Source organism: Impatiens glandulifera, chromosome 4 (genome assembly GCF_907164915.1).
Source record: "Impatiens glandulifera chromosome 4, dImpGla2.1, whole genome shotgun sequence".
NCBI classification, from domain to species: domain Eukaryota; kingdom Viridiplantae; phylum Streptophyta; class Magnoliopsida; order Ericales; family Balsaminaceae; genus Impatiens; species Impatiens glandulifera.
Genome location: NC_061865.1, coordinates 13580039 through 13632058, shown reverse-complemented (window position 1 = coordinate 13632058; position 52020 = coordinate 13580039). Strand labels below are relative to the sequence as shown.

The window sequence follows — 52020 nt, the reverse complement described above, 5'->3', positions numbered from 1 at the left end:
TTTGCGTTTTTCTTCACCAAAAATTCCACAAAAAAAATATTTTTGGAAACATAATAAAAATTATGTTCATTATATTTATTTTGGGATATTTATTTAATTATTTTAAACCATAAATTATATATAATTTACGTTTAAAATCATAATTACATAATTTCAACCTCTTTTTATTTTAATTTGGATAAAATAAATATAATATTTTAACCTCAAACTATTTTTGGTTTTTTATTTAATTTTTCTAATCTATATATATATATATAATGATGCTTAATTTTCAAAGTGTCCGGATTGTCGGGTCGAGAGCTGTGGTTAATTTAGATATATATGTGAGAGTAAATTGATACTTGGGTCGGATTGTGGGTTGACCCGCCCATAAACTTAAAATGGTTAAAAATAAAATTAAAAATGATATAGGTATGGTTTGAACTTGCAACCTAACAAAATAAATACAATCCTTTAACCAACTAGGCTAATAACACTTTATATTTTCAATTCCACACCAAATTTGATGAACGCGGTGGTTCATCAATAGTTTTTCATCAATCATAATTCTCTTTTTACTCTGCGCTATAGATTTCACTATTATTAGTGAGCAATAATGGAAGAATTTCGTCATATTTATAGAGATAGGGGACATAATTCATATGGATATAGTAAGTCTCGTCTGGGCTACTTTAATGGTAGTCTTTATATTTTCCTTTTCACTCGTAGTATGGGGAAGAAGTGAACTCTAGAGGTTAAACTAATTTAGTTGAGAAATCAAACTGTATCAATTGTTTTAGAGATCGTTCTTCAATGTGAGAGTAAATGGATAATTGAGTCTAATTGTGGGTTGACCTGCCCATAAACTTAAAACGGTTAAAAATAAAATTAAAAATGCTATCGCATTTTTACTGTAATATTTTTTCATGAAAAAATTATATTATTACTCGGGCAAATGCACGGGATACATGCTAGTTGTGTTAAATATGTTAAACCAATTAAAATTATTAAATATATAAGAAAATATGTTAAATAATGCAAAAATATGGTAGAAGGTCAAAATTTTATTTAACTATAAAAGTGTTAAACAACCTTATTTTTTATTTTAGTTCTGAAAATTTTATCATAAATTTTGTCAAAAAAGTATGAGAAAGGTTTTTTCTAATGTAACCAAACTTTCCATTTCAAAAAATTTATTCGTTGATGTTATGTTCTTTTTTCTTAAAAGACAAGTGAATTTGAATGTTTGCATTATTAGATTGTATTAACATGTTTTGTCATCCAAATCATTGATTTCATGGTGATTTAATTGTCATTTGTCATTTTTCATTCGTTATTCATTTTTTTTGTTCCCTCATTATTGTGCTTCATTATTTATTTATTTTAGCCTTTCCTTGAACTCATGTAACTCATTTGCCATTTTGTGGCTTTAATTTAATTAACATGTTTTGTAAGGCAACAAAATAATTTTAACAAGTTTATCATTTTTCTATTATAAAAATATTCCTGAACATATTCAAAGATATTTGGCTAATATTTTGCCAGTTCCAATCGGGAATCCTAAAAACAATATTGTGCCCTTAATTTGCAAATGTTAAAAGATAGTTTTTCAAAACAATCTTTAATAGAATTGACAAAAGTTAATGGGTAGAAGAATTTTTTATAAATCAAGCTAGAAAAGATGTTTTAATTAAAATTGCCTTACATCTTTTTATGTTGATGACTTCTTTTAAACTCTTAAATTTTTTTTTTTTTTTTTTTTTAAACTCTTAAATCTAAGGTTTGTAAATTTTGGTGGCCTAGCACAAGGAAGAACAAGAATCATTGGATTTCTTGGGAGAAACTTATTTTAAACAGAAAGGCAGGGTCTGAACTTCACAGATTTTGAATTCCAAAATTAGGCATTTTTTTTTGGTTTTTTATTTAATTTTTCTAATTAGGGTTTAATTATCGTAATAATTAACTCTAATTTGATTTTTAATCTCTTTTTTGAGTTATTTGAATTTAAAAATTCAAAATATTATTTTAATATTATTATAATTTAATAATATTATTTATAAATTAGGGTAGGTCAAATTTTCATGTTTATACCAGTATTTTGTTTAGACTATTTATACTTTTTTTTATTACTAAAAAAACTTGGTTGCATTATAACTAGTGGTATCAAAGCTCAAAGTCTCCCAAATACGAGTGAATCAAGTCGTGAGCTTGAAGTGAGGAATTGAGTTTTGAGCTTGATCGATCATATCTTTGAGATATAAGAAGAAAAGAAAGAAATGAATGTTGAAAAATTTGAGGGCACTTCAATGAGAATCCTTAACTTTGACAGTCTCCACTACGATCATTGAAGTGATTTAATAGAAAACTTATTTCGCTCTAATGGTCTATGAGAATCAGTAAAGACGGGATTTGAGGCTCTCGACAATCAACAACTAGTGGAGCCAGAACTATTTAACGAGATGAAGACGAAAGACTATAAGGTGAAGAACTATTTGTATCAAGCGTTGAATCGAACGACGTTCGAATAAATATTAGAAATAAGTACCTCCAAAATCAAATGGGACTCCTTGAAGAGCAAGTATGTACGTAATGAGAAGGTAAAAATATCACTTTTAAATACTCTATGTAGATAATTCAAAATATTTGAAATGAAAAAGAACGAGACAATGAATGACTATTTTGCAAGAGTTGTAGTAGTAGGCACAAGATGAGAAATAATTGTGAAATGATGGAAGACTTTAATTTAGTAGAAAAAATCTGAGAACATTAATAAAAAGGTTCATGTATGTGGTGGTGTCTATTGAAGAAGCCAAAGACACTCGTCAAATGATAGTCGATGGATTTTAATGTTCTTTAGCTGTCGATAATAGAAATTCAAGAATTCTAAAAAAAGAAGAGGTACAATTTCTTAGAGTAACAAGTGAATAAAGTGGAGGATAGAAAAAGGTGACTACAGAGGAATATACTTTAACATATATGTAATAAAGTGTTATGGATGTCACAAGTGTCCTAATTGAAAAGGTAATGCACAATATGTTGAAGTTGACGTGGAAGAAGAAATGCTCTTAATGGCTTCAATAGAAGCACTTGGAAAAACGAATGAACTTATATGGTATTTAAACTCCCATCATATGTGTGAGAACTTATAGTGGTTCTCTTAGTTGGATATCGACTTTAGATACTCGGTTAAACTTGGGTACAATCAAGATTGACTATTACAGGAAAAGATAGTGTAAAGTTAAAGATAGAAGGTATAAGCCAAATAATTTCAAAAGTTTATTATAATCTAGAGCTAATGAACAACCATCTAAATATGAACCAACTCAGTGAGAAAGGGATCAAAATTGTTATAGAATTGGGATAATGTAAGTTGTATCACCCCGCAAAAAATTTGTTAATTATTATATAGTTGAGCACAAATAGAACGGTCAAACTATCAAGTGTCCTACTGAAAAGAGAATTGTGGTGAAAACTATCACCTAAGAATGAAAGGGGAATAATAGCAATCGTAGTGAATGTAGAATAATAGCATAAAAGTAAGAAAGAACAAAATAACGGCACAATAATCTTACCTAGGTTTGGATCAATAATGTCCTATGTCTTGCTTTCAGAGAATCGATTTAATAGAGTTATAATAGGGATTACAAACTCTAACACTCTCTGTTTGTTTAGGTTTTAGTCTCAAACTACTCTTATAGTTTACAATATATATATATAAGCTTTTAGAATTCATAATTAGGGTAAAGATCATGTGATATCTTTGATATCTCCACCATAATATGATCTCGTGGTGATTTAGTTGACATTTCTATAGTAATACGATTTGATTGACATCTTCACCATTATGTGATTTAATGCCTTTTTGAATCCAACAAATCATCGCACATATCGTTCTTCCCCTTTTTTACCTAACATTGAGGAATGCCAAATTGGGCCTCAAAAACCTAGACCTAATTCCACAAAAAAGAAACAAATAAAGATCTTGAAATTTGTTTTTAAGACTACTATAGAAAGTGAGTCATATCTTTAACATTACAAAATGGATCATCTAAATCATAAAAATTAAGAAATTTTGAAACTAAAAAAATGGTTGAAAGATTATCAAAAATTACCACACCCGAGAATAAGTTGATTCATTGTCTCTCTAGAAAAGCACAAAATACATACTGTTCCAAATAAAGCAAGTGGAGAGCAACTAAAAAGCTGCAATTCATACACTCAAACATATGCATCCCCATAAAACCAACTTCGAGCACTAGAAGAAGAAACATTCTCACATTTATAAATAATTTCAGTAAAAAACAATGAGTTTATTTCTTATAAATAAAAATAAAGATATTTGATTTGTTTAAAAACTTCAAACTAATGGTGCAAAAAGAGGGTGGACAACCTTTAGCATTTTTTAGAACATAAATATGGGATAATTTACTTCCAATGAATTTAATAACTACTGTGAAGTGGAATAAAAAGACAACTAAATGCATGATATACTCTCAAACATAAGTGGAATAAAAAGACAATTAAATGCATGATATACTCTCAAACAAAATGGGTAGCTAAAAAAGAGTAATAGAACAGTCATAAATTGTGTCAGAAGAATGTTGTCCAATAAACAAGTTCTTAATGACTTTTGACCTGAAGTTGTGTGTTAGGATTTGGATGTCCTAAATTTAACCTATTTGAAACGACCTATAAAAATACAAGAAAATAAGAAGACAAGAAGACACAAATTTATAGTGATTCACCTCAAAATATTGCGTCAACTTTCAGCCGCCACCTAATTTCACTATGAAGAAAAAAAAATACGGAGTTTTGTCTCGCACTATTTATCTCTCTAAAATTCTATCGACCAATGTAAAACCCTTAAACAATAGCATATTTATAGGTAATATTAAGGTAATAAAACTTAAATAACTTTTGGTTAGGTCAAACTTAATAAACTATAATTAAATTAAGTAGAGTTTATTACAAGTGTAGGATTCACAACTAAACAATCTTCCATTAGAAACTAACTTCATCATCTCTCAATTGGTAGCGACTCTTCATCCGGTGTCTTAATGAAAAATGTTAACAAAAGTTGCACACAACATCAGTTCTCGTTTGTCACAACCTTCGTCAGCATATCAGTTGGATTCTCACTTCTGGAAATCTTCTCAAGAGTTAACTATCTTCTTTAATCGGATGAAAAGATAACGAACATGTATATGTTTCATGTTTTCATAATAAACCATATTTTTTGCCAAATGAATGGAACTCTGACTATCGCATCGCAACATAGTTCCCTCGTAGTCTTGACTCTATTCTCGCAAAAATATCATAACTACATCATCTCCTTAGTAGCCTCTGTCACAACAACATGCTCTGCCATACAACTAGAAAGAATAACAATCTTCTATAGTTTTGAAAACCAATTGATTGCAGTACCTCCCACAATATAGATGTATACTATTGTGTGATCTTCTTAATATCAACATTACCACTATTGTCAACATCAACATATACTTTCAAACTAATGTTAGACTTTCAAAAACACAAAAAGACTCATACTTTCTCTTAAGTATCGTAGTATCCAATTTAGTGTTTCTCAATGTTGTCTACACGGTTTTCTCATAAATCTGTTAATAACTCTCACTAAATGTATTATGTCTAGTTGTGTTCAAAAACCATCGCATACATAATATAACCAATGGTAGAGACATACAAAATGGTGGTCATGTAATTTTTCTCATTCTCTGTTGAAGTCAACTAATCCTTAAATAGTTTAAAGTGACTAACTAAGAGGGTAGTAACTAGTTTGCATCGTACAAGTTGAACCTGCTGAGAACTTTCTTCACATTTTTTTGTTGTAAAAGTTTGGGAACCTCTTTATCTTTGAAGATTCTTATCCCAATAATTTATTTTGCAGCACATAATCCTTCATTACAAACTTCTCAAACAACTCTTTTTAAACTTGTTAATCTCATAAAAGTTTGTTCTATTAATCAACATATCATTAATGTATAGGAGCAAAATAATGTATGATTTATTAAATGTCTTGATATAGTAGCAATGATAAGTTTCACACCTCAAAAAGTTGTTATTTTTCATTAAACTATCAAATTTCTTATGCCATTGTCTTGAAGTATGTTTCAAACCATACAAACTCTCTAAAGCTTACATATAAATTCATTTTTTTCTTTTATCTCAATGTGGTTGTCACATGTAAATCTCTTCATCTAAATTATCGTGAGCAATTTTGATATCCATTTGTTGAAGATGGATGTCTTCTTTTGCAACTAAACTCAAAATAGTTCTAATTAACATCAATTTGATTATTAGAGAGAAGATCTTGTTGTAGTCAATACCTTGTGTTGAAATCTTTTCACAACTAACATTATATTGTACTTCATTCTTTTAGCATGTTCTTCTTTAATCCTAATGATTCGTTTGTTGTGAAGTGTTTTTTCCCTTTGCAAGTTCGGTGAGATGCCAAGTCTGATTCGACATTAAAGAGTTAATATCATCTTACATTGTAGACTCTCACTTAACTAATTAATCTGATTGTATTGCTTCCTTGTAGCATTCTAGTTTACCTCTATCAGTCAACAAGATGTTGTTTAGAGATGGAGATCACTTCTCGATATGTTGTCGATTTCTCGACAATCTTCTCAATTGTATAACCTATGTTTTCTAATTTTTCTCTAGGGGAACGTTCTCAATGATTTCTTCTTTAACAACACTTTGGTCTTTTCGACATTTAGTATATATTTAGTTGAAAATTTTCTGAAATCGACCATAGAAGACTCTTCAATTTTGGAATCATCATCTAATGTCTTTCTAACACAATATTTGTAAAGAACTTATTCATTGAAGATGGCGTTCCTGTTACGAATGATCTTCCGATTTTGATTATCCTAGAAATGATAATCAAACTTGATATCACCATAATCAATAAAAAAACACTTATTAGACTTTGAACCAAGTTTGCTTTTATCATATTAATTAATATGCACATATAATAAACAACCAAACACTTTCAAATAAGAAAAGTTTATGCGAAAGTTGCAGCATCCGAAAATATCTCGCAAGTGTCAGATTTCGACGATTGCCTAGTGTTTTCGGGCGGAAACGTGGTGCTGTGAAGAAGTCATGGCTTTGCCATGAGGTATGATGGTTTAAGGCCATCTGACGACGTTTAGGGGCTCAAAATCGCATTTTTATTAGTTTCGGGTGTTTTTTGCAATTTATTAAAAGTTGTTTATTTCTTTTGCAAGCTAGGGTTTGAGTATTTAAAGAATCTTAAAACACTTTGTTAGGGGAAGATTATTAATCAGAAAACGAGGTTTCCTCAATATCTATCAACTTTCGGTATTCGTAAGAATCAACGAATCTTGATAAAGGTTCATCCTAGCCACGCACGCTGCATCAGTTGGTATCAGTTTCCAGTCGACCCTGAGGTATGTCGCCCCGAAGACAGCCGCACAACCCTACCCCTGGTGCTGATGATGGTGACCTTGCTGAGTTGCGACGTGAAAACGCTGAGTTTCGCCGTGATAACGACGATTTGAGGCGGCAGGTTGAATGGTTGACGCAACGGATGGATGCATCTATGCACATGCACCACCCTGAAGATGATGTTACGGTGACAGATGAAAACCCTCTCGGTGGTCTTCGGAATCGATCCCCTGAACGCCCCAATCATCGCTGGGAGCAGGCTTTCAGGGTGGACATCCCTAAGTTCGATGGTAGTCTACCACCGGAAGAGTTTATTGATTGGCTTTCTCAGGTTGAAGAGATTCTGGATTTCAAGGAAGTTCCTGCAGATCGTCGTGTACCCCTTGTTACAATCCGCTTACATGATCGTGCACAAGCATGGTGGCAGCAGTTGAAACAGACACGTGTTCGTCATGGTAAGGCAAAGCTCACGAATTGGGACAAATTCAGGAAGCATATTAGGGCTGCGTTTCTACCATATAATTACGAACATAACCTGTACCAGCGGTTCCAGAATCTTCGTCAGGGTTCTCGTTCCGTGGATGACTATTCCACTGAGTTTTACACCTTTGTGGCTCGTGTTGACCTGTCTGAGTCCCCTCTCCAGTTGGTTTCTCGCTATATTGGTGGCCTTCGCCTCCAGTTGTAGGATATTTTGAATATGTTTGATCCCTTGACTGTTTTTGAGGCACATCAGCGTGCTTCACAGGCTGAGAAACAGCTAGCCAGGCGCGGTTCGGGTAGCTTTGGAAAACAGGTTATCCCCACTAGTGGCATTGGTTCTTCTTCCCAGCCGGCCCATCCCACCCCAGCCCCCCCCTCGCGGCACTACAGCCCCCCCGCAGGGACGTCCCGGTGGCTTGCGTTGTTTCAATTGTGGTGAAGTTGGCCATCGCCAAGCAGAGTGTCGCAACCCAAAGTCCACCAATCGTGGTCTTTTTACTGAGGTGGATGATCCTGACTCTGCTCTTCCTTCAGATTCAGCCCCAGTGTATGATGTTTATGATGATGAGGCAGCGAAGGTATGTTTCTGGTGATGTTGGCCCCCTTTTGGTGATTCGTCGATCATGTTTAACCCCTCGTGCTCCTGACAACGAGTGGTTACGCAATAATCTGTTTCATTCCACTTGTACCATCGGTGGCAAAGTTTGCACCTTCATCATTGATGCTAGGAGTTGTGAGAATGTGATTTCTGAGGTTGCAGTTTCGAAGCTGGGTCTGTCCACTGAACCTCACCCCAAGCCTTATCGCCTGTCCTAGCTGAGTCAAGGTACGGATGTTACAGTTTCCAAGCACGTACTTGTTAATTTTTCCATTGGTTCCCATTATCGTGATGCTGTATATTGTGATGTGGTTCCTATGGATGCTTGTCACCTTTTACTTGGTCGCCCTTGGCAGTTTGATCATTCTGTTATACATGATGGGCGTGCTAATACCTACACGTTCTTATTTCATGGTACCAAGATTGTGTTGATGCCAAATCAGCCTAAGAAGGGTGCTGCCCCCACTCATCATGCGTCCCCCCCTGCCACCTTGTTGTCTCGGGGTCCTTTTCAGACCGCCATGGTCGAATCTGGCATGGTGTTTGCTCTATTTTGTTCGCTGATTACCTGTGGTGCTAGTTCTGAGGTGCCTATTCCAGTGCAGCCGCTGTTACAGGAGTTTGTAGATGTTTTTCCTGAGAATCTGCCTTGTGTCTTGCCTCCTTTACGTGATATCCAGCATCACATTGACTTGGTTCCAGGTGCTGCCCTACCCAACCGTCCTCATTACCGCATGAGTCCCAAAGAACATGAAGAGTTGCGTAGACAGGTGGAGGACTTGCTGGCTAAGGGACACATTCGAGAGAGCCTTAGTCCCTGTGCTGTCCCGGCCCTTCTTACCCCAAAAAAGGATGGGTCTTGGCGTATGTGCATTGATAGTCGTGCTATCAACAAGATTACAGTGCGTTATCGGTTTCCTATTCCCCGGTTGGATGACTTGTTGGATAAGTTGGGTGGTGCTTCTGTGTTTAGCAAACTGGATCTCAAGAGTGGATACCATCAGATTCGTATTCGCTTGGGTGATGAGTGGAAGACTGCCTTTAAGACTCATGAGGGCTTATATGAGTGGCTGGTTATGCCGTTTGGTCTGTCGAATGCTCCTAGCACCTTTATGCGTGTGATGAACCAGGCTCTTCGCCCTTTCATTGGGAAGTTTGTAGTCGTTTACTTCGACGACATCTTGATTTACAGTAACAGCGAGGTAGCACACCTCTCCCATCTTCGTGAGGTGTTATCTGTTCTCCGGCGTGACAAGTTCTATGCTGCTTCCTCGAAGTGCACATTTCTTACTGATTCTACCCAGTTCCTCGGTTATGTGGTGTCTCGGGAGGGCCTGAAAGTGGACCCGAGTAAGGTACTGGCTGTCAATCAGTGGCCCCGTCCCTCTTCGATCACTGAAGTTCGCAGTTTTCATGGCTTGGCTTCCTTCTATCTGCGTTTTATTCCTCACTTCAGCAGTGTTACGGCTCCTATCACTGATTGTATGAAGGGGGTTAAGTTCTTCTGGACGGATGATGCCGAGGCTGCCTTTGTTGAGATCAAGCACCGACTCACTTCAGCCCCTATTTTGGTTCTTCCTGATTTTTCCCAGCCATTTGAACTACATTGTGATGCTTCGAAATTGGGTATTGGGGCTGTACTTAGCCAATCTGGGCGTCCTGTTGCTTATTTTAGTGAGAAACTGTCTAGCGCTAAACTTCGTTTCAGTACCTATGATATTGAGTTCTATGCTATTGTCCAGGCAGTCAAACACTGGCGTCATTATTTATTTCAGCGGGAGTTTGAATTATATACGGATCATGATTCCCTCAAGCATCTTGGTGGTCAGGACAAGATTTCTCATCGTCATGCTTCGTGGGTCTCTTATTTACAGTAGTTTACTTTTGTGATTAAACACAAGGCTGGTGTGTCTAATCGCGTGGCTGATGCTTTGAGTCGTCGTCACGGGCTGTTGGCGGAGATGCGTGTCCATGTACCCGGCTTTGATTCGTTTGTGGACCTCTATCGTGATGATCCTTTCTTTTCTCAGGTCCTCATTCGCATCCAACAAGGGGATTCGAGGGACTTTGTTTTGGAGGATGGGTTCCTTTTCCGCGGTGTGCAGCTGTGCATTCCAGATTGCAGCCTGCGTTTGAGGATGATTCAGGAACTCCACAAAGAGGGTCATGTTGGGCGTGATCGTACCTTCCAGCTTCTTGCAGCTTCTTATTTCTAGCCTTCGATGCGCAAAGAGGTGGGGCGTTTTGTTGCTCGTTGTCGTGTTTGTCAGTTGGCTAAGGGCGCTTCGACTAATGCCGGATTATACTTGCCTCTGCCTATTCCCACTCAACCATGGTCTGATGTCAGTATGAATTTTGTCCTTGGGCTGCCACGTACCCAGCGTGGTTCTGATTCGATTTTTGTGGTGGTTGACCGATTCTCGAAGATGGTTCATTTCATTCCCTGCAAGAAAACCTCTGATGCTGTGGCTGTTGCACAGCTTTATTTCAGGGATGTGTATCGCCTTCATGGACTTCCTGCCTCCATAGTTTCTGATCGGGACACTCGCTTTGTGAGTCACTTTTGGAGGAGTCTTTGGCGTTTGGTTAATACTCAGCTGAATTTTAGCAGTGCCTATCACCCGCAAACTGATGGCCAAACTGAAGTTGTTAATAGGTCTTTGGGGAACCTTCTGCGCAGTTTAGTTGGGGATCATCCTAAGGCTTGGGATCTGAAGCTGCCTCAGGCCGAGTTTGCTCACAATCATGCTGTTAATCGCTCCACTGGTTTCAGTCCTTTCCATGTGATTTACGGGTTGTCTCCGCGTGCTCCTCTTGATTTGTTAGCGCTGCCCAGCAAGGTGCGTCCTCATTCCACTGCTGCGGATTTTGTTGGTCAGTTGGCTCAGGTTCATCAGACCACTCATGACCGCTTGGTTGCTGCTACTGCCAAGTACAAGGAGAAGGCTGATTCGAGAAGGCGTGCTGTTGATTTTGAAGTTGGTGACTTTGTGTGGGCTATTCTGACTAAGGATCGTTTTCCAGCTCATGAATATAGCAAGCTTGCTGCTAAGAAGATTGGTCCTGTTGAGATTGTGGAGAAGATCAACCCCAATGCTTATCGTTTACGCCTTCCCAGCCATGTGCGTACCTCTGATGTGTTCAATGTGAAGCATCTTGTTCCTTTTGTGGGTGAGTCTTCTTCTGATGAGGATGATGCGGTTCCAGATTCGAGGACGAATCTTTTCTACCCTGGGGGGAATGATGCGGTGCGAGTCGAAGAGGCGTTTATGCGAAAGTTGCAGCATCCGAAAATATCTCGCAAGTGTCAGATTTCGACGATTGCCTAGTGTTTTTCGGGCGGAAACGTGGTGCTGTGAAGAAATCATGGCTTTGCCATGAGGTATGATGGTTTAAGGCCATCTGACGACGTTTAGGGGCTCAAAATCGCATTTTTATTAGTTTCGGGTGTTTTTTGCAATTTATTAAAAGTTGTTTATTTCTTTTGCAAGCTAGGGTTTGAGTATTTAAAGAATCTTAAAACACTTTGTTAGGGGAAGATTATTAATCAGAAAACGAGGTTTCCTCAATATCTATCAACTTTCGGTATTCGTAAGAATCAACGAATCTTGATAAAGGTTCATCCTAGCCACGCACGCTGCATCAGAAAAGTTTATATTTTATTAATCCAAACTTCTTCTGGAATTCTGAATTCAAAAGGTACAAAGGGTCATATGTTTATCAAGTATGCAGTAATGCTGATAGTTTATACCCATAAGGTTTTAGACAGTCCGGCGTGTCATCTCATGCTTCTAGCACACTCGTTCAATGTTTGATTCATTTATTTAACTACTTAATTCTCTTTAGGCAATCATGAAACAATCTTTACCATGTAAATCCCATTCACAACACAAAACTCTCTCAAATCTAAATTGATTTACTCACCTCTATTGTCGGATCTCAAGCACTTAACCTTTTAATTTGTTTCATTTTCAACCAAAGCTTCCACTTTTTGAAACTACAAATACATCAGACTTGTTCTTCATAAAGTAGCTCATACCTTTCTTGACGAATTATTTATAAACGTCATATAGTATTTTGATCCGCTAATAGAAGAAAACAGGAGTATGTCTCAAGACATAATTGTGTACCAACTCTAGTATTTCATTCTTGAGTTTTTTCTCAATTTTTAAGAAACTCACACGTTTCTATATTCCAAGAATGCAGTTTTTGCATAATTGATTCTCAATAAAATTCAGTTTTTGAATCTGACCATTCTTCACAAAAAAATTCATCTATTTTTCACTCATATGGTATAACTTGCAATGTCATAATTCAATGTTCTTTGAGTCATCAACAACAACAACAACTGTATCTCTATATGTTGAAGTCATGTATAACGTTCTAGTTTTGTGACCTCGAGCAACAACTATTCCTCCATTAGTTACCTTCTACGCACCATTTCCACATCTGAACTGTGACATTCGCCATCACACTGTGTAACATAAATCAAATTACGCATTAAACCAAGAATGTGTCTCAACTTATTACAATTTGATGTCCCCCATGTCCACAATATCTAGTGGCTCACCATCTGTGATATAAACTTTATCGTAGTTTTCAGCCACATAGTTTTTCATTATTTGTTGTGGGTAGTGGTGTGGAGATGCTTCTGAGTCCAAAATATTCAAATCACTAACAAATCATCATGAACCAACTAACTATAACATAAAATGCACATTTAATATGCCCATTTTTACTATGATTGTCTTCTTTAAACTAGAGAGGGAGGGAGAATGCGATGGTTGTCTTTTTCAACAGCTGCTGATGTTGAACGGAGTCGTAGGGATGAGGGAAAAGTCGTTGCTGGCTACTAACGGGAAGTTAAGAGTTTTGAGGATGGGAAGAGGGATTATGGTTTAGGGAAAGGGAGAAATCGCTCCTGGCTGCTAATGTTAAACGAGAAGTTGGATAATTTAAAGTTTTTAGGGAAATTGAAACCGGATGAACTGAAAGAATGGAAAAATTAGGAGGGTATAAGGCACATTAAGGACATATGAACATTTCACAATATCAAAATATTATTTTTTTCAAACATTATTAAACTGACATTATTTTTCAAATTTAGTCATTTCCTCAAATTTCACCACATTACCATAATCTGATATTTGTGGTATTTAGTTTAGATCGAGTGTTCCTAATATTTATATTTAGACTAGAAAGAGTATATTCACCCCTAAAAGCTTATTATTATTCAGCAGATTCACCCCTAAAAAGGACTGATTTTTACCGGCGGCGTGGAAGCCGAAGTGCCCACATGGTTGTCTCCTCATAGTTTCTACAATCGTCAATTTGTGTGATGTGGAAAGCGACATGAAGCTGCTTCTTAAGTGTTAGTTCATCTGTAAATCGATGTTTTCAAATGTCCTATAGAAACCATACCATCTTGAAGACGGAGAAAAATGGTCGTGATGATGATGCCAGGGCTTTCTTTGCGATTCATCTCCGTAAGTCCTTCTTTCTTTTGGATTATTGTTTTACAGGAGTCTTTATCTTATATCGTTGAAAGAACTTCAAGGAATGAATACTCACTGCTGTTCGTTTGATAATTCAGATTCAATCTCGAATCCCTTTTTCAATTGTTAAGAAACCCAGTTGAAGATATCTAGAAGAAATGAAATGTTTATATTTTAATCTGTTTTCTGAAATTGCAGGCTTTTGGGACTGCAAAGAAATTTCTGGGTATTCCTTTATCATGTAAGTTTAGTTACCTCCCTCCAATAATATATTATGTTGTTTGTAGTTATAAGAGGTTTATTGTGATTCTTACTTGTATTTCCAGATGATTTTCATTCGTTGAGAGGAAATCGAGACATGATGCATCAGATCAAACATTTTCCTGGGAGGTCGATTCAGACTAAAACTCGAATAACTATCCCAGGAACTTCATTATTAGCTAATGACAATGCATCTTCAGACTTCTTAAGAGATAAGAAGTTGATTCCTGGTTCAGAGCCCCCAAGCACTAAAGATGTTGAGCTTCTGTACGAATTTATTGATCGAAGGTTCGTTCTTGTATCCTTTGTGGATTAGTATTCTTTTGTCCTTTCATTACCGTACTGTGACCATCTCATGTGAGTTCTTCATGTTCTCTGCAGTACCAAACTTGTGGTTTTGACAGGAGCTGGAATAAGCACGGAATGTGGAATTCCTGACTATAGGAGGTAGTTATTTTGTGCATTCAGACCCTACTTTACAGTTTTTAAAGTACCAAACATGAAATTAGATTCATCAATCTGGGGAACCAAGTACAGAATATGTTTCAACTTTCATGAACAGTGTACATTTCTTGGACTGTTAATGTTAATCCCTCACTTGTGCTTTTCATCCTTGTTTTTTATAACAGTCTTTTCAAATCTGTGAGATAAAGAAACATCTTTCAGTAGTTTTGAATTGGATCTTTTGTTATGTGAATCTTAATGAAAAGTGACATGCCTTTAAAATAAATATTAGCAATTCACTCCTAAACCAGCCAGTTTACATTTATCGTGGAAACTTTTAATGGACTAATACAACTTCGTGAACTTATTTTAATTTTTTGCAGCCCAAATGGAGCCTACAGTTCTGGATTTAAACCAATTACACATCAGGTGATTTAAAGGAATGTTTGTTACTTATGTGGATTTACTATTATTTCTTTTTCTTTCTGAACTAGAAGAAAAAAGTTATGTCATATACCAACTTACTCTTAAGTATTTGCTCGGTGTTAAATTGTTTTAAAAATTCAAACTGAAACATATATGAGGACATATAAAAACAAAACAATGTATTGCAAAACTTGGAGCATATGGAACATTACTTAAGTACCGGGATTGATTAAATTTCCCTAATTATACAATGCTGAATGATAGGAACTTTTCATAATTTTGTGTTAAGTATGTTAACATGACGGAACGACCTTTTGCTATATTTAACAGATGCATCTTCATATGTTGTGTTTGGATGAAACTTGCAACTAATTTCTATTTGGTGTCTTTACGATCAGGAGTTTCTCCGCTCAAGTAAGGCGAGAAGACGTTATTGGGCTAGAAGCTATGCAGGATGGATACGCTTCACTGCAGCTCAGCCTGGTGCTGCTCATTATGCCTTGGCATCTCTTGAAAAATCCAGCCGTATAAATTTTATGATTACCCAAAATGTGGATAGGTACTTTATGCTGGATGAAGAACTGGTATCTGTAATAACACCCAAGTTTGTGTTTTGATACGCCGTTTGTTCACAGGTTACATCATCGTGCTGGTAGTAATCCTCTTGAGCTACATGGAACTGTGTACACAGTAGGTTGTGTGGATTGTGGGTTTTCATTTGGTCGCCAACTGTTCCAAGATCAATTGAAAGCTATTAATTCCAAGGTCAGTCTTTTTGACTTTTCGATTTGGACTGAACTGGGTCATTTATTCTATTTCAAAATTGTGAATCATCAATTTGGACTGGGAAACTGATAATTTTTACAGTGGGCATCTGCCATTGAAAGTCTGGACTATGACAGTCTTAAAGACAAAAACTTTGGCATGAAAATACGGCCTGATGGTGATATTGAGATCGACGAAAAGTTCTGGGAAGAGGATTTTCATATTCCAACTTGCCAGAAATGTAATGGATTGCTCAAACCAGAGGTATGAACTTTTGATTGACTCTAGCTGCCGTTTCAGTTTTTCTATTCCTGATGTTGACTGATTTCTGAAGCACTTTTAACTGATAATGTTGAAGGTAGTCTTTTTTGGTGATAATGTTCCAAAGGATAGAGCTGACAAAGCAATGGAAGCTGCAAAGGGATGTGATGCGTTCCTTATACTTGGCTCGTCAGTAATGACCATGTCTGCTTTCAGACTTGTCAGGTACAACTTTTTTTTTCTATCTTATATTTGCCAAACATTACAAAGTTTGAGAAAATATAAGCCTTTTTGGTATGAGATTTTGTCACATTGACAAAAAACCATTTGGCTGAAAATATGTGATCTAAAACAAATCTGTAGCACTATCTAGAAATTTAAACTTTTCACACATTTTACACTAAAAATGTTCAATCACACTTTTCGTACCAAAATCGCTTTCACCTTGGCAATTTTCAAAAGTGATTGTGACAAAATACCAAGATTTCAAAAGACCACTACATGATCCACAAAATATGTTATACCAAATGAAAACAAATCACTTTCAGTGTAAACTTTAGCAATTTTCCAACGGGAATAAAGAGATTTTGACAAAATAACATTTTCTAAATGGGCTCATTGTTATAGAATTCCTCTGCACTGAAAATATTTCTTCTTGCATTCCTGGATGCGAATATTGCTTATAGATGTTTATTCTTTGTTATGGTGAATTCTTGTACAGCTAACATTTTCAACCAGAAGAAATCTCTGAACCATATTTCACTTATATAACAATTCACCTATTTTCTGTTTCTTGGGCATAAGAAGCTGGTTTGACTGAACTTATATTTTCTTTCAAAAATTCAGGGCTGCTCACGAGGCAGGTGCCGCCATTGGCATAGTAAATATAGGCGTGACCAGAGCAGATGACCTTGTTCCCTTAAAAATCAGTGCCAGATTAGGAGAGGTTTGTCTCAAACGAACGATGAATATTCTTACTCTATGCTGCAATCACATCATGATTATTTAACCTCTTCTATGCAGATACTTCCAAGAGTGCTCGACTTTGGTTCCCTTAGCATTCCAGCTGCCTAGTAGTTTTACAGAAAAAAAAGGTTCAGATAGCCATAAAGCTCATAAGATTACATTTTTTTCATCGATTAATCTTCACCCATGGTAAGTTATTCTAATTTGGTTGGTGAATTTCTTTCGCTTCTGTGCAGGAACAGTACAGCATGTTGTGCATTCATTCAAAATATTTGTTGCCCTATTTCTGATGACAATAGAAATCAGTTTGTCTTAGAAAACTTGAAATTGTATAATACTGAAAGGCAATGTTAGGCATCATCATATATTTATGATTAAATTATTCATTGTTATATGTAATTCATATCTTTCTCTTTATCCCATTCTCCAAATTCTTGTTGTCAAATAAATAACCTTACCCTGAATAATATATAGGTTGTTCTGATAGGTAGGATCCACCAAATCAGATTGGTCAACGAATTAATTTGTGGGTTTCATTAATTAAATAATGGTAAAATGAAGCGAAAACAGGTGAATTCAGCTTGCTTCTTTTAAGTATAGTTTGAAACTGGAAGCAATCTCCCTTTGACCAGAATATGAAAGCAGGAAGCCAGCCAACATAGTGGAATGGTTGAAAATGTCAAACCTGTTATCTCTCTTCATATAAACAAAGCATCTTTCACATTCTTGCCTTAACTATTTTCAACCCTCTTAAACTTTTCTGGTTTATAATACTCCCACCACCGAGAAAGTGTGTTCTCACATGGCGGAAAGGAGTATGTATATTTGAAGACCCTCATCTCTCTCTCACACACAACATAAAATCCAGTCCCGGAGGTGAAGACAGAGAGAAAAAATGGGGGAGCTTGAGGAAGTTATGGATTCAGGAGAGAAGAGGCTCAATGAATTGGGCTACAAGCAAGAGCTCAGGAGAGAGATGGTAATTATCATCATCATCAATTATAATATCATGATAATCTTTTGTTCCTTTAGTTATTGCTTAGCTGATGAAGAGTTTTTCCTTTTTTGTTGCAGACTCTGTTTAAAACTCTTGCTATATCGTTTTCAACTATGACCCTTTTCACAGGGATCACTCCTCTTTATGGGTCAAGTCTTCTATATGCTGGACCTGCCAGTCTTGTTTGGGGATGGGTTGTGGTTACCTTCTTCACCTGGTTTGTTGGTATTGCCATGGCTGAGATTTGCTCCTCTTTCCCCGTTAAGTCATTTTTCATCTTTCTTCTTATTCATTAATAATTATATTCTTGGAACTGTCTGTAACTAACTGCTTTCAAAACGTTCTTGCAGACTACAGGCTCTCTTTACTTTTGGGCTGCACACTTGGCAGGGCCTAAGTGGGGTCCGTTTGCATCGTGGTGCTGCGCATGGCTTGAGACGATTGGACTCATAGCAGGCATAGGAACACAGGTTTGTTCCGTGAATTATATTTGATTTAATCCCTTGGTAGTGTTTAATAACACAATTTTTCCTATTTAAGAAGTTTGTTGTGTTAGCATTCTCCAGAGTTTATGTAAAAAAAATCACAACTTATCGCTTAACGTAAATAATTAACTGTTTATTTGAATTTAATTTGATAACTGTTCTCTAAATCACTTAATTATTTAGATTCAACTCATAGAGAAAGACTACTTTTAACCCATGTTAATTAGTCATCTGTCTTAATTTTCAATTTTAACAAAAAAATAAAGCTCCATCCTTCCAAAAGTTTCCTAAATCCATCGATTTTGATGCAGGCTTATGCAGGTTCCCAAACTCTTCAAAGCATCATTCTATTATGCACGGGTACTAACAAGAACGGCGGTTACTTCGCTCCAAAATGGCTATTCTTGTGCATGTACATAGGCCTAACCGTCATATGGGCAATCCTCAACACGTTTGCTTTAGAAGTCATCGCTATTATTGACATAATCTCAATCTGGTGGCAGTTAGTGGGTGGGGTCATAATCGTCATTATGCTTCCGTTGGTGGCACCCACCAGACAGTCCGCTTCTTTTGTGTTCACTTCCTTCGAACTTGGTGACGAAACAACTGGAGTATCGAGTGTGGTTTATGCTGTTGTTTTAGCGTTCCTTGTGAGTCAATATTCTCTTTATGGTTATGATGCTGCAGCCCACTTAACGGAGGAGACTAAAGGGGCTGATAAAAACGGACCCATTGCTATCCTCTCTAGCATAGGGATTATCTCGTTTTTTGGATGGGCTTATATATTGGCTCTTACCTTCAGCATTCAGGACCCGAAATATTTATTCGATACGTCTAATGAGACGGCGGGCGCGTTTGTGCCGGCCCAGATTCTGTACGATGCGTTTCATGGGAGATATGGAAGTGGCACTGGAGCGATTGTTTTGCTGTTCATTATATGGGGTTCTTTCTTCTTTGGTGGGCTTTCCATCACAACCAGTGCAGCTAGAGTGGTGAGTACTAACCTCTCCCAATTCGCCTTCTTCATGTTTAAAAGTTTATTTTGCTTTCTCAACTTGCATCAAAAGCTCGGTTTTGCATTATTTTTTTTCTGACATGACTCATCATTGTCACTGTTATAACTCCATTTAAATCAGAACGTTCTTAGTGAGAATTTAACGGTCTCTTAGGTAAGATTTTTTGATAACCTACTTTTATTTATCATATAAGTTTTTTTTGGACAAAATCCTAAAAACCCCAAGATCAAACAAGCTCCAAGAGGTAATAATTTCAGTCATTACGAAACTGAGTAAGGATGCAAAACGAGCTTTACATGCAAGTTGAGGAAACAAATTGAAATTCTATCCTATATAGGAATAATATTATACATACTCCGGCTCGGAGTTAGCAATGAAGATTTTAATTTTTTTTATTCAATATTATAGGTATTCGGATAGTTCATCTCAATCATTTCATTATTATTTTCATTTATTAAGGTTACTATATTAATGAAGAGTGCAAAAAAAAGTATAATTAGAAAGAATATTTTGACAACACTTTCTAGATCTGTGTTTGGACGAGAAAACATCAACAAATTTATGAATATCTGTGTAATTAAGTTATGTTTCCAAAAATTATCTCATTTAAATCATCATAATACATGACAAAAATAGTGTTTTCAAGGTAATTTAGTGATGTTTTCTCATTGAAACTCATAACCAACTTCAGATCCAGCTCCAGAGAAAGCTCTCTCATTGAACCAATTCATTTGTTTTGGAATTCAAAACTAATAATAATTCAATTTCAGGTCTACGCCTTGTCAAGAGACAAGGGAGTTCCATTTTCTTCAATCTGGAGAAAAATCCACCCAAAATACAAAGTACCATCAAACGCTGTCTGGCTTTGTGCAGCTATATGCATTATCCTTGGGCTGCCAATATTGAAAGTTAACGTGGTATTCACTGCAATAACCTCAATATGCACTATTGGTTGGGTTGGGGGATACGCAGTCCCTATATTTGCTCGACTTGTAATGAAAGAAGAGAATTTCAAGCCGGGGCCATTTTACTTGGGAAAGGCTAGAAGACCCGTTTGCTTGATTGCATTCGTCTGGATTTGCTATACATGTTCAGTCTTCCTTCTGCCAACTTTGTATCCAATCAATTGGAATACATTCAACTATGCTCCGGTTGCATTGGGTGTGGGTTTAGGTTTGATCATGCTTTGGTGGCTAGTTGATGCCAGAAATTGGTTTAAAGGACCTGTTAGAAACATAGATAGTAATAATAATAACACCCATAATGACAAATTCTGATCATTTTATGTTCTAGATTATCTATGTAATATTTTGTTCTATACAATCTTTGTTTTTTATGTTCTAGGTTGGCCTACAAAAGTTAGGATGTTGTGGTTTTGATCGGGTCAGGTTGACCCACTTCAATTATGGTTGTATTTATACCAGATATGCCGACCCATTAAAATTTGACACACCATATTTATGAATGAGCTGATTGACCCGCTAAATTTATGATTGTTGTGTTTATCTTCGAATGGGTAGGTTACTCAAATTTATTTTGATCTGTATTAGCTGGTTAAAATTACAATTTTGATGTTTATATTAGGGTTGGTTGTGGATCCGGTTGGATTGGTTGTGGATCCGGTTGGACCTCAAATAAATTTAAATTTATTTGAAAGACGTAAAATGAATTGTAATATATCAATTTTCTCCGAAGTTCATAATATTAATTAAAATATTATGAGTGCGATGAGATTAGTTCGTCGGTTATATTAAATCAAGACCCTTACATCTTTTGAATTTGATTGGTATAACAGCCGACGGATGGAATGATCATCCCTAGTTTATACTCGTTTTAATTTATATCGGGACGAGGTTAGAAAATCGATCAATCCTGATAAAATCGGCCAAAAATATCAACTTAATCAAATTCGAATAGGCTAGAAATCAAATGTAAGCAAATTGATCAAACCTTGTAAAATTGAACTAAATCAGCCAAAAAAAAAATAAAAAATCAATTGAATCAAAATCGAACAGGCTAGAACTTGAATGTAAGCAAACCGGGAAAAATCAACCAAATCAAAATTGAACCGGTGGGAACTTAAAACTTGTTTGTTTTCTTATGTCAAACCATTTTTTTCTTTTTCTCTTTTATAATGATTTTGAAATTTTAATTTTGATAAAATTTCTTCATTCATATTTAAATATGTCATTGTATTTTGATTTTAAAATTTGTTATTGTTTACGTGCCACAATATTAAATTGTGTTAATGTTTTTTTGCCAAAATATTAAATTTTATTATTTGCTTGATTTTATTATTTTAAATTTAGTTTTTTATTTTATTTTAAATAATAATTAAATATATAGATCTTTCTTATTAATAAAAAGCTCTAAAGGAAACGAGAAAAAGGTAAGCTTTGAAGCCATTATTGGCTAGTTTTTCCATCATCCAATTTTTTTGATAAGAAAATGAAACTTGACGAAAAAGAAGTGAACACGAAGGGTTGATGTAATAGAGCTCGAACGAAGTGTTCAGAACTTTTTTCTTCGGGTGAAGAACGAAATTTCGTCTTTGTTTTTCTTCAAACCCCCAACCCGCTCTCAATCGCCACTATTAATGGGGTCTCGGTTGATTTTCTTTCCTTTAGGTACTCAAATGTTTTAGTTCGCCAAGTTTGAAAAGTTCAAAGAGCGCAGACTAGCCACGGAGCTTGGATACGGTTTCCCGATCCGAGATTTGTGGATCACAGACGATATCTCCCCATGGCCTTTGCCTCTGAAAGCGTCCTTCCTTCTCAATGCTGGGCATTTATCCAATGCATGATTTTAGATCTTTTTCCCTATGAAGGCGTGCAAATTGCAAAGCATAGGCTACACACGCGCCTTTTGATATGATAAGACGGTAATCGCGATACACTTCCTACCAACCAAATCTCGACTTTGAATAATCTTTCGTAAAGCCCTTCGGACCCTTGCGACCCTATTCAATTAGGGTCGTGAACGACCCCTTTATTGGTTATGTTTAGAATAATTATCGGTCTATATTTAAAGAATCTGAATAATGATAAATAATTTCTAAGTTCATTTTTAGTTACATTTTATATGAACAAGTGTAAATAAATTTTATTTTATAATTATAATTATATTTATTATATTATTTATATTTTAAATATATATTTTATATTTATTTAATTAAAAATAATAATATTTAATTATAATTGAATATATAATAAAAATAATTTATTTTTTAAAATAATCTTCTACCATGAGATTTTAATATTAATTAATAATAGAAAGAGAATTACAAATCATAGTATTTTATATATTCACCCCAAGCAGAAATAGAGATTAAAAAATAATAATAATAATAGTCTTATTATAATTATTTTAATAATTAAAATATAAAACTATGTTTAGTTTATTTTTATCAAATTTTAAATACATAAAGAAAATTTAATAATTAAATTAATTAAAAACTGAAACAACCTATTTTATATATGTCAAAAAAGTGTAAAGGAACAACATAAAAATAAAAACACCCTAAAAACATGATCAAATATGGTGTATCCTACATATTTAAATGATTAAAAAAAAAGTTAATATGAACTTTCTAGGGATTGAAGGAGTTAATTAATACAACTACATTTAAGCTAAATTAGTTTCGAAATGGGTTTGTGTCAAAACATTTTTTTTTAAAGAACAATACACTTCTCCACAATTTATTTCTCGTAATATTCTGGTCTATCATGTCTTAGAAAATTAGTATATTCTTATATTTAAAAATTATAATTAATTCTAAAAAAAATTAACTTTCAAAATATAAAACTAAATAATTTATGTACAACATTGTTCATTTAAGTTTTAAAAAAAATCGAACAAATTAAAATATCATTTATCTCCTATATTATCAATTATATCACTTAATTTATTATAATAATACATTTTATTTTAAAATAAAAAAATTATTATTATATATTAATTTTTTTTATAAATTTTTAAAAAATTAAAATCAATGTAAACTAATATTTTTAAAATAAATCAAATTTATTTCAATATCTCAAACTAAACAGCTTCAATAATTCAATCGTGTGTGTGAGAGAGGGACTGCAGCTAGTCTCCAGCTATACATATGATACATTAATGTTTCGAAATGCTTTTTTGTTTGGATGCAAAACTAAGTTCCTGTTTTCAAACAATAAATATTTTTTAAAGCTTAAACCAAACATCTAGAACTAGTTTGATTTTGTTTTAATATGGTCTTTTGTTATAATTTTATTATTGATATATATAATTTATATCTGGGTAAAAAATTGTAACTAATCATTTTATATTATAACAAATTCTTTATATCACTTCATTTTTCATCTATATACTATGTATTAATATTATATATATTTTATTATTATATAAGAGGAGTGATAGAGAAAATTAATTTAGGAGACGAACTATTTGTCATTGCATGGCTATTCTTCCTCGTTCTCGTTCTCATTCTCTCTCCCAATTATTTCTCTTTATATAATATATTAAATATATAAATTTAATTTTATATTATTATTATATATAATAATTTTAATATTTTGTATTTTTGAAAAATAATCCAATATTATAATTAAATATATATATATATATTATAATAATTTAATTAATTATTATTATTATTACACTTTAATTAAATTATAAATAATATTGTTTATTATATATTTATTCTATTCTAATTATTAATAATATTTAAATTGAATAAATATAATTTATAATTTTTATTTTAATTAATATAAAATATTATATTAATTATTAAATATAATGATTATAATATTAAATAATAATACAATAATTTATAATAATAAATAAATTAAAAGAAAAATAATAATAATAATTCATTATATAAAATAATTTTAAATTCATATTTTTACTTTAATTAATTAAATAGATAAAATATCAATTTATTCTTATTTATATTATCTTATATAATTTATATCTTTTTTTTAAATTATAATGTATAATAGACTACCTTAATAATAAATAATAAAAAAAATTTGGTCAAATAGTAAATAAATAGTTAACTCTTGTAATAAATACTGCAAAGTCTTCTTCACCGTCAGCTGCTGCCGGCAGACTCTCTCTCTCTCTCTATCTTCTTTAAGTCTGTAATCTGTAATTGAATTTACGCTCTTTACTGTTGTTATCCTTTAAGAAGGTTAGACCCAGATTTTTTTTAAAAGAAAAACAAACGTTGCTATCTCCATCGTTGAATTTATTACTCTATGGCCCATTCCCCTAGTCTCTTTCTTCTACAAGAGACTAGACTAGAGAGAAAGAGAGAGATAGAGAGAAGCCAGGAAGATACTTTTTGAATATCTTCCACCAGCATTGTCTGTCCTTCTTTCAATGCTTTCTTCACAAAACCCAATTTCACAACTGTTCAAGCTTTGATCTTGAAAGAATAACCTTCTCCATAGCTCCACAAAGAGATGGCAGATGATGGGTTAGTAAATAATGATCATGGGGAGTCGATTCGGAGAGTGGTTTTCCTATCTGCTGGTGCTAGTCATTCTGTTGCTCTCCTTTGTAAGTTTTTTTCTCTTGTTTTCTTTGATTCTTAAAAGTCTTGTCTTGATCTGATATCAAATCTAGTTGAAAATGAGCATTACCCAGTTGTTGTTTTTAAGTGGATAAGTGTAAAATAGCTGAATTTTGAATGAATTTTGGAATGAATAGCTGGGAATATTGTATGTTCTTGGGGTCGAGGAGAAGATGGACAATTGGGACATGGTGATGCTGAAGATAGATTGTTGCCTACTCAATTGAGTGCATTAGATGGTCATGAGATTATATCTATTATCTGTGGAGCTGATCATACTATTGCTCTTTCTCAATCAAACAAACAAGTTTACAGTTGGGGATGGTTAGTTTAATGAATTGTTTGTTTTTTTTCTTTTGATTATAGAATGAACATCTTTGGTTTGTTTTATTAGGGGTGATTTCGGGAGGCTTGGGCATGGGAATTCTAGTGATTTGTTTATTCCTCAGCCGATTAAAGCATTACAAGGGTCAAGGATTTTGCAGATTGCTTGTGGTGATAGCCATTGTTTGGCTGTCACCGATGAAGGCGAAGTACAAAGGTTTGTAAAACTCTTGTTCACTTCTTCACATTTTGAATTCAAAATTCAAACATAAAATACGATCTTTTGTTTTTGAAGTTGGGGGAGAAATCAAAATGGTCAACTTGGTCTTGGTACGACAGAGGACTCACTTGTTCCACAGAAAATCGAGGCCTTCAAGGTATTTCCAAAAAAATGTACAAAGTGTAAAAAGATTGAGCTGCAATTTTCAGAAATTTTCTAAAACGGTTGGTTATTTTGTAGGGGATACGGGTGAAAATGGTTGCTGCAGGTGCTGAGCATACTGCTGCTGTTACTGAGGATGGTAATCTTTATGGATGGGGCTGGGGAAGATATGGAAACTTGGGTTTAGGCGACAGAGCTGACCGTTTAGTTCCAAACAAAGTTTCAAATGTCAATAATGTAGGTCATTATTCATAGTCAATTTGGTCACTCTTCTTGTTTCATCTGAATTCGAATCCAGATAAGGAACTGCCGACAAATTTCAAAATGTGGTTGACTTAAGTTCTGTTTCTCAATTATTTCTTTTTTGGGGTGAAGTTTTTCTGTTTCTTTTTTATATTCTTGACTTTCAGGAGGAGAAGATGGTAAAGGTGGCATGTGGGTGGAGGCACACAATATCAGTCACTTCTTCGGGTGGTTTATACACTTACGGGTGGAGTAAATATGGCCAGCTTGGTCATGGAGATTTTCAAGACCATCTTGTACCCAATAGGCTCCAAGCTTTGCAAGGCCATTTCATTTCCGAGGTTCTTTTTTGAAATCTTTTCATTCATCTTCACTTGAACTGTTAAGTTTCATTCAACATGCCTATGATTTTTCCAGATATCAGGCGGTTGGAGACACACGATGGCATTAACATCTAATGGAGAATTATACGGTTGGGGATGGAATAAGGTCAGTGACTTAATAAGAAAGTTTATCTTGACCCACTCAAAGTGGTTAGCTTGAACCCTGTTATGTTGGTTCAGTTTGGACAGGTTGGTGTTGGGGACAATGTGGATCATTGCTCTCCAGTTCAAGTTAGATTTCCACGAGAACAGGTCGGTTTTCTTGTGTTTTGATCTATATCCATTCGCGCTTCTGTCAGATATTTACGAGTATTTGTTTCTCTTATGTTTGATAGAAAGTTGTTGGGATTTCTTGTGGATGGAGACATACTCTTGCGGTTACTGAAACCCATAATGTCTTTTCATGGGGAAGAGGAACAAATGGACAGCTTGGACTTGGAGAATCTGTTGACAGGTAAATAACTAACCAAAGTTAGTTAGAATGTATGACAAAATAGACCCTTAGTTTAATTTCTTGTTTGGAAATCTGAAGAAACATCCCAAAGATCATAGAGCCACTGAGCGTTGATGGGTCTAACGGGCTGCAGATTGAATCAGCCAATGTGGAACTGATACCAGGTTCTTTCTCATTCAATTGCATGTTTGGTTTTCTATCCTTAACCGGTTTTATTTTTTTACTTATTTCAATCTGTCTTTATTTGAGCAGGGAAAACTTGGGTCTCGCCAACCCAGAGATATGCTGTTGTTCCTGACGATAATGTAAGTTTCGGGACATATATATTAATTCCAATTCCTTATAACTGATTCAAGATTATATCTTTGTGTGTAGGCCCCGCATCAAATCGTTGCTCCATCCACAAGTGTCGATGGAAATGATGCAAGTGTACCTGGGAATGATGTCAAAAGGATACGCCTTTGAAATACTCAAGATTCAGTATGTAGAGATTTTCCACTTTTTTGAATTGTCTGCGCGATGTTATGACTATTCTGCAAGTTTGCTTATGCTCTCGTCGTGTTCTTGCACATTTATTGATCTTTGTCTGGACTCGGTTAGGTCATTATCGAATGAAAAACTAGCTCAAAATGCATCTTTTCGATTGAATCACTAAACATACATTGATTATTTACAAAATTCTAATGGTCCAATCATCTGAAATCCTGACATTAGGCCTGCGAATTATGGGAACAATCGGGCTGTTCTTCCTCATGGTATAAAGTGGGCCCTGCACTATCTCCACCTTGCGGTTCCCAGGTTCAATAACCGCATCTTTAGCTCCAAAAATCTCTCCAAGAAGAATAATCTTCTCAATAACACAATTAGATGAGTATCCACCATTGCTCTTGACAGATGACAACACCATATTAGAACTCGTAAGTTCCCCATTGGAGAAAACAAACCGCCTATGAATAAACGCTCCATTAGCAAATTCAAAACTCTTTCCATCGTCCACATATAGCTCACCAACAGCCTCCTGAGTATCGTCAAGAGCTATCACCTAAAAAAACACAAAATCAATATGATTCCTTAGATACCCAAATGTGTGTTAACACTTACTAGAGTGTAAGGATCAATGGCCATCTGTGTGGAGCTTCGACGAGATCTGTCTTTTCTAGGTACGATAGTTCCAGCTCTTTGGAAAACGGGAATGTGTTCTTCAGAAACATCAAGCTTATAAGTTTTGCCACCTTCATACCTAATTCCATAGTTCAAATCATACCACCATGATCCTCCTTCAGTTGGTAGATAAACAGATACACCGTTTGCTTTCTGTTACCCACAAGAAAATTTGTCAAAAAAATTCAATTTTTTTGAAAATATTAATTTCAAACTCATTAACTTTTTACCTCAATGAATATCCCTTGAACCAAAAGACAGTTCCCAACCATGAAGGCTTCGTCGATGGTGAAAGTTGGTTTGTCGGACGCGAACTCCATCCAGAGCGGGCGCATGACAGGCGAACCTGTCGTGTTCGCCTCTCTAAATAGAGTATAGAAGTATGGCAACAATGTGTATCGCATTTGTATGGCTTCTCTTATAAGTTCTGTATTTCGATCTCTGTAATAATCATTTATAGGCAAATTTGAGAACCATCAATTTTCTTTTACGCGAGTTATCCTAAATGGATATAATTTTCATCTTCAAATAAGAAGATTACTTACCCAAACAACCACGGTTCTCGTCTTTCAGCGTCTTGATGAGTGTGTGCTCTAAAGAAAGGGTAATAACAACCGAGTTGATACCAACGAACTAACAATTCCGGTTCAGGGTCCCCAAAAAACCCACCAACATCAGCACCTATATACATAAACAACTGTATTAATACAAACTTCGACATTTTCAAACCAAAAACAAAACAAGACATTTCTTTTCATTTTACCCGAAAACGCATTCCCCGTGAGACCAAGAGTCAACACCATCGGAACAGAAACCTTAAGATGCTCCCAATTCGCGGTGTTATCCCCGGTCCAAACCGCCCCATACTTTTGACTACCGGAAAAGAACGCCCTCGACAAAACAAAAGGTCTATCTTTTCCATCACATCTCTGCACCAAACCATCTGTCGTCGCCATATTAAAGTAATACCCATACGCGTTATGCAATTCTCTATGCTCGAAACCCCCAACATGTAAAGAATCTCTTGGCATTGTCACCTCAGGACCATTAAACACGGAAGGCTCATTCATATCATTCCATATATACAACGAACGGGTCGACCCGTTATAGCTAGTAAACGATAACTTACCTGCCCACCATGATCGAATCTCGGGGCTTACCACATCAATATAAGAAGATGAACCGGGCCAACACCATCCATCAAAATCATTACTAGATGAATCCTTAATATAATATCCTTTTTTAGTAGCTTCATTATGCAAAGGGAAAGAATCATCCCTTTTAATATGAGGATCCACAATAGTAACCATGTGTCTTCCTTTACCAGCCAATTTATTTTGCATCTTTTCTGGATTTGGAAACAATAGTTTATCCCACGTGAAGCATTTCTTAGTATCAGTATGATCAATATCAAGCCAAAGAACATCATAAGGAATGTCGAATTCGTCAAAATTCGAATCAACTTGACTGACATGTTCTTCATCACGACAGTTCAAAATGCATTGATGATAACCTGTCGCGAATAATTGTGGCAATGCTGGTGAACCCGTTACAGTAATGTATTGTCGAATAACATCCTTCGGATTAGGTCCCACGAAGAAGAAGGTGTCGACGATTCCTGCTTCAGACATCCAAACAGTATCAACTCTATTTCGAATGGAATCATTGTCATTATCATTATCATTCCAGCCAGAGGCAAGAACATCGACCTGCATTTCAGAGGCGTTTAACCAGAAGAAACCGGAGGTTCCTCTAGATTTACCATGTGAAAGCATGAAGGGTATAGAACCATAAAGCCCAAATGAAGAATCATGTAAATATTCAAACACATCCAAGTTAAAAAGTCTATAAGGTTCAGAATCTTGATCAATTCCAGGTCCTCTAGTTGGTTTCAATGCTAGACTAGTGGCGTGTTCAGGAATTCCATAAACGAAATCAGATTCATGAAATGAAACATCAAAACTAATTGATTGAGGACCAAAGGGTCTTGAATCAGTATGAACTTTAAACTTCTCTTCCCAATCATCTCCTTCTTTCTTAACTCTCAATTGTTCAAAATCAAACAAACCATATGAATTCAATGAAATTACACGCTTACCTCCTTTCTCTCTAACGAATATCTCAAATGGGTCGTGTCTAATAACAGCTTCAAACCCATCTGCCAAATGAATAATCGATGAAGGAATCGAATCGTTACCCATTACTTCTGTCACTATCTTCTTTAACAAAATCTTCTTCTCGAAGAACTCTGGAACAATCACATCGTTGACCTCAAACCTTTTTTTCGGAGGATCGAGATTCGGATCTTCATCAATCTTGAGCCGCAAAATGCCGTATTGGTAAACTGATAAGGAGAGAAGTAATGGGTTATCGTTGTTGGGGATGAGCTTGGCTGTAAGATCTCCATTGGAGATTGAAACATTCGTTGCTTTAAGGGAACAATGGCTGGGTTTTCGTGATCGAGCTCGTTTGCAGAATGGCGTTTGGTTATAGCTTTTGAAGTCGTCGTCTCTGTTGGAAGATGATACTGGAGCCATTAGAAGAGGGCAATTTCATTCTACTGATTCACCAACGTAGGATTTTGATGCTATTTGTTAATTTGTTATTGCTTCAGACATCAGCAAAGTGGAAGATGCGTTTAAAAAGAAAGAAAAACGGCTATATATAGTGAGAATAATGTATGAAAGATTAAAAATCGCACCGAAATTAACAAATAATGTATGCGTTTTAAAGAGGAAGACACTGTCTGTAAGAGTAACATCGAAATAACCATAAGACTATAAGACCCACGAGTAGAGAATAATGTTAGGAAAGATTACTAGAGAGAATGGTGCGGTTAAAATCGCGGGTCGACCAAATTTGCATTTCTACTTAAAAAATATGAGTAAAGAGTGACAACAAAATCGAAAAAAAATGTAAAATCAGCGTAAACTATGTAAAACCGCTGAAAATTGTTGCATTGTAGCACGTGTGTGGCCCAGCCCATAAGGGCCATGTGGACATGACGTCTATGAGTAATTCAAAGAAAAAATATCAATGATTGTGGGAACGAGTAAAAGGTTCGCTACTAGGATAAAAGGATTCTCTGATAAAGAAAATCCAGGATCTGATTGATAATGAGATCATCTCCAAACCTGGTCCCAACGTCACGAGCAATCCTGTACTTGTTAAAAGAGATAGACTCGGACTCTTCGATGATAAAAAGCTAATAGATGATCAGATTCGTCATTCAAAGAGAACATTTGATACCATTGCCTTATTCGTTTCGTATCTATCATCCGGTAAGGTTCCTTTTGTCAGATACTCGATATGACCGCTATCGCCCCTCGTAAGGCCGACAACAGGCTCGCTACTGAGTTCTAGCTCAATGCGGACACCAATTCTTGTTATTTTTCCGAGCCCCCATGCCGTGACTTCGACTTTGAGTATGATGAATGAGTGGAAATAAAAGCTACATCATTGACTCCAGAGAAGAGAAGTAAGCGAACTTTACGATTTAATAACTACCGTTTTACTGGCTCCCCTTTTAATACTTTCAAAGTTAGAAAAAATACCGAATACATTGAGTTGACAACAAGATAATAGTATTGTTTTACTATTTCTACTTTTTATTTTTTTCAAATATCAAAATTTAAAAATAGATTTCCTCAGTTACTTGGTTTATACAAGATCTCCTCGACTTTCTTCAGAATAATTGATTTTTTTGTTTGAAAATATAAGAAATATAATTGCAAGTTCATTTTCTTCATTGATTGAGAAAAAGGAAAAAAAAAATGTGCTCACTCCTAGTAACCAGTTTTCTTCCTAGTGTTTCATTTTCAACTGTTGTTTTTGTATGTTTATCTTTTGAAATTGCTCTATAATCTAAAGATATATAGTAATAAGACAAGGTTGCATAATACATAATTTAAATATAGTGACCAGACAAGTTCCAGACTGAATTCATATTTATTTTTGCAGTCTTAGTGTGTATGTGTCTTATATCTATTATTATTTTATTAATAATAAAATATAATTTAGTTAAATTATTCTTATATTTCTGAATTCTTTTAAGCATTTTCATGCAACGGTGATCTCCTTTTGAGAAGAGTTGGAATTTCAATTTTATTGTCCTCTTTAAGAAGATTTTAGGGGCAAAAAGTTCAAACACTTCAGGCCTATCAGTTTCTTGTTTAGTTTCTACAAATTATGATAAAAACTCTTACGAATAGATTTAAGCCTCCCTTGAAAATTTTTATCTCTCGCAACAAAATTGCTTTCGTACAAAGCAGACGAATTACAGACGCGGCCCTCATTGTCAATGAATGCATTGATTCTATCTACTCCAGGAAGAGAATGTGATGCATCTAAAACTATATATTGAGAAAGCTTTTGATCATGTTAAGTGAGATTTTCTTTTTCTTATCCTTGGAAAGATGGGTTTGCAAAATGGAAGAGTTGAATCAAGACTTGCATATCTGAGGCAAGGTTCTATGTAATCATCAACGACTTCTTCCAAAGCTCGAGGGGCTTGAGGTAGTATGATCCACTTTCCCCCTTTTATTCATTGTTGTTATGGCACTATCCGGTATCATCAACTTCAAAATGGTCCCCTTCCTTCAAAGTATATTGACTTCCCTTTTGGAGACAAACCGAGTTGCAAGGACAACTGAAATCCAGTTATTGAAAAAATGGAAATTAGGTTGTCTCTCAAGAAAAGCAAATTTCTGTATAAAGGAAGGGCGAAAGTTTGGTTCTCATCAAGAACTCTCTCCTACCATCTCCAACTATATGGATGACATTTTTTCTCATCCCTGTCCCAGTGATTAATAAAATGAAATCTATTATGAAAATTTTTCTTTAAAGTGAGTCAAAACTTCTCACCTAGTTAGATGGGACATTGTGAAGTTGTCCATTCTCGAGGACGAGGACGAGGACGATGACGGGCTTGAAATAAAGAATCTTTCTCTTCTAATTTCTAAGTACGACCTTTGCGATCACGATTGGATACCTCCTTCAAGGAGATCATACTAGGAAAGAAGTCTGTGGGGACGTATTATCAAATTGTGAGAGAATCTCCATCCCCTTTTAACCTTCTTGGTTGGTAACGATAAAAATTTGACTTTTGGAACGACCATTGGCCCCTAATTCGAAAATTGGTTGTTTTATAGGGAATTTCTTTGAGCTCACCAAAAATAAAAGGTAGAGTGGTGAAATACTTCAGACTCATTTCTAGAAATCTTGATTGAAAGATCCCCTTTCAACGTAGACTCTCACACAAAGAAAATGGAAGATTATATAGATTTATTGACTCACTTGCACATGTTTACATCCATTTAGAGGCGGATGATAAGTTTATTCTGAAGAGATCTCCTGATTTCAAACCTAACACCATCTATAATGCAACTATTCTAGGGGCTCAACTCATTTTCCTTGGAAAGATGCGTGTAAAACTAAAACTCTAACTCATTTTCCTTGGAAAGATGTGTGGAAAACTAAAAGTCTTATTATGATATCTCATTTTGTTTGGGAAGTAATTCACATGGGGTCCTCACTATTGTTAAACTTCAAAATAAATGGATGCATCTGGCTAGTAGGTGTTGTATACGCAAGAAGAGTGAGAAAACTATTAATCACATCTTTCTCCGTTGTGTTCTTGCAAAAGACATGTGGACCCTCTTGTAAAACTTACTCAACTCTCTTTAGGAATGTACCTCTCAAAGTTCTAACTTTGGGGAGAAATGGATTAGTTGGGGGCAAAAGCAATAAGGTAGTAGACGATCTGGAAAAAAGGAAAAGAAGAACTTTCCAAGAAAGAAGTTACGACACCGAAATAATAAAAGGGTTTATGCTCCATGCGTTTACCTCTATTCAAAAGAAGAGTTTCTGTACAAGATCAGATTTTTTTGACATTATCGGCATCTACTCCTAGTTTAGTCTTTTGTTTTGTTTTCTGATTTCTTTTGCTTTATTTTGTTTTTTCATATCCATTGAACGCTCATTGTATTCATTTTATCTAATAAAAGTTGACATTTAAAAAAACATTCTTATCCTAATTTCCTTAGTGATCCTAGTTATAACTTCTTCTAATAAATAATTATTATAATTCCTAACTAATTATAATCTCATTTCTCCTATCCACATAAACAGTAATAATATATAATTATTTACCTTACCTACTTCATATATATAACTTATAGTTAAATAATACATTATAAATATATTTTATATATCTAATTTATTAAAATATTATTATTTTATATTTTGCAGAATTAATTTAACTTATAAAACAATGTCAATATCGGGTTATGATGCTCATAAGTTAAATATGAATAAACGGTTGGAATCAAACTAATTCGATTAATGAATGGAAATAAGATTGTAAATAAATAAAATCAAATAAAATCAAATAAAATTCACACAAATTCAAACGTAAATTAACGGTGAATTTAATCTAAATTATAATTAAATATTAATTGTTTAATTAATATATAATGTCTAATTAGAAAATTAAAGCATAATGTTAGGATAAACATTTAGCTTTAATTGACCGCTAACGTATGGACTCTTCAATTAGCTAACATATTGAATGTCTAACATTATTTCTGCAAATCAACGTATAGGTTGATGTTAATTAGTTATGGATTAATTCTCAGCAATATATACCCATTCAATATTCATTTTACAAAACACTTCATCCTTAATATTTTTTCACTCTAAAATTCTAAAAGCTCTCTTCTTGTTTTTATGAGTGTTCTTCGAGTTCTTTACTCGATATTTCCATTGAAATCCGGTGATAGTTCAGGTACGCTGATCAAGTTCGACGAGTAGTGATTTCAGTGCAGAATCATTATTGGATTCGTTGTACCCTGAGAGACAGCCATCTACAATAAGCTTCAGCACAAACGAGAGACGATGAAACTGTTTTAAGGGAAATGTATCTAACACATGCATCGAATCAACATTTTATCTGGTGATTTCGTTCTTTGTAATATTGTATTTATTTAATTTATTTGTAACATCATTTTATATATATTATCTGTTATTTCAAGACAAGATATCTAACATAAACTAGGAAATAAATCTGATATTGGTTGAAACTTAGAAATATGGAATTGATGTTAATAACTATTCTAAGAAAGTAAATGCAAATTTTGTTCTAAAGTATTCTCGGATTGAATATATCGTTTTAAATATCATTTAGTTTGTATACACAAAGATGTTGAGCCTTGTATTAGCGTTCTGATGATGTGAAATTAAATATTAGAGATTTTTTTATCAAAAATGATGAGGAAAAAAAAAAGAAAAAGACAAAAATATATTTATGAGAATGAATATGATGAAAGGAGAAGATTACAAATTGTTTTTAAAAAATTGACAAAGGTGCGAAACTACCTTTTATAAAAAGATCAAACGTACAAAATACAGTGAGTGAAATATTTAAGGGAAAATGTTTGTCAAATTATCTCTTGTTTTTTCTATACTAGTGTCGTTCCTTTTAATGTTGTGAAAAACCCTTATTTTGAAAAAATAATTTGAAATGGTTATTATACATTGTTCATAATTTAAACAACCTATTTATCATGAAGTACAAATGAAATATCTAAAGAAAGAGGTGAGACTAACGCACGAGTTATTAAGAAATTGTAAGATAGAATGAGAAAGACAATTTGCTCAATTATGTTAGATTGTTGAACTAATAAGAATAGACATTCCATAAGCATTTTTTGGTTAATAGTCCTAAGGGAATGATTATTTTAACTTTCATTAACACTTTCGACATTTTTAAGACATCGGATAAGATATTTCAAATGTTAAATGCAATTATAGACAAATTAACTTGTGAATTATTGATGGAAAAAAAGAAAAGGTTATATTGAACTCTTTGTAATGCTCATTATATTGATATAATGTTTGAAGATTTTGAGAAAAAAAAAACATATTTATATCTTAACAATTGAGAGTGTTAAAAGCATAACAAGGTGTCAAGGTATGTATACTCAAAAACTTTGTTTCTAATTATGTTAAGACAATTTACTGATAGAAGAAATTTGATTAAACACTAGTAAAATAATGACTTATCCGACGGGACAAGAGTCGTCGGTGTTGGGGTCAACGACGACGGGAGGTAACATTGTTGGTATTTTTAGGTCTATACCGACAACATTAAATGTCTCTGGTATTTGTGTAGATAAATGAGTTTTAATTACTTCAGTATAACTTCATCAAATTTATTTTCACTATCTGTAATGTTATATAAATAAGATTTTAAGGGATTATATATAAATTTATTAATAAAAATGATATTTTTGAAAACCATGAATTGAATGTATAATAATAAAATAATGTATAAAATAGTTCATTCTATGATTAATACTTAGTTTTGAACCAAGAAAATTGATTTTAATGCACTAAATATTTAAAATTGAGAGATTATAGTTGTTATATTAATAAATTTATTTAAATTAATTAAGGTGCAATTTTCTTTATCTAGATTATATTTTATTTTTAAAGAAAAATAATTTATTTGTTCTGCTCCCCGCTTTAGCTTGGAAGTAGTGCCGTTCCTGAGATTTTTTAGGCCTTAGGCGAAAGCACGAAATTAGGGCCCTACGCAGAAACTTCACTTGTGTTTCATCATTGATCTTCAATAACCTTCCAATATCTACAAAGATGCAACATAAATTGTCAACGAAAGTGATTTTCTTGCATTTTTAGATGCAAAATCATTGATAATTGTATCGTAATCAATATATTCCAAAAAATCTTTTTCAATACATAAAATAGCAAGTCCATTCAATCTCAAAACAAAGCATAAAAATAAATAACAATCAAACCCTGATGTTGAATTTTCACTTTTAATGGTTAAACCTTACCTCAAGGCTCAACCCAGCGAAACAGAGCCACCGTCGAAATTATTTTGTTATCGGTTTCGTTGTGAGTTTCGTTGTCGGTTTCGTTGTCGATGTAGGATACAGAGACTGAGAGAGACAGACAGTAGGGTTTTCAATTTTTTGTTCTAATAGTGTTAGTTTGTTTCTCTATTTGGGCTATAGAGCCATGGGCCAAAAAATCTAACATAATAAAAAAATTAAAGAATAAGAAATTAAAAATTCTTACTAATACCTAGCATATATAAAATAAATGGGCCCCTTTTTAGTTCTAGGCCCTAGGCTGCCTACCCCTCCGGGCCGGGCCTGCTTGGAAGTTGGAAGCGAATCGATCAAGCTGCTCGCTCCGCTCCCATCCCTGCTCTACCTGCACAATGAACTTGGATTTGGTGGGCAAAAATTAATTGTGGAAACTATGGAAAATGTACGCTTCTTGATGATATGAATCGAACTAATATTTTACAACTAATATGATTTAGTATAGGTGATACACTGAGGAAGAAGTATCCATCTCTTGATATGGAGGTTAATATTTTTACTAAGATCTTATTTGATGTAGGAATTTTTCTAATATTCTTTAATATATATTTATTGTCGATGATGTGATGATAATGCAATTCTTTCTTCCATGTTTTGCAGGTGGATGGAAGATTAGAAAAAATATAACACGATACATGAATCATGATATTTAACAAGAAATAGTTGGAGTGTATATGAGAATAATGGCCATGTATATGAAGTTTTCCACAAGGTACATTTATATTGCGAGTTTTTTTTGTCCCTGAAAATTCATTTATGAATGATGGTACGACACATTCATTGAAATTTGTGGATTTGCTATCTATCAGGTTATCTATCGTCTTTTTTGGAGTCCTGGTAAGATTTGATCAAATTTAATTGTGTGTTTTTCACTATGTGAATCTTTATTATTGTTGTAAAAAATGAGGAAGTCAAAGATTTTCATAGTTTTGGTAGTTTTTTTTTTTTACATTCATACAAGGTACAACACATTCTTTCTTGAAGCTGTCATATCTGAATATGAATATGTATCACAATGATTATGTATTTAATTTGTAAATGAAGCCTATACATTGTTGGGATTAAACTAATGTTCTTTAAATTCTAGTTTATTTTTTAGATTGAGACTTGAGATTGAATATTTTATAAATGTGATTGATTTAATAAAATATGATTTAGTTAGTTTTAATATTTGTATAGATATATTAGTATATTCCATTTATAATAAGGCAATTTGATTAAATTTGAAATAGACTGAGACAATGTTTATGTACTCTTTGGCGACCGGCAATGGTGGTCAACATAGAGTTCTCTATGGCAACGGTAAGGGTGATTGACATAGAGATCTCTTTGGCGACGGTAAGGGTGGTCGGCATAGAGATCTTTTTGGCGACGGTAAGGGTGATCGGTATAGAGATCTCTTTGGCGACGGTAAAGGTGGTCGGCATAGAGATATCTTTGGCGAGGGTAAGGGTGGTCGGTTTAGAGATCTCTTTGGCGAAGGTGAGGGTGGGCGACATAGAGATCTCTTTGGCGCGATTTGAGCCGTCAGCATATAACACCTTATGGAGACGTTACTAAAGTAGTCGTTGTTTGTGTTTTAGGGCAATAACGACAAGAGAAATACCGATCACCAGCGAACGCCCTTCCCAATAACAACGAGTCTTACAGTCGTCGGCATTAGCCTTTTTTTAACTAGTCATGAAACCAACAAAGACAAAATTTGTCACTGAACATCTCACATTAGGGAGTTTCATTCAATTAAAAGTTTTCCTAAATACTATGTTTATTTTCAAGAAATTAGAAATTAAGTTCATTCTTAAGTACTATTGATGGAAAGAAAATTGAGCCAATGATTATTGGTAGTTAATTATGGTCAAATATAATTACATGTCTTTTATAAAGTTATTAACATTTTATATATTATTATTATTTTAATTATATAGAATATTCATTTATATATGTATTGATAATATATATTGTTTGTCTTTGTTTTATTTTATTTTGAGAAAACAACTTAGTGTCATTTCATTAAAAAAAAACAAAAGAGGAAAAAAATATAAAAGTTTAAAATTAGATCTAGATAATTTCTAGATTTGACAATGAAACAATAATTGAATTACAGACAACAACAACAATCAATTAGCGTCTATAGCGTTTTTACTTTGATTTTACTTGTGACTTTCTCAAATGAAATATCACATGTCTGACAGAGAGCTTTCTATTCTCTTCATTTTTTTCGATTCCTCTTCGGGATTGAATGAGTGCATTTCCATCTGAAGTTATATCTCCCCAAATATCTTCAGCAGTTTTACTTCTTCCACTATGAGTTCTTGAATTTCTTTCTTTCCAGATATGGTAGATTACTGTTCCAAAATAGCATTTCAACATATTTAAATAGAAGGATCTTCCTTTTGCTTTATTCTTCATCCACTCTTGGATTTCTTCCCATGTTCCTGGAAAGTTAATAATGTTCATGTTTGCAACATACATTCTCCATATTTGTATTACAAAAGAGCATTCCCCAAATAAATGGTTTATGTTTTCCTCAACTCCCGAACATAGGACACAATTAATATCAGAAATGTTTATATATTTTCGAATTCTATCTTTTGTTGTCAACCTTTTCCTGTATACTAGCTAGAGAATAATTTGGTGACGAGAAAAATCTTTGGAGACCATACCACATTATGCTAATCTACCTATTGTCCTCTTGTTCTAACCATTTCCCATGCCTTTCTTGTAATGAACTTCTCGTTGTTTTCTATTTTCCAGCATATTTCATCATTTCTTTCATTGAGTTGTTTCTACCTCATTAGGTTTAGGATTCTATCACCTTTTGGAATATGCCTCAGAAGTGAATCACATTTACCTGACATCTCTAAATGTGTACTTGATGTATTCTTTTCTAACTCTACTTTCTTACATTTCTTCTTTGAATATAATGGGAATATTATCCAGCCAAGGATCATGCCAGAATAGTACCCCTCTTCCATTTCCAATTGTGGTTTGCACCATTTGAAAGACATATTTTCTTATGTTTAGGATCTTCTTCAATGACCATACCATTATTTCATTGATGCTTCGTGTCCAGATACTCTACTCTTCTTTCATAAATCTTGTATACACCCATTTGACCCATAGTGAGTTCACTTTCTGCTCCAACTCCCATAAGCTCCTGATGGTGAGGGCTTTGTTCCATTAAACACAACTTTTTATTCCTAGTCTGCCTTCTTCTATGGGAGTGCAAACATCCTCCCATTTGACTTTTTGCCTCCTCTGTCTTGTGTTCCCCATATGTAATCTCTCATGATTCTATCGAGTTCAGTTATTACTTTCTTTGGGATGACTATCTGTTATGCCCAGTAGCTAATAATTCCAAAGATGACTCTTTTAACGATCTCAATTCTACCTGTATAAGACAGCTTTTTCGTAGCCCAACCCAAGACAAAATTTCTAACATTTTCTACTAGTTGTCTGAAGTGATTATATTGGAGTTGTTTTGATGATAGGGGTACTCCAAGGTATTTCACTAGTAGTTCACATTCCCTTATTCCCATAATATTGAATATGTTTTCCTTCTTTTTTTCATTAACTCCTCCATAGAAAGCCTGACTTTTGTCTTCATTGATGTATAACCTGTAATACTCGAAAAGATTGTTAGAGCTTCTTTGATTATACTAACAGATTCAACATCTGTATAAGCAACAAAAAATAGATCATCTGCAAAACATATATGAGTTATTGCTTCTTCTTTGTAGTACGGGTGAAATTTGAAATAATGACTTCTCAGAAGCATTTTTCAAATGCAGTCAAGAATTTCCATTATTAAGACGAATAGGTAATGAGATATAGAGTCTCCTTACCTTACTCCCCTTTCACCCTTAAAAAAGCCTCCATGAATACCATTCACGCTCACAACAAAGTGAGGAGTGGAAACACATTGAATAATCCAATCAATGAAAATGATTGGAAAACCTGCAGCAAAGAGGAATTCGTGGATTGATCCTCATCTGATCGAGTCAAAAGCTTTTCTAATGTCAATTTTGAAAGTCACACGTGACAATATGTTTTTCTTTCCATATCCATTCAATAATCTGCATGAGTAGTATATTATGGGAAATAGAGCATTTGGGAATAAATGTTGATTGCTCTAATCCTACAAGCTTATCAATAACTGTTTTTAAACGTTGCGAAAGAATTTTGAAATAATTTTGTAAATAACATTGCAGCATGAAATAGGACAAAAGTCTTGAATTTTTTCTAGAATTGAATTCTTAGGAATCAAATTCAACACTGTGACTTTCCCTTGCTTCAAGATTTTCCTGTTTTGGAAGAATTCCAAAACCCCTTCGCTTACATCTTTACCCACTATTTCCCAATTTTCTTTGAAGAGTTCGCATTGAAACCATCTGGTCCTGGAATTTTATCCCCTTTCATCGAAAACAGTGCTTTTCTGACTTCTTCCATACTGACTATTGTAATCAATTGGTTAACACTTTCTTAACTGATTTTCCTTTACACAATTTGTTGAAGCAATCTTCGGTTGTCCTCTATTATTATGCTCTTTTCTATTACAATTAGCTCTTTTTAGAAATTTATTGCTTCCTCATGAACTGTCTTTTGTCCCTTTAAAATATCTTCATTTGAGTTTGTGAGCCTAGGACCTGATTTATAAAATTCCTTGATTAAAATTTTTTATAGAAGAAAGAAGTATTCTTGTCTCCTAATTAAAGCCAAATTTCTCTAGATTTCTGCTTAAGAAAGTTTTCCTCTTTAGAACAGAGGTCTCTAAATCGCGTAAGAGTTTTTTCCCTCTTCCTTGTTATAAGGTTGATTCGGGACTCTTAGTGCCTTGCTTTGTGTTTCCTCTAGTTTTGTTCTAGCTTCCTCTATTCTTTTAGAAATCTCACTATATTTTTTTCGATCTAGCTTATTCAGCTTCCCTTTCAGTAATCTTAGTTTCTCAGAAACTCTGAACATCTTTGTTCCATTAGTTCTGATGTTCCAAGTTTCATTAAGGATTTCATTAAATTATTCATCTTTCATCCAGAAGTACAACATGAAGTTAAAGGGCAAACAAGTATTAAGAAAATACGTTGAAAAATAATGAGTGAATAACTAAAGAAAATGATACGTATAATTTATCGTCATATCAAACACATTTATTTATAGAGAGTAACGAATGTAGAGAGAATGAAGAAGAAATATGTGAAGAAGATGATGGTGATGATGTTATGGATGATTTAGACAATTTTGATGTTAGCATTGAGATAAATGTTGATGATGTAAGAAGTTGGTTATGATCATTTTATTAAATATTTTGAATATTTTATTATTTAATAGTTAAATATTTTTTATAAGTAAATTTTTACGAGTTTACAATGATTTAGCAATTTTACATAAACTCTCGATTTTTGCAGTCTTGATTTAAACGATTTTCATGATAAATACATACCTAAGAATGAAAAATATGCTTGAGATAAAATTGGCTTCCTTTAGGGCTTCTTTCAATTGGGTTTGTTTGAATTAACTTTCTTTTTGAATAAACGTTTAAAAAAAAAGACAAAGTCGTTGGGTAAAAGAGCAAGTCTTGGTTCAATTCTTAAAACTATTTAAGTTTGGATGGAAGTTATAACGGTGGGATCATACTAATTTTTATATTAAAGGAATTCCTCATAGGTTCGAAGCGTTACAAGTGATATTAGAGTTGATTTAGTAGTAGGAACAAAGTTTCACAGGAGCACCTCTTGAATCTTTTGCAGGAACAAAGTGTCATGTGGTCACTTCTAGAGTTCTAATCGGGAGAATTTTGGACTACGAATGGAATCACAACAAGGACGTCACGTGACTAAGTTGGGGAGATTGTGGTGTACAAAATTGGAAAATCACAGTAAATATAAATTTTTTATAAGAGTGAGGTTAATAAGTTATAGATATATTCATGAGTATCTTTTTAGTTTGGGTTGTTGTGGCCCTAAGTAAATTTGAAGTATTTAAAAAGTATTAATATATAATAAAAAAAATATTTTGAGTAATGTAAATTTGAAAATGGATTTTATAGAATTATTTAAAAATAAAATATTTAAACAAAGCCTTAGATCTAGATAGAATTGTATTAATGAAATCGTCAATGTCATTTTTGTTAATGTAGGACACTAGTCTAAGTCGTTCTAAATAGAAATTGAACATTTATCTTTTAGAAGAAAAAATATTATATATAGATTGTGCACCAGAAGATGTTAATAAAAATGTCCAAAAAAATTTAGAGAAATGATTGGGAGAGAGGATGGGGAGGGAATGACGTGGCATGACGAAAAAATAACAAAATTTATATCTCCCCTCACCCTTTATCCTTTATCCTTTTTCCAACTAGTGATATAATAACACATCATTCTCTTCATCATTCTCTCACTCTATCACTCCTAAAAAAATTTAAGAAAACTCAATACTAAATCGAGACTTTTACAAAAGAGCATCAATCAAAGAGAGGCTAATAATTTAAAGTTGAACAAACTCTCTTAACTACTTTTAGGGGTGAACATTTAACGGATTAATCCGAATTCGATTTAAATCCGAAATACTAATTTGAATTAGTTATCGGATGATTTGATTGAATTCAGATTAGATTAAATTCGGATTAAATTAAATTATTAAATTATTCAAATAAAAATATATTTTTCTAGATTATATTTCACCAAAATATAATTTAATTTTTTCACATCACTTAGATAATAATTTGTTTCTTTCTTCTTTACAATGAATCAAATTATTAAATTTTAATTAATTAATTAAAAATATTTGAAATTAACAAACTTTTAGCAAAATTAAATAAAATATTATTATAAATAAACAAGTTGTATTATTAAAAATGTAACAATAATTTTTTTATAATGAAGTGATTTATAAAAAAAAGTGAATTAAACATATTAAACATTAAAAATAAAATAAATAAATTTATTGAACAATAAGATCAAAAAAAATATTAAATTAGAACATACCTAATACAATTCAAATCCTAATGATATAATAGTTTGAATTAGGGATGGAATATATATAACTTGGACTTAATATGAATCTTAATCCATATAATGGGTTGAATTATGAATTAAATAGATGTAATTTAGACTTAATATGAATAGTGTAAAACATAATGGATTTAACCCTTTGTTTACCTAATTACTTTTTCTCTTTTTTTTTTTATATTTGTTTCTTTTTATTGTGATTTGTGATTCTGGTTTTTTATATATTTTTTAAAATTTGTGTCAAGTTATTTATTTTTTCTTTTGGTGTGTGAAATCATGTTAAATCAGGACAATAATTCTTTTTTATAAAAATGTCTTTCCTTTTAAAAATAATATTATTCTATTTTATATATTATTTTGTCAGTATATTTTTAACCATTCTTTCAATAATTTGTGAAAAAAAGTGTTTGATTATTAAATATTCATCAAAATTGTATTCTAATATTTCAACAAATTTTAAAAATCGTCGAAATTATATCTCATATTTCGATCGATTATAAAAATCGTCGAAATAGATTATAAAAATCGTCGAAACTATATCTTATATTTCGACTAATTTTAAAAATCATCAAAACTGTGTCTCATATTTTGACAAAATAAAAAATCGTTAAACCTATACTTATGATAAATAATGAAACCATCGAAACTTTACATATTTCGACAAATTCTAAAATTCGTCGAAACTGTATCTCTTATTTGATAAATTGTAAATATCGTCGAAGTTGTATCTCATATGTTGACAAAATATAAAAATCATCAAAATTATATCTCATATTTCGACGGAATAATTTTTTTTTAAATATTTCACGTATTTTCCACCTAATCGATTTCAATAAATTATGGATAAAAAAATATTATCGAAATATTTTGTAACAATATTTTCCATCATAAATATTTTTGTAATGAATTATAATATTTATCATGAAATAAATTATAAATTTGGTCACTAATTTCTTACCTTTGTTTTTATCGCTTAATAACTTCGTAACATTTTTTTAGTGGAATAACTCACACAACACAACATCATACATTTAGGACCTACCTACAATTACATTACTTTGACAGAACGAAAATAAATTAATACTTTTTCGTGAGTATATTATATTATTGGGTTGTCACCGGATTTTGTAACATATAACTGGATTTAATGAAATGTTTAATTTGATTTTTATTTATTTAATTCATTATTGAGATTATTAAAAAAAATGTTGAGCAAAGAATATATTTTTGAGTCACTAACAAGTCAAAAGTGATATATTCTTAATATCATAATTATAAATATACAAAAATCAAACCTGATAAGCGGGGTACTTTTTTTAAAATATTTTTATTATTTTCTTTTTTAAGATGTAATTTTTATGATCAATATTAAAAAAAAAAAAAAGGTCGATAAAGGGAATATATATATATATATATATTAAAAATATAAAAAATGTAAAAAAACGTTTAATCACAACGACAAATTATGATATTAAAAATTAATAAAATAATAAAAACACATTACCCGAAAGGTTATCGAACTCGTAGATACTCAAAATAAATGAATAACTCTGCCGACTTTCTGAAACGAATATCAAAAAGTGTCGTAATAATAACATTATGAATGATACACATTAGACTTACAATTATTAAAAATTCGGTAATTTCTCTCAAACTAGATGGTCCACCAAAAAAATAACTGGTATTGTAATCTGTTAGATAAAATCAGACTGGTTCAAATAAACCTAACTTAAATAAACTTTCCATGCAGGAACAAGGAACCGGACCGGATAAACAAAAGAACCGGCTAAGAAAACTAACCGGTCAAGCTACTAAACCGACCAAGAATACTCGGAACATGACCGCACAAAGAAAGGATCGGCCAAAGCTTAAAACCGGAATCATCAAACAGCCGATCAGCCACAAGGCAGAGGAATAACCGGAAGAAGTCCGGTTACATCACTCATACCAAAAGCCATTCGGTTAAGTCAAGCGGCCGACCAGTACAAGAAGATAATTCGGGTATCTGTTAAGAATGATACCAAAGGAACAGACTGAACACTTCTATATCCATGCAAGTCTGAGGAAAGACTGTAGGCTGCAGAAGACAGTACTACCGGATCCCTCCACTTCGGGATAAGTCAGAAAGAAGATCTTCCAAGTACAGACAACTGTCCAACAGACAGTGCCTACATCAAGTAAAAGACAAACCCGACAGGTTTGTCTTACATACCGGAAGAACAGACCGCCAGGTCTGAGACAGAACACCAAGTCTGAGGTTGACCATCAGGTCTGAGGAAACGACCGCAGGTCTGAATCTCTGAAACACTGAATCACTGCACCTCTGTTCAGCCAATCAGATTCAAAGTAGTGAAATATGACCGTTGGCATATTTCACCTATAAAAAGGGGTAGTTGAAGAAGAGTAAATGTGGGACACTCAGTGAGATAAGTGAAACGCTAAGAGCATTTACTACAAGTGATAAGATTGTGTTACTCTAAAAAAGCCTAAGTGCTAAAGTAAAAGTGTGTTTTACAATTTCGGTGTAAATTGTAAGAGTATTATCGAGCAGGAAATAAGTCTCGATCGGATTGTACTTGTATTCCTTAGTGAATATCCTTCTCGCGGTTTCGAGAGGAAGGGGTGACGTAGGAGTTTTATCTCCGAACATCCATAAAATCTGTCTTGTTATTATTTTCTGCCGGCTCCATTGTCTAACCGATTAACTTAACTACACCGCTCTAAACCGATTCTATACTAACCATACCGAATTTCCAGATTACCGAAACCGACCCACCATTTTCAAATCTCCATCATCCGAAACCGGCCTTGTCTATCAAACAAGTGTGCTGCTTCAACCTGAAAGCAAACCTCTTCCGCGCTTGAACCTAGTTCAAGGGTTTGTGACAGGTTGTGTAGTATTGAAACCCCGGTGTTAATCTCTAACCGGATTAAACACCACCCTTCGAGTGAGAACCGCTAACCGGTCCAACCCCCGGTCCTCCAGCGGCTACCTAGATCCTAACAATTGGTATCAGAGCAGTTAGTTTTAATACTCAAGCAAGCATGTATCAGGATAGACCTCCAATGCTAGAAGGTGATGACTTTGCCAACTGGAAGGCACGCATGCACCTGCACCTAGTCACGTTGGATGATGAAATGGAGTCCATTCTGACCGAAGGACCAATATTCATTGATAAGGATAGAAAGGAATGGACGGCTGAAGATAGAAGAAGAAACAACCTGGATAATCATGCTAGAAACCGGATCTCCAACAGTGTGGACAGAAACACATACTGCAAGATCAGAGACTGCCAAACCGCAAAGGAGACATGGAACACGGTTATCCAGATCTTTGAGGGAAATGAAAGAACAAAGGAGAACAAGATAATGGTGGCCACACAGAAGTTTGAGAGCATCAAGATGAAACCAGGAGAAACTATGAAGGAATACAGTGACCGGTTCACTGGTGTGTTAGATGAGTTAGCAACTCTGGGCAAGAAGTATGACAACAAAGAGGTCATTATGAAAGCTTTGAGATCTCTTCCAAGTGCTTGGGACATAAAAACAATGGTAATGAGGGAATCAAAGAGCCTACGTAAGATGAAACTATACGATGTATTCGAAGATCTTAAGGCATACGAGTTCGAGATGAGATCTAAGACTGAAGAAGAAGTCTCGGCCTCGACATCAACCAGAGCACTAATCACATCTACGGAACCGGTTGCACTTGTACCTGCACCTGCACCGGCCCCTGCACCTATACCGATCAGAACCGCCGAACAGTTCACTGAGGATGCCATGGCAATGCTTGCACAGAAGTTTGGGAGATTCATGAAAAGAAGCCAACCGACAAATAACTACTATGGTGACAAATCCAATGTAAGATGCTATAACTGTAACTGTTTGGGACATTTTAAGTGGGAATGCAGGAAACCGAGAAGGGATACCCAGAAACCGGACTATCAAAATGACCGAAACAATTATCAACAAACCGGTGAAGGAAGTGAGGTACCGAAAGCACTGATAGCCGACGATGGAGGAAGTCTATGGGCTCACAGTGACAGTGATGATGAACTCACGTGTCTCATGGCAAATGAAGAACAGGTATTTGACTCTCCTTGTGAAGAATTTACTAAAGATGAATTATACAATGCATTGAATGACATGGTAGAAGAATATAAGAACCTACTAACCATGCTCTCTAAGCACCTCAACATTAGAACCGATCCCATAGTACCCATTTCGACAGAACCAGAGGTACCCATTATAACCGAACCGGAAGTCGTACAACCTGATGATACCCACACTTTAGAAACCGAATTAGATCCTAAGACCGAACAATCCAGCGAACCAACTAGAGAACTAACCGAGGAAGAAAATGCCCGACTTCAATATAAGATGGCCGCCTATAAGAGATCTAGCGATATAGTAAAGAACATGAATAGACACTACAGGCATCCTCGTTGTAAGCGTGTCCTAGGATACACAGAAGATAGCTCCAAAGACCGAAAACCCATAGAGAAAGCAAGGCTTACAAGAGGAAATCTTCCCTTTATAAAATTTCTTAAAAGCTCCTGGACCGCTGAAGAAGAGGAGACCGCATACTATAGGGAAGAAAAGCTAAAATACGACTATGTTGGTCCAACCGAATCATGGCTTGACCCTGTGAAAAGAAAAGCCGAAATCCTCAGACATAAGAAAGCCTTTCCTGAACCACGTAGGTCAAACCATAGATCACCGAATCAAAGACCATCACCCTTTAAGACCTTTGTAGAAAGACCAAGATACACGAGACCAAGTGCCAAAAGGACAGTTAAAACCCTAGCAAAGAAGACCGTCCGGTTTATCAAGGTTTGGATACCTAAGGGACTAATCGCATGTGGACCCAAGTAAATGTGGGTACCAAATAGTTGTAAATATGCACATTTTGCAGGATCCAAAGAAACGGCTAGGAAGCTCTAAATGGTTCTTGGACAGTGGCTGCTCCAGGCACATGACCGGAAACAGCAATATGCTAACTGACATCAGAGCAACAACCGGTGTTTTAATCACTTTTGGTGACAACTTAAAAGGTAAAACTGTGGGCAAGGGTAAGATTGTCCATGGTAACCTAACTATTGATAATGTATTTTTAGTTGAAAATCTACGTTTTAACCTACTTAGCATTAGTCAGATGTATGATGCTGGATATACTGTAGAATTTCTTAAACATGCATGCTTAGTCAAGAACTCTCAAGGTATCGTACTACTAACCGGAAATAGGATAGGTAACATTTACAAGGTAGACTGGAAAATTAGAGTAGAATATCCTATATGCATGATAGCTAAGACTGATCAAACCTGGTTGTGGCATAAGAGACTAAACCATCTAAACATGAAAACTTTAAACTACATTCGTGGTAAAAAGCTAGTTGAAGGTATTTCTGATATAGTATTTAACCAGGATAAGGTTTGCTCAGCATGTCAAATGGGTAAACAGACTAGGTCATCTTTTAAGAGTAAAGGAAACATTCAATCTAGCCGATGCTTAGACCTTCTTCACATGGACTTATTTGGGCCAATTCAGGTCGTTAGCCTAGGATGCATGCTCTATACCATGGTAGTTATTGATGATTACTCTAGATTTACATGGGTAATATTCTTACCATCTAAACGTGAAACCGTATCAAACCTGATTACACTTCTTAAGCACCTGCAAAATGAAAAATCAACTCGCATTAATAGCATTCGAAGTGATCGAGGTACCGAATTTACCAATAGTACATTAACTGTATATCTTGATGAATCCGGCATTAGACACGAGTTGTCTAGTGCTAGGACTCCTCAACAAAATGGCCTGGCCGAGAGAAAGAAACCGGACTCTCAAGGAAGCCGCACGGTCCATGATAGCCGATTCCGGTATTGCTCAGAAATTTTGGGCTGAGGCTATCAACACCGCATGCTATACACAAAACCGGTCTTTAATAAACAAATTTCACAACAAAACACCGTATGAGATTTATTTTAACAGGGTTCCCAAACTTAAGTACCTCAGGATCTTCGGTTGTAAGTGTTATATACACATAAATGGTAAAACCCAACTCACTGCTTTTGATGCAAAAATCGATACCGGGATCATGCTAGGATACTCAGCAGTAAGTAAAGCATATAGAGTATATAATAATAGAACTGCAACCATGGAGGAAACAATTCACGTTGTTTTCGATGAATCGGTTGAAAGCAATACTGCTTCATGCTTTGATTTACACAACAGATTGGAAAATAATGATATTCATTCTGATAGTGAAGATGAGACTCCAGTCTTTAGGCGGTTTGTCCATGACCAAATGGGTAACATTGAAACCCAGCCGGATCAAGCTGTTCCACAACAGGAAGCTGACACTTCGGTCCAATCCGAGGGAGTCGGTCGGTCTGACAATCATGCTCAGCCTACCGACATGTCTAGCCTTGATCAAGTAAACGGTAATTTGGTAGACACTCCTGAACTGAATCTCAGAAGAAACAGTAAACATCCTCCTGAGCAAATTATAGGTGACCCTTCAGAACCTGTTCGAACTAGGGGTCAACTTCTGGAAGGATATTTTAATTCCGCTTTCATATCCCAGATTGAACCGAAAAGAATAGATGAAGCATTGTCAGATCCGGATTGGATCTTGGGAATGCAAGAAGAGCTAAACCAGTTCGAGAGTAGTAAAGTCTGGTACCTAGTTCCCAGACCGAAAGATCAATCGGTCATAGGAACAAGATGGGTATTTAGAAACAAACTCAATGAGGACGGTTTGGTCACGAGGAACAAAGCCAGATTAGTGGCTCAAGGCTACAAACAAGAAGAAAGCATTGATTTTGAAGAGTCATTTTCCCCTGTAGCTAGAATTGAAGCCATTAGGATTTTTCTAGCTTTTGCTGCTTTCAAAAACTTTAAGGTCTTTCAAATGGATGTTAAAAGTGCATTTTTGAACGGTGACCTACGTGAAGAAGTGTATGTTGAACAACCACCCGGTTTCAAAAGCGCCGCATTTCCAAATCATGTATACCGGCTAAATAAAGCTTTATACGGTCTAAAGCAAGCACCTAGAGCCTGGTATGATACACTAACTGCATTTCTAGTACAACATGATTTCACCATCGGTTCGGTGGATAAAACATTGTTTAAATTTGAAAAGAAGGAACATATCCTACTTGTTCAAATCTATGTAGATGATATCATCTTTGGCTCAACCGATCCTAAGTTATGTGATAAGTTTTCAAAAATGATGACTGACAAGTTTGAAATGAGTATGATGGGAGAATTAAGTTTCTTCCTAGGTCTTCAGGTTAAACAACTCAAAGAAGGAACATTCATTAGCCAACCTAAATACACCAAGGAGCTGCTAAAGAAGTTCGGGATGGACACTTGCTCCTCGGCGGCTACTCCAATGAGCTCATCAATTAAACTGGACAGGGATGATGAGGGCCAATCGGTAGACCAGATTGCATACCGGGGATGATCGGCTCTCTTCTATACCTAACTGCGAGTAGACCGGACATTCTGTTTGCGGTCGGTGTGTGTGGGAGATTTCAAGCAAATCCAAAGCAATCCCATTACACAGCCACAAAGAGAATACTGAAGTATCTAAAAGGCACATCTGACGTCGGTCTGTGGTATCCAAAGGATTCGTCCTTTAACCTAACGAGCTATTCAGATGCAGACTATGCAGGGTGTAAGATTGACAGGAAAAGCACAAGTGGTACATGCCAATTCCTAGGTGACCGACTGGTGTCATGGCACAGCAAGAAACAGACATCGGTGGCCACATCAACCGCGGAGGCTGAATACTTAGCTGCCGGAAGTTGCTGTTCACAACTCCTCTAGATTCAACAACAGCTGAAGGACTTCGGTATTATAGCCGAAGAGTCCCCGATCTTCTGTGACAACACGAGTGCCATTGCAATCACCTACAACCCGGTTCTCCACTCCAGAACCAAGCATATCGACATAAGGCATCACTTCATCCGGGAGCATGTCACGCTG

The 52020-nt window shown here is 34.5% G+C and overlaps 4 protein-coding genes across 5 annotated transcripts; 3 read left to right on the top strand and 1 right to left on the bottom strand.

The window, feature by feature from the left end:
• Positions 1-13740: 13740 nt before the first annotated feature.
• On the top strand, positions 13741-17534 carry LOC124933991 (NAD-dependent protein deacylase SRT2). Of its 2 annotated transcripts, none has more exons than XM_047474447.1 (12): positions 13741-13980; positions 14188-14230; positions 14316-14538; positions 14632-14697; positions 15078-15123; positions 15519-15679; positions 15756-15885; positions 15988-16149; positions 16244-16371; positions 16993-17092; positions 17170-17240; positions 17355-17534. In XM_047474447.1, the coding sequence occupies exons 1-11, from the start codon at positions 13936-13938 to the stop codon at positions 17218-17220; spliced, it is 1155 nt and encodes a 384-aa protein (XP_047330403.1). In that variant the 5' UTR covers positions 13741-13935; the 3' UTR covers positions 17221-17240; positions 17355-17534. The 2 variants fall into 2 exon arrangements, with proteins under 2 accessions (XP_047330403.1, XP_047330402.1); XM_047474446.1 differs by having other exon boundaries at positions 13742-13980; positions 17349-17534.
• Positions 17535-17678: 144 nt separating this feature from the next.
• LOC124933990 (amino-acid permease BAT1 homolog) lies at positions 17679-21096 on the top strand. Its single transcript, XM_047474445.1, has 5 exons — positions 17679-18091; positions 18187-18369; positions 18460-18579; positions 18906-19586; positions 20381-21096. The coding sequence occupies exons 1-5, from the start codon at positions 18008-18010 to the stop codon at positions 20885-20887; spliced, it is 1575 nt and encodes a 524-aa protein (XP_047330401.1). The 5' UTR covers positions 17679-18007; the 3' UTR covers positions 20888-21096.
• A 3800-nt stretch (positions 21097-24896) lies between these two features.
• LOC124933704 (ultraviolet-B receptor UVR8) lies at positions 24897-27587 on the top strand. The gene is made up of 12 exons (XM_047474145.1): positions 24897-25154; positions 25305-25491; positions 25562-25708; positions 25787-25868; positions 25952-26110; positions 26284-26457; positions 26534-26605; positions 26680-26751; positions 26835-26953; positions 27032-27117; positions 27206-27258; positions 27329-27587. The coding sequence occupies exons 1-12, from the start codon at positions 25058-25060 to the stop codon at positions 27416-27418; spliced, it is 1338 nt and encodes a 445-aa protein (XP_047330101.1). The 5' UTR covers positions 24897-25057; the 3' UTR covers positions 27419-27587.
• Positions 27558-30686, bottom strand: LOC124933703 (probable glucan 1,3-alpha-glucosidase). The gene is made up of 5 exons (XM_047474144.1): positions 28878-30686; positions 28660-28795; positions 28345-28555; positions 28055-28267; positions 27558-27995 (listed from the first exon to the last, which is right to left on the bottom strand). Exons 1-5 carry the CDS (start codon positions 30649-30651, stop codon positions 27624-27626), a joined length of 2706 nt encoding a protein of 901 aa, XP_047330100.1. The 5' UTR covers positions 30652-30686; the 3' UTR covers positions 27558-27623.
• Between the last annotated feature and the right edge of the window lie 21334 nt (positions 30687-52020).

Excerpts from the sequence above, each read along its gene's own strand:
- LOC124933991 (XM_047474447.1), top strand. The coding sequence starts at position 13,936 with ATGGTCGTGATGATGATGCCAGGGCTTTCTTTGCGATTCATCTCC. Across the intron at positions 15,680-15,755 it reads ATTACCCAAAATGTGGATAG|GTTACATCATCGTGCTGGTA; the intron begins GTACTTTATGCT and ends GTTTGTTCACAG. Across the intron at positions 17,093-17,169 it reads TCAGTGCCAGATTAGGAGAG|ATACTTCCAAGAGTGCTCGA; the intron begins GTTTGTCTCAAA and ends TCTTCTATGCAG.
- LOC124933990 (XM_047474445.1), top strand. The coding sequence starts at position 18,008 with ATGGGGGAGCTTGAGGAAGTTATGGATTCAGGAGAGAAGAGGCTCAAT. Across the intron at positions 18,370-18,459 it reads AGATTTGCTCCTCTTTCCCC|ACTACAGGCTCTCTTTACTT; the intron begins GTTAAGTCATTT and ends ACGTTCTTGCAG. Across the intron at positions 18,580-18,905 it reads TAGCAGGCATAGGAACACAG|GCTTATGCAGGTTCCCAAAC; the intron begins GTTTGTTCCGTG and ends ATTTTGATGCAG.
- LOC124933704 (XM_047474145.1), top strand. The coding sequence starts at position 25,058 with ATGGCAGATGATGGGTTAGTAAATAATGATCATGGGGAGTCGATTCGG. Across the intron at positions 25,492-25,561 it reads CAAGTTTACAGTTGGGGATG|GGGTGATTTCGGGAGGCTTG; the intron begins GTTAGTTTAATG and ends TTGTTTTATTAG. Across the intron at positions 27,259-27,328 it reads CTGTTGTTCCTGACGATAAT|GCCCCGCATCAAATCGTTGC; the intron begins GTAAGTTTCGGG and ends CTTTGTGTGTAG.
- LOC124933703 (XM_047474144.1), bottom strand. The coding sequence starts at position 30,651 with ATGGCTCCAGTATCATCTTCCAACAGAGACGACGACTTCAAAAGCTAT. Across the intron at positions 28,556-28,659 it reads CGAGAACCGTGGTTGTTTGG|AGATCGAAATACAGAACTTA; the intron begins GTAAGTAATCTT and ends TGATTATTACAG. Across the intron at positions 28,268-28,344 it reads TTCAAGGGATATTCATTGAG|AAAGCAAACGGTGTATCTGT; the intron begins GTAAAAAGTTAA and ends TGTGGGTAACAG.